The sequence below is a fragment of the Alligator mississippiensis genome, chromosome 7 (assembly GCF_030867095.1).
Source record: "Alligator mississippiensis isolate rAllMis1 chromosome 7, rAllMis1, whole genome shotgun sequence".
NCBI lineage: Eukaryota > Metazoa > Chordata > Crocodylia > Alligatoridae > Alligator > Alligator mississippiensis.
In genome coordinates this window covers 55,791,757-55,863,845 of record NC_081830.1, presented here as the reverse complement: position 1 = coordinate 55,863,845, position 72,089 = coordinate 55,791,757, and the positions used below count along the sequence as shown (strand labels likewise).

Genomic DNA, 72,089 nt, shown 5'->3' with positions numbered 1-72,089 from the left:
AGGATTTAAGTGTTGGTTTTGGTATCCAGCACATTGGTCTGGATTTTGGATCCAGGGAATCCCTTTAGAAAAATGAGCCGCTGACCAAGTCTGAGACTATAGCTGAGCCTAGCCGCACCGATTCTGCCCAACAAGGTAGAGTCGAATGCAAGGGGGCTCAGCTGGAACCTCGTGACTCAGCGGACAGGGACCTGAGTGCATTTGTATATTGGTCGACACAATGGGTTCGGGTAGCTCCCGAGAAGAAGATTCTGCTTCCCCATTAGGATGCATGCTGAGGAATTTTGGTAAATTTAAGGGAGACTATGGAATAGAAATGACAAAGGATGACTTGATTATATTTTGTCAGAAGGAATGGCCCACTTTCGGGGTTGGATGGCCGGAAGTTGGTTCTTACAATGTAAAATTAGCTAATGCAGTTTCAAATGTGATAACCCGGGACGGCCACTGGGATCAGTGGCCGTATATAGATTGTTGGATAAGTGCTATAATGAATCCTGTTTCCCCATGGGTTCAGAAGTGTAAAAAGAAAATGTGTAAGATGTTATTGGCAAAAGACACTGGGAGAACAGCCCAAGTCCTTCCTGATTCTGGTAGTGAGGGAGATCTGATTCAGGGACCAGGACACAGAGTTAGAACACAGTCACCTGTCAGCCCCAGTTCCAGGAGTCAGGAGTCACCATCATCATCTCAGACGGACTCTAGCCCCAGCTCCAGGAGCCAGGAATCATCACCATCATCCTCATCATTCCGAGAGGATCCTGACTTGTTGGGCAGGGAGAGGTCAGAAAGTCCCTCAGTAGTACCCCTAACTGGCCTCGGGGTTTCAGGAGAAAAGAAGGGAAAAGACCCAGAGAATCTCCCACCAACAGCTCCCCCTTATGAGGAAACGGACAGCTTCCCAGAGGGGCTGGCTCAGCTCAAATCAGCGTTAAAGCTCGTGGAATCCTGGCATGATAAAATCCCCCGGAGTTACCAGAACAAGAACCCCAATTACAATTGTCCCATGAGACAAGTAGTGACTCCAGGAGAAGGGGGGGGAACAACCTTCGTTTACGTACCCTTTCACACGTCAGATTTGTTTAATTGGAAGAATCAAAATCCTTCTTTTAGAGAAGACCCCGATAAGATGCAAAATCTGTTTCGGTCAGTAGGGCAAACCCACCGTCCTACCTGGGCTGATGTTCAAATGATGCTGCATACCCTCCTGACCTCTGAAGAAAGGCGGATGGTACAGGGAGTAGCGGATAAGATAGCTGAGGAGCGGGTAGTAGCCCCTGGAGGGGACCTGCGTGCTGTATGTCCTATTGAGAGTCCCAATTGGGATAACAACTCAGAGGAAGGGAGAGATCTGAATCGTCAATATCTGGGGATTATAGTAGAAGCTCTGGGTAAGGCAGTACCACGGGTACCAAACCTCTCCAGGATATGCGAGGTCCGCCAAGGAAAGGATGAATCTCCCTCAGCCTTCCTCGAGCGGTTGTATGATGCCTTTAAGAAATTTAGTGAAATAAACCCTGAGGCTTCAGAAAATCACCGCATGGTGAATATGCTGATTATTGGGCAGGCGGCCCCAGATATAAGGAAGAAGTTGCAAAAAGTTGAAGGAGGACCAGGGAAACCCCTTTCAGAGCTAGTGGAAATTGCGTATAAAGTCTATGGGAACCGGGATCAAATAGCAGAAAAGAAGGAGGAGAAGCGTGGACAGAAGCAAATGGCCATGCTAGCAGCCGCCTTAAGCAAGAGTACTAATGGCAATGGAGGATGGAAAGGGCAACCAGAGGGGGGGCAGAAGAAAGGAAGAGGTCGGCCGCAGCCGGATGAATGTGCATATTGCCGGGAAAAAGGACATTGGAAAAAAGATTGTCCTAAGCTACGGGATAAAAAAAGGGAAACCCAACGAGAGGACCGCCAGATGCTAGCGGAATCCTTGGGAGAAGATTCTAGCTGAAGGGTCCAGGGATTCAAGGCCACCGCCCTACGGGCAAACGCCCGGAAGGATCCCATGGTACAGATTAGGGTAGGTGGCAGAGATTATGAGGCCCTAGTGGATACTGGGGCCACCTTTTCAATGATTCCTGTGAAACCCCCTTTAGCTAAAGGAAGCGGAAAGTATGTAACGATAGAAGGGATAGAGGGAAGACGGATCAGATTGCCTGTATATAAACCCCTCCTCACGAAGATTGGGAATAATAAGCTGGAGCATGCATTTGTAGTATCACCTGCCTGCCCAGTAGCACTATTGGGACGGGATTTGCTAACAAAACTGCAAGCGGAAATCTTCTTCCGTGAAGATCAAATCGTAGTGCAATTACCGGTAAAGCAAGGCTCAAACTACCAGATGGCTTTACGGACAGTTGAGACAAGATCAGAACCCAAAGGGATTGAGATTTTAGAAAATGTGGATCCCTGTGTATGGGTAGACGGAACTCCTGCCCGAGCAAAATATGTACACCCTGTAAAAATTCCCCTGAGGGAAGGAGAAGGTCCTGTGTGTGTCAAACAATATCCTCTGAAGAAAGCCACTCGAATAGGCTTGAAGCCACTAATTGAAAAATTTAAGAGGTATGGGTGGTTAATAGAGGGATCATCCCCCTTTAACACCCCAATCTTGGGTGTACCCAAAGCAGATGGAATCTCTTTTAGGCTGGTACAAGACTTAAGGGCCATAAACAAAAAGATTTTAGTGGACCACCATACAGTCCCAAATCCCCACACCATCTTAACCCAGGTTCCAGCGGATGCTGAGGTATTCTCTGTGCTAGATTTAAAAGATGCTTTCTTCTCTATTCCACTACATGAAGATAGTCAGAAATTGTTTGCCTTTGAATGGGAAGATCCAGATACATACTATAAGACCCAATTGTTATGGACGGTATTACCTCAGGGATTTGCTTCATCTCCTCATATTTTCGGAACAGCTTTGCAAAAAGATTTGGAGGACTGGAAAGAGAGACACCACGAAGTGGCAGTGTTGCAATATGTTGATGATTTATTAATAGCAAGTCCCGACTTACAGACGGGGAAAAAGGCGACAGAATCCTTACTGAATACCCTGGGACAGAGAGGGTATAAGGTGTCTAGAGAAAAAGCTCAAATTTGCCAACCAAAGTTTACCTTTTTGGGATATGAGATTAAGAAGGGGATTCGGGCTCTGAGCAAGGATCGAATTCAAGCAATTCAGGATATGCCTGCTCCCAGGAACCCTAAAGAGCTGCGAGCTTTCTTGGGTTTAACCGGGTTTTGTAGACTGTGGATTCCTGATTATGGGGGAAAAGACAAACCCCTATATGAGTCCCTCACGAAGGAGGGTCTCACAAATTGGAAATGGACTAAGGAAAAACAACGTGCATTTGAATTACTGAAAGTGCCCTCTTGCGACCCCCAGCATTAATGATCCCAAATGGGCACAAGCCCTATAGACTATATGTGCATGAAAACAAAGGGGTATCTTCAGGAGTTTTAACTCAGCCAGTTGATCCAACTTGGAAACCAGTGGGATACTACTCCAAGGTCTTAGACCTGGTGGCAAAGGGGTGGCCTGCATGTTTGAGGGCTGTCGCCGCCACTGCTACCCTCGTGGAAGAGGCCCAAAAGATTGTTATGGGAGCTGACATGGAGATACACACTCCACATGGGGTTCCCCAGATTCTCGGAGGAGAAGGAGGGAAATTTTTGAACCCCTCCAGACAATCGAGATATGAAATCTTCCTTTTATCTAATCCAGGTCTTACCTTTAAGCACACCACTGCCTTAAATCCAGCAACTCTACTGCCGGAGCCGGGGCCTCCGGGTCATGACTGTTTAGAAGTATTGACACAGACAGTACTAATTCGCCCTGATTTGAACGATGACCCAATTGAGAACCCGGAGGAGGAATTCTTTGTAGATGGTTCGAGCAGTGTGATACAGGGTGTGCGATATACTGGATGTGCTGTGGTGACATTGACAGAAACGGTATGGAAAGAAAAGCTCCCTGCAACATGGTCAGCACAGGCAGCGGAGCTTGTGGCCCTAACTCGTGCACTAGAATTGGGAAAAGATAAAAGGGTAAACATTTTTACAGACTCATGTTATGCCTTTGCCACTGTTCATGCCCATGGGTTGTTGTGGAAAGAGCGGGGATTTATCACGGCCTCTGGACAAAAGATTGCCAATGGCCCACAAATAATAATGTTATTGGAAGCCCTCCAGCTACCAAAGGAGGTGGCCGTGGTACATGTAAGAGCCCATGGCAAGGCTGCAGATGAACACCAGAAAAGGGGAAATGCAAAGGCTGACATGGCAGCTAAAGAGGCAGCACAAACAGGAGGAGAGGCAGCGTTCCAGGGCACGGCCCATGAAGTGTCTTCCTATTTAGAAAATTGTGAAGTAAAATATGGTCCAGGGTCAGATAAGCTAGCCGCTGAACTCAAGGCTAGTAAAAATTCACAGGGATGGTGGATCGTACCGGGAGGGAAAGTGTTGATACCTCGAGCCCTTCTGGGAAAGATACTCCACCGATTGCATTCTTCCACTCACATGGGAAGCACAGCAATGGGAGATTTGTTGACTCGTCAAATGGTAGCCGCCAGACTTTATTTGGATGCCCAGAGAGTGGTCTCTCAGTGTCCGACTTGCCAGAAGGTGAATCCAAAATCTGCCAGACCACCAGCTCCCATGGGAGGAAGACCGTGGGCTCAATATCCTGGACAAGCTTGGCAGATTGATTTTGCTGAACTTCCTAGATCCGGCCGATACCATTACCTGTTGGTACTAGTTGACCAGTTAACTGGGTGGGTGGAAGCGTACCCCACGAGAACAGCTACCGCATCTACAGTAGCACGGGTGCTACTCCACGAGATAATACCCAGATTTCTGTTACCTGAGTCTATTGAGTCAGATCAAGGCAGTCATTTCGTGGGGAAAATAGTACAGGAAGTGTCCAAAGCTTTAGATATCACTTGGAAACTCCATGCTCCATGGAGACCCCAGAGTTCAGGCCAGGTGGAACGCATGAATAGGACACTGAAGGCTATGTTGACAAAAATTTGCATTGAGGCTCATTTGAAATGGCCACAGGCACTCCCACTGGCTTTAACTCGTATTCGTAGTACACCACATAGGGGAATTAAATTATCACCTTTTGAATTGATGTTTGGTATGCCTCCCAGGGTCTTGCCAGCAGGATGGAGGGAACTAGTTACTGTAGAACTCGGTAAATCTGAAATTTGGAAACACATTATTGCCTTGCAGTCTGTTTTGTCTTCTCTACACAGGTTTGCTGCATCCTTCCAGAGCCTTCCGCTTGATGCACCAGCCCACAACTTCAAACCGGGTGACCAGGTCCTGGTACAGAAGTGGAAAAAAGATCCTCTTGCGGAAAAGTGGGAAGGACCCTATCAGGTGTTGCTGACTACGCACACGGCTGTCCGCTTATCAAACAGCGACAAGTGGACCCACTATTCAAGAGTGAAGCCTTTTCATCCGGAGGACACCAACTCCCAGGGTGTGGTCACTCCGGAAGCTGACAACACCCGGGAACAAGAAGCCGACAAGTGGACAAGTGAACCAGTAGGAGATCTGAAGTTACGTTTACACAAATGTGGACTCTAATCTATTTTTTTGGCTACCGTGCATCATGACCCTTCTGAGACGGACTGTTCGATCAGTTGTTAACCGTGAAATGTTTGTACACTATCAGAAATTGGCTATCGCAGACACTTATTAAAAATTTAGAGTAAGAAAGCATCTGAGGGGGGGAGTTGTAGTAAAAAGACGTCAGCCCCCATAATTTTGCAGTAATGCTTGAGCAACAACCATATGATAGAAGTGTCTTATGACCATCTTATGACCCTTTTGTGTAAAGATCAGGAGGTCTAATGTCCAAGCTGTGGTTCTTACTGCTTGCCTTGCATTTTGAAATCATCTCTGTCCAGTGCCTTAAGGTTACGTTAAGATAAGAAGTTACTAAAGTTTAACTAACTTTGTTGAAATTGCTCTTTTCTTCTGAGCATGCTGCAATTCTACCTTTGAGTGCACACATACTAACCCTGATAAGTCACATTAACCAATAACTAGTTAAGTACAGCCTACAAGATAAGACGTCACAATTAGGAACTGGTACTGCAGCCAATAAACTTCTAGTACGTCAAGACTCTGTTGAATGTAAGCTATAAAAATGTGATTCCAGGCCGGACTCATCGTCGGCCCTGATTTGAGCTCTCTGCTCCTCGGTCGAACTGTTTGCAAACAATAAACCTAGATGGACCCAGCCTGTATGTGTGACTCTTTCCTTGAGGGTAATTGAACAAGCCTCCAGGGGAACGAAATTAGCCATTTTGGCAACATAGTGAAAAAGGGAGTATTTCTCATTTATATTAGCTTCAGCCAACTACAGTAAAGTAACAATGTAATTCATTTGTGTTGACACTAGGTGCCTCAGTTGCCATTTCCTTCTTTAAAGAAAAAGGCATGGAACAATGAAAAAATATGCTAGAAATAGGCATAGTAAGCTGCCTATTTTTGCAACTGCAAGATAATAAAGTTTAGTTAAACTCCTTGTGGACACTAAAACCAAAGAATCATGCTTTCTGGATGATTTGCAGTAACACATGAGTACAAATGGATTATGCTGCAAGCATTCCAGAACAGCATACATTCCTCAAGTCTGCTGATGGCTTCTGTGTTTTTGGACTCCTCTATCATATTATGTTACAAAGTAATGTGCTGTTAGTTAGATGGCCAAGGGCATCAGTAACTTGCTAGGGTTTTGTTTTTTTTTGTAGTAAATGAGTTTGCTTTGCACTATATTTCTCACTTTGATCTTTCATATGTTACACCCTATTTTTTCCTCTTTATAAAGTTTCTGTGGAGGATACCAAACTAGGAAGTTCTGGTTATTGAGTGAGCTTTTGAAGGAGGTGGGGAATAAGTTGTTCTGATTTCTTGCATACAGTAGAAGATAACTCCATGCACTAGTGAGTGCTATGAAAAGGGTGTGGAGTTTTCTTAGATTGTATTTGTTTGTGGTTTGTTTTATGTTACTTATTCACTTTTATGAAATTGAAAACTGAATGTAAAATGAGGAAGAATGGTTGAACCTTAGCCATCCCATAGGAATATGACATATGAAAAGAATTGCTATAAATAGTTCTTTCTTAAGACCTAAAGCAACTGAACAAGTTAGCAGTACACAAGTAAGTGATGCAACTCTGTATCCCATCCATCCCATCGAGAATAAGAAAAAAAGCCTTCACATCACATTTTCTTTTGACATCCCCCTCCCCCAAACTCTGTGCCAACAGGAAGTCATTTTAGTGTATGCTTATTTATACCTGTGATATGGTGACTGTGTGGTGGTGTGATACGCCAAAACTCTTAAGTGACATGCATGTTTACCATGACTCAGAAACAAGCACAAAATGCACTTCAGCTACCATGTCTTGCAGGTGGGTGCTAACTCTGGTGGGTCCTAAAAAATACTAAGATGTACCCATAGTGAAAGGGAATGTTACTGTGCTGACAAGGGAAATATTAAGAACTCCCTATTTACAATGATTGAAATAGTTACAGTTTACTAAGTGAAACACCAGTTCTTATTGCACTGCTGGAGGCAGTTAAACAGAGGATTAGGAATCTGCAGGGCAAGTACCCAGGGTGCCTCTTCTAGCCCAGTCTTCTATTAAATAAGACAGGGGGGACAAGGCTGAACTCCTCAACGAGTTCTTTGCCTCAGTGTTCCTAAGCGAGGAGCACGACAAGTCTCTCACTGGGGTTGTAGAGAGGCAGCAGCAAGGCGCCAGACTTCCATACGTAGATCCTGAGGTGGTGCAGAGTCATTTGGATGAACTGGATGCCTTTAAATCGGCAGGCCCGGATGGGCTCCATCCGAGGGTGCTGAAGGCACTGGCCGACATCATTGCAGAGCCACTGGCGGGAATATTCGAATGCTCATGGCGCACGGGCCAAGTCCCGGAGGACTGGAAAAGGGCTAACGTGGTCCCCATTTTCAAAAAGGGGAGGAAGGAGGACCCGGGCAACTATAGGCCAGTCAGTCTCACCTCCATCCTTGGTAAAGTCTTTGAAAAAATTATCAAGGCTCACATTTGTGAGAGCCCGGCAGGGCAAATTATGCTGAGGGGAAACCAGCATGGGTTTGTGGCGGGCAGATCATGCCTGACCAATCTAGTCTCTTTCTATGACCAGGTTACGAAACGCCTGGACACAGGAGGAGGGGTGGATGTCGTATACTTAGACTTCAGGAAGGCCTTCGATACGGTTTCCCACCCCATACTGGTGAACAAGCTAAGAGGCTGTGATGTGGATGACTACACAGTCCGGTGGGTGGCGAATTGGCTAGAGGGTCGCACCCAAAGAGTCGTGGTGGATGGGTCGGTCTCGACCTGGAAGGGTATGGGCAGTGGGGTCCCGCAGGGCTCGGTCCTTGGACCGATACTCTTTAATGTCTTCATCAGTGACTTGGACGAGGGAGTCAAATGTACTCTGTCCAAGTTTGCAGATGACACAAAGCTATGGGGAGAAGTGGACACGCCGGAGGGCAGGGAACAGCTGCAGGCAGACCTGGATAGGTTGGACAAGTGGGCAGAAAACAACAGGATGCAGTTCAACAAGGAGAAATGCAAAGTGCTGCACCTAGGGAGGAAAAATGTCCAGCACACCTACAGCCTAGGGAATGACCTGCTGGGTGGCACAGAGGTGGAAAGGGATCTTGGAGTCCTAGTGGACTCCAAGATGAACATGAGTCGGCAGTGTGACGAAGCCATCAGAAAAGCCAATGGCACTTTATCGTGCATCAGCAGATGCATGACGAATAGGTCCAAGGAGGTGATACTTCCCCTCTATCGGGCGCTGGTCAGACCGCAGTTGGAGTACTGCGTGCAATTCTGGGCGCCACACTTCAAGAAGGATGCGGATAACCTGGAGAGGGTCCAGAGAAGGGCAACTCGTACAGTCAAGGGCCTGCAGACCAAGCCCTACGAGGAGAGACTAGAGAAACTGGATCTTTTCAGCCTCCTCAAGAGAAGGTTGAGAGGCGACCTTGTGGCTGCCTATAAGTTCATCACGGGGGCACAGAAGGGAATTGGTGAGGTTTTATTCACCAAGGTGCCCCCGGGGGTTACAAGAAATAATGGCCACAAGCTAGCAGAGAGCAGATTTAGACTGGACATTAGGAAGAACTTCTTCACAGTTCGAGTGGCCAAGGTCTGGAATGGGCTCCCAAGGGAGGTGGTGCTCTCCCCTACCCTGGGGGTCTTCAAGAGGAGGTTAGATGAGTATCTAGCTGGGGTCATCTAGACCCAGCACTCTTTCCTGCTTATGCAGGGGGTTGGACTCGATGATCTATTGAGGTCCCTTCCGACCCTAACATCTATGAATCTATGAATCTATAAATAGGAGCATTCTGGGCCAGGATCTGTTATTGGTACATCTCAATGAAGGCCTCTGAGTCTGGCTCCCTGCCTGTATATTCCTCACCAGTTCTGCAAGAACTTGAACTCAGCTGTAACATCTGACAGTTGCACCTTGTTTCCCAGCTACTGTTGCAGCCTGCTCTAATGAGCAGTTTCTTGGAACTTCCCTTGCATTTATCTACATGGGTGCTCTCAGACCGTCATGCCACTACCACTTCTCTATGTTCCAGGTTACTACTTCCTCAGTCACTGTCTTTACACAAAGTTTCTGCCCCTTCCTCCTCTGGGTTAGAAGGGGACATGCCACATGATAGTAGAAGGTCCTGAATCATGCAAACCACAAGTGTAGGCAAGGAAAACTGCAGTTTGCATCAGTTGACCTCCCATCTACTTGAAACCCGATAATCAATACTGCCTTTGCAGTCTAAACTTTCAATGCAGCTACACTATTTGCTAGCCCAAAGAGAGTAAATTGAAGTTAATCCCAAATTTAATACATTTTAAATAAGCGGAAGAATATAACTTATCCTTGCAGCAAGAGGAAGGAGGTGCATGCCTAAAACAATGTTCTAACTACAAAACTAGATCACAGGTCTCTTGCTCATTTTCACACATGCACTGCATGTTAAACATTCTGCTCCATTACACAGAAGCAATCCTTAAATTTAAATTTTTTAAGTTTTTTAAAGTTTGTTAAACATTTTATTTTTCTTTGTGACACATGCTATATGGCAACAGTAAAATGTGCCTCTTCATTTTGCTACAGTATACTTCCTGAATAATCCAGTGCAAGGTGCTTGCTGGTTTGTTTGGTTTTTTTTTTTGGTGGGGGGGAGGTTTGGAATGTAAATAGTGTAAAATGTTATATTAATAACACCATTTGACTGCACTGTGTGTTCTTTTGCCATTTCTCTTAAAGCCATTGTAGCAGAAAACCTTCACAGGCAGATTGTAAGTTAGGACAGAGAGGAACGTTTTTAACTGTAACCTCAGGCCTAAGATACCTCATTGCTTTAAGATAAAGATAAATCTGGGGAATTGTCACTATAGGGACACAATATTTGACATTAAGTTCAGATTTTAAACACAGTCATAGGTGGCCACTAAAGGGAGGTAGGTCTGAAGAAACAAAGTATGTGATACTTTTGTAATTTAGCAATAAAACTTCCTTTCTGTATAATTCAGTTAAATGAATGTTTGCTAGATTCTCATTTAATAGACGATAGCAATTCTATCCAGATGTGATTTGTTCTTTCTCAAAAATTCAGATCAACTAGCATATTTTATCTGAATAAACAATCAACTAGAATCATCAGATGTTACTTGGTATTAGTAATTGGAAATAAGGTGGCAAAAATATTTCTTTTGTATGGATCATAGTACTGATTTTCCTTGTTGTGGTTAGGCAGCTGTCACAAATATTATTCAAGCAATGATCTGAATCATAGGTTTTCTGGTAATTTACATTTTGTTTGCCTGTTGCAGCTTAGTGGCACATAACTGGAGGGGATGTTTATTTGCATATGTCCTTGTACTGCTTGAATTTGATTATGGATATAATATATTTTGCTTCTTCAACCAAAGTCCCTGCAAGTGTCAAAAGAAATAAGTGGTACAGTATGGAAAACGTAAAATGTGTTTACTACATGTGAATTATCAGAATTTAGATTAATTCCTATTTTAAAAAAAGTTGCATATTTGTGGAACAGAAAAAAAAAAGTGTTTTACAGCATAAAACATTACAAAAAATGAAATGCAGTTTACTTTTTTTCCCAAATCCAGGGAAGTACTGACCAGGCAGTTTCTATTAATTTATATATATTTCATCCTTAAGTACCTGATCCCATGAAACGTTAAGCACTTCCTTTGAGGTGCTAAATCATACAAACCTCTTGGACACAAATAGAAGTGTGAGCTTTACTATTACAAAGAGAAGGGTATGGTGGTCTATTGGGATGAACACAGGAATGCAAACCAGGCACTCCTTTGGCCTTCAGGAACAGAATATTGGGTGAGATCCTGGACCCACTGAAGTAATGGATTTAACCTCATGCCCTATAAAAACCTCATGCCCTGCATCTTAAAAAGTTGAAATGCTTATTAATAATTAACTACCATATGCCTAGATATACAAAATAAGCATTAAAATCGTACAGCCTGTGCCTCCTTGTGTATCACTCTCAAATAGTCTACTGTAGCTCACCTTCATTTCAATTTTTCAGTGTCTGATAAAATGTTTAGAAACAAGTCAGTGGTCTCATTCCAGTTGCTCTTAAATCAATGTCCACATCATAAAAATTATAATTTGGCTTGACATTAATTGTAACACAATAGTTGATGTTTCCCGAGAGATCAGAAACCAAATGGAAATAGAGACTGAATGACCCTTTTATCCAAGGTGGATTCTTTAACAGACATTTGATGTTACTACAAGGGAAATTTGTGGTATTGCTGCCCATCTTGTACCTGTATTGTACATAGGCAGAGAACCAGTATCCAGGAGTACCTGTCATTGTTTATTAATATTAAATTATAATGGGTTTCCAAAGTAAGTTATTTAGAGGTTATTAATTTGAAATCTACTTGTATTACCATCCCATTATATATAAGAAAGATTATATTAACATAAAATGAATTAATATTCTAGATGAATAAAACAGGAAATACAAATTTCTTGGTCATATAAATTATAAAAAAATAAGTTCATAATAAAATGGAGAGACTTATAAAAATAGGAACAAGTTATTTTAATCAAGCAAAACCAGAATTATAATCACTCTTTCTAAAAATAAAATTAGACTTTTTTAACCAAGCCTTAACATCTTCATTTAATAATTTCTAAACAAAAATACAGATGCTATTATATAGCAAATTACAGTCTTAGACAACGTACAATATTTCCACCCTTTACACTTATTTTAATTCTAATTTGGTCATTAGTACTTGACTTATTACTTCAACATGTTACTTATAATAAAAGTCCCACAATTAACTAAAACATGACATTGCCCTCTTAAAACTTTTGTTATAAATTGTAGAGAATATTCAGGATAACAAAGTCATTGTGTTTTTATCAAAATATACAAACCCCCCAAGCCTAACACAAGCTATTAATAGTTTTTCTTGTGAACTATACAGTTATATAAAATATGTGTAAAATTATCTTTTCATGTATAAATATTCTACCTTATTTGCTTTGGTCTTCAATTTGTCAGCATACAAACCCACTTAGAAAATATCACTATGTACTTTCTTTGAAATTTCATCACAATTGTACTGCATTTATTTCTCAGTCTTAGTTGTCTGGAACCAAAGCTGCTATGAAGCAAAAAAAACTCTCATTGATTCATAGCATTCATCCATGATAGAATAAATAAGTGGAGTATATTATTACTTAATTCAATACTGCATTAACATTACAATTACAGTTTTATCATACCCAAGTTATTATTTCTTCTACAATGTCCTAAACACAATAAGTAAACAAATATTGTGCCATGTGTACACAGAATGAAGACAAGGTTTGCTATCCTTTGTCCTCTCCTTTTCTTTATAATACTGTAGAGCTGAAAATACATGAATAATTGGATATTGCAGACAGTATTATGGACATTTATCAGAGCAACCCCATGGTAAAAACTGCATATTGCAGTTATTGTCTTCCTAGGCTGTTTTTATAAAGTTACTTTTCCCTACCTTCTTCAGAGTTGGATCTTTTTGGTTTTGGCAAAACAGAACTGTAAAACTGGTGTTAGAGGTTGCCTTTTGAGCCAGCTTCTCTGCCAGCTGTTGGTAATTTATGGCCCTCAAGCTCTAAGGGTTATCAGGGATTTGGCTTTGGCTGCAACATCATAGGGCCATCAGCTCTGACAGTCTTTTAACTGCTGGCACATTGCCATGGGCCAATGGATTCTTTACACAGAGCCCTAACTGTGGGTAGGAGTGGGAATTTCTCAGATGGAAGGCACAAACGAAAAAAGGCCAAACTATTTAACAAAGGAACTGAAGGGATCTGTCTTCGCAAGCTGGAGAACCAAGCAAGAAAGAACAAGAGAGAAGAAAAAAGTGGATTCTGCCTTATCTGAAATTCTATTAAGATGTCAGATTCACAGAAGGGGAGAAATCAGAATAAAGGGAGGTATACCTCTGGGTACTGTCACATGGTAGAGATCTGGAACTCTGATACTTTCATAACAGACTGGAGGTTAGACATTTTCTTTGCTAAGTTCACCACACTGTATTTACAGGACTTAAGAAGTTTGGAAAACCCACAGAAAGGTATAACTCAGAGAGCAGGTGTGAGTCACTGGATGCTCAGGAGGGCTGAGGCATTCACTAGGATTTTAGGATAGCAAAATGGCTTTGGTAGTTTACATTTGGGAATGTACTTAAGTGATAGAGTTCTATCCAATCCCGCAAGGGCTGAGAAGCACATGGACTCCAGCCATTAGTTTCCCTTAAACCAGAGCAAAGTCCATCCAGAATGGGAACTGGGCCAGATTCTGAATATGCAGCCATAAAGACTAATCTTCACATAGAGGGGAGGGGAATTGTATTCCCTTACTAAAAATCTCAGAATACTAGTAATTAGTTTACTAGAACAGAATCAGTGACTTCTCCAAGTGCTAGTTTATGAAGTGCCACCATGAAGTGAAGAATTTCTTTATATGGGTTCTTAAACAAGATAGTTCCATAGCTCCATGTCACGAGAATGAAGCAATTGAGTTTTGTTTAGGGAGCTGGTCTACCATGACATTTATAGTAGGGACTCCCAAGATTTATGTAGCTTGGAAAACAGTATTTTTAACTGAGGTAAGCCTTTATTGAATACCATGGGTATTGTGAGTGGTGTTTCTAACCCGCACTGTCACTCAGAGAACCACTGCTAACCAATATAACTGTAAAATGGAACATGGGCAATGTAAAGTAGGATTTCTTTATGCTGTGTGCATTAAAAGGTTTGGAACAGTTTTCTAAAACTGAGCTATATTTTAATTTACTCAGGTTCATGAAACATTTTCTGTATTTACTTTAAGATGATGTATACAAGTTTTTTAAAATTTTGTTTCACTTATAAACATATTGCCATTAGGTACATTTGTTTATTTGTTCAAATGCAATACAGAAGGTCTTATGACAAATTCTTCCTAACCTACATATTTATTATATCCATCATGATTCCAACTTTGATACAGTATATTTAACACAGTTCAATGGCTAGTTAGTTGTAACACCATATGGAAGGGTTTTGATTAGACATACCATTTTCTGCTGTTTAAATACTCTCTATCTCCACCATGGAAAAAAAATATTTTAGGTCAGACTTTGTTCTTCATCATTTTGAATTAGCACTACTGCAAATATTCATATCTTTGTTGTTAAACTTTTTTTTTCCCTTTTTTTTTTTTTTTTTTGCATATACTAATATATGAACCATTTGGATGAAGATGCATCATCTTCATTTTTACAACTTGCACAAGTTTGAAGTTTTTTCCCCATTCAGTACCTAAGTCTCTGTCTCTCAATATATTTATGATTCCCACCCCCCCCCTTTTTTTTGAACTGTCACTCAGAGTATGACTTTTGGAGACACATTCTGTATAGAAATCACTTCGTTCCCATCTGCTTCTATGAAATTCTGTTTCTCCAAAGGTTTAGAGCTGTCATTACATAAATACTCTTTTCTATCCTGTTGAGTTGGGCTTTTGAAGAGGTGTTTCTTTTGGTGCATCCCCAGAGCAGCTGCTGTCTTGCAAATTTTGGGGCACTGAAAACAAGCATATCCTTTTCCATTATGTTCACGTGCATGTCTCTGCTCATGATTCCTTTTGGTAGAAAGATACAGAAAGCTCTGTAAGCAAAACTGACAATGATAGCGTTTTTCTCCGGTATGAATCCTTTCGTGTATTTTGAGTGTTTCATTTAAAGTGAATGCTTTGCTGCAGTATTGACAGACAAAATCCTTAACACCCAAGTGAATACGTTCATGTTTCTGCAAGTTTCCAGGAACTGAGAAACACTTCCCACATGTTTTGCAAGTATAGGGCTTTTCCCCAGTATGACATCTCATGTGCATTTTTAGTGTGGATGGGCTCTGGAATGGCTTTTGGCATAATTCACAAATATAAGGCTTTGAAGTAGTTACTTGCAAATGTACATGTTCCTGGCTTTCTTCAGTGGAAGATTTCTCTCTTTCACAGAGCTCACAGTGAAGATTGGGCATTTCTGCACTTTCTTCTTGGCTGATGCCTTTTTCTTCAGTAATGCTCCTAAGTCCATACTCTCTATCACATGTATTTTGACTTTCAATACTGGAGGTCTTGTTTTCATGCTTTTTTCTCCATTTGGCTTTTTTCATTTTTCTTAGCTGTTTAGATTTCTTTTTTGGTTTGTAATTGTAATAAGGTCTCCAGGGTTTGTCATTGGAATCTTGATCACTTACATCATCACACAGTTCAGTCAGTTCCATGCATTCTGGACTGAAGAGTCTAGGTGGGCTTTGTTCTTTTCTCTCTGTTTCAGTCTCCTGAAGCAGATTGTCTTGTTTAGATTCACGTTTAGATCTTCTGCCTCTCTTACAAAACAGTTTTGAACCTAAAATATGCCTTTTTACAATAGCCTCATTCCCAATTTTTACTGTTATCTGACAAAGAGGAGCAACGTTACTATGTGCAGATGTTCCAGGTAAGGCGGGTTTTGCAATGTAGGTTTCAGTTTTACTAGATTCTTGAACAATATTTGTAGTCTTATTAGATGAACCTCCAGGTCCTGTGATATACTGAATCTCCTCTATTGTTTCTCCTCTATTATACAGAAGTGTTTTCTTTTTATCTTTAATGGTTTTTGCTTTAGTAAGGCTTTTGCCATAATTATCTGACCCATGTTTATAGTCATCATTTATGATCTGACTGGCTGTATTGTTTGAGGATCCTGTCTTACTGCATGCTATTGAAGTGACTGTATTACTGTGCATTATTACTGTTGAAACTCTGCTACTGTGCATTATAACAGAGGGTGCAGAACTACTGTAGTTGATAACAGAGGTTGAATTTTCATTCACATTACTGAAAGACAGAATGGAGGAATTGCATTCCTGAGAGCCAGAATCATGTTCATTTGTACCTGTGGACATTGATTTTTCTACAGCATAAAAGTCACTTTTAAGGTCAGAATTTAACACTCCTACTCCCCAAGAAGAAACATGCTCAGTATTGACAGAAGATGTTGCATCATTGCATGAAGATGTATCCAAGGAGACAGCTGTATTGTTTGTTAAAATATTATTTTGAAAATTCAGTGAAGGTAGTTCAGCACTGAGAGAATTCTGAATAAAGCAGGTGGTAGAAGTAGCTTCATTAACCTGGTTAGTTGCTTGCACATTTTCATATGAAGAATTTCGGTAAGACTTATAAGGCAGCCTTCTGCATTTCATAGGTAGAAGCCTATAAAGTTTGTAAGGATACATGCTTGGCTTTAAGCCTCCATTAGCTGTTTTCTTATTTACTGAAAGCCGATGATCAATTGCATGGAAAGATTTCTGATGGTTTTTGAGTATGTAATAGGTCATAAAAGTCTCAAGGCAGAAGATACACTGATACCGCCTTTCCCCAGTGTGCCAGATTTCATGTCTGGTCCGATATTCAGCTAATGCAAATACCTTGTTGCAGTAATGGCAAGGATAAGTTCTTCTCCATGAATGCACATTTGCATGTCTTCGAAGGCTCGATAATGTTACATAGCTACGTTTGCACACAATGCAAGTGTATAATATCTGCCCGTCAACAACTTTTATCAAATGGTCCGTTTCTGGCAAGGTGCAGCTTGCAGTAGAGTAATCAGTAATATTGTTTTCAGACAGCAAATGCTCTGTGTTTGCATATGACCTCCCATTTCTTCCATCGGTAGGAGTATAATTTTCTGAAAAATTTTGCTCATTCCCATTATGAACAGATATACTGCTTGATCTCACACAGGTCTGTTCATGATTCTCCAGCCTGTTTTTATTTGCAAATTGTTGATTGCAATATTTGCATATGAAAGGTTCCTGATGCTGCATGTGAAGCTGAAGATGGGTACTGAGTAAGGCTCTGTCTTCAAATGATTTAGTACAACAGTTGCAGCTGTAAACAGGTGGAACGACTGTTGCTACTGATCCAGAGATATTGGTAGAATTATTTTCCTCTTCTCTGGAAAAAAGGAAATCTCCCGTCTTACTGTGAGATTTTGGAAAAGGAATAGTGGCTTGATCAGTAACTATTTCACGTTGGCCTTCTGTTTCATTTACTGTGGGGGCTGACACTTTTGCTACAGCCAAACTAGTACACTGGGGTTTAAAGGCTATCTTTGGTGTACTACATGTCTGTTTTACCAGTTGAACTAGAGGTGTTGTCTGAAGTGTTTCATAACTGTCTTCACCTTTTTTATATGCAGGACTGCTGTCATGTTCAAAAAAAGGTGTACCTTGAAAAGTATCACCCCCAGAAGAAACTGCGTAGGAATGTTCAGCTAATGTGCTGGCTGGCTCCGCTTCTTTGCACACATCATCCCTATCAAGGCCAACAGTGGATGCTTGTATTGGCTCAGATACCTTTTTAAAATTTGCTCTCAAGTCAAGTGGAGAAAACAAATTATTACTGTTTTCAGTTTCAAAAATTGAAAATGCATTTGTGATTCTTGGCCCATTTGTGATAGCTGAGTCTTCGTGTCTTTTTTCATTTTTTTCTTCTTTGACTGATCCCTTTTCAGTAATACAGAATCCATATGGGCAGGGGGAACTTGAAAAATTAATGTCTGTAAGATCTTCTAAAAATGATATTCCCAGTTTTTTCCCTGCAGCTGCAAGATCTGTTACTGTCTCCTGTCTCTTTACAACTACAGTGGAACTGTAAATATAATTAAGTATTTCTGTGAACACCTCAGCCTTGAGATCATCTAATTCTAATACATGCCCAGAAATACAGATTGTACGACTCCAAAAAATGTTTTTGAAATAAAGGCTTGAAGCTGCCAGAACGTTACTGTGGGCTTTAAATTTGGTATCTTCTACAATTATAGTGACATCACATAAAATGCCCCGAATGCGCTGTTCATTTAAAATGGAAAGTACTGTATCACTGTGGAAATCATCCTTGAGATCCTTTGAATGGGACATGACTGTCATCTACAAAAGAGAGAGAGAGAGAGAGACAGAAAAAAATACTTAAATTTGTCAAAACCAATTTCAACCCATTTTATAGAAAACCAGGCCTCTAATAGGGAACACTTTTCACTTGTTTTTTTTCATTCAGCTTAAAATCATGGTGAAATTAGGCAGGAGCATATTCAGGTACTGGGCTTCAGTCCTGTAAACAATATTATAGGAAATAAGGTAGCAAGCACAGTTTCTGATAGTAGATGTTAACAGGGTCAGGCTTGCTAGAAAATGTAATTTTAAAGGGATTTCACCCTCAGGTCTTATGTAAAAAAATGATCAGTTGTATAGAAGTTATCCCCTTCCCCCCTCTCTCATTTAAAGAAGAGAAAACACCTTCCTAACTCAAGTGCATTGACATGTTCGTAAGTTATATACTAAGGTATGTTCTGCCGTGATGTTTCACTGAGGATCTTCAATAGCTTTTAAGTAGTATTTACAAAAAGAGCAGGGATGAAGCAGCTCTGGAGCTTCTCAGTAACAAGACTCTTTTGAGGCACAGTAGCCACATTTATGTCTAATTTGCTAGATGTCTGAGATCCAGATTTGAAAAGAGCCAATGGTGCAACTGGTAAGGTTTGTTCTGATTGAGCACAAAAATTAGACTACATTCTGAACACTAAAATGTCCCTCCACAGAACCATATATATATATATATATATAACATATATTTCGTTTTGTTAGTGTAGTTTTTTTTTAATTTATGGTAGTCATTGATAGTATGCTAGCAATAATAATATTATAATAATATATGTCTATAGTAATAACTATAGAATACTGTAGTAATATTAATATCATGTTTTACCAGCTGTAAATTGGTGTCACATTTGTCTTAGGATCTTAGAGATGCAGAAGTCTACTGTCTCACTTCAAGTTCTTCTGAATAAAATTTGCTAACACTTGTCCATGACTTGGCTGTGATGGCCTCTCTACATATTCAGGTAAAAGCTGCAACAGGATCTAATGTGCAATGCACACAATTATGCATCCTGCCATGCCACACATGGCAGGAGGTGCGATTGTGGGATTGCACATTAGATCCCATCAGACCTTATTGCTGGTGCAGGGGGAGCCTGGGATCAGAATCCCTGGCTCTCATTGTTACTGGCATGTGTCAAAGGAGACGTCTGTTTATAGCCAACTTTTCTCACCAGTGAGAGAAGTTAAAAAGATCTTCACTACTTCTATCCGCTGCTGACATCATCAGAGCAACATGTAACAGTTCTATATCCAGTTAACAATCACTAGCTAGACATCTGCCAGTTTACCATTTGATAATGTTCTCTGGGTTAATGTAAAAAAAATAATCATCAATTGGGATTATAATGGATATCTTTAAGGTTTGTAATTTGAGGTCAAAGTGTACTTATGCATGGTGGCCTGGTAAGCCAGTACTGTATCATGAGTTCCAAATTTAAGGTTTTGGTTAAAAACTTTAAATCTCTAGTTCTTTCGATCCTGAAGGTTACCTTGAAAATATGAATCAATTATAGGAAATGATGCCTGCCTGAGTCTTAATACAGGCTAAAACAAAAGTTCTGAAAGAGGCGTGAATAACCCTATTCATTATTACTAGATGTTGCACTGAAGCCTACTTATTATAGTGTAAAAGACAGCCTTGTCAAGTATGTTACTGCTAACCAAGGCATGTAAGAAAGAAAGTATCACAGAATCATAAGGCTCCTGTATATGTGTAGGGAGGTTGCTCCGAAGTACTGTAATTACAGCGTGTTGGAGCAGACTTCATTAACTGAGTCTGCTGGAGCGTGTTAATTACCAGTATTATGTGCATCAGTATTCCTGTACTGAAAAATGGTGGTGGGGCGCTTTAAACTAAAGCTTGTTTGACAAGCTTTAGTTCAAAGAGCCCCACCGCCATTTTTCAGCATAGGAACACTGATACACATGACGCTCCAGGTACTTTTAATTAGCATGGCTCTTGGAGCTAATTAAAGCACTGCCCCCCCCAACCCCCACTGCGCCTCCTGGACTATGTCTATAAATGCCCATAGAATCATAGAAAATTCGGGTTGGAAGGAACCTGGGGAGGTCACCTCCTACTCAAAGCAGGATCATTTCCAACTATATCATCTTAGCCAAGTCTTTATTGAACCTGGTATTAAAAACTTCCAAGGATGGAGATTCCACAACCTCTCTGGATAACCTGTTCCAGTGTTTTACTACCCTCCTAGTGAGAAGGTTTTTCCTAATATCTAACCTAAACTTCCCTTGCTGCAACTTGAGACCATTCCTCTTTGTTTTATCATCTGCCACCACTAAAAACAGTCTAGCTCTATCCTCTTTGGAACCACACTGCAGGTATTTGAAGGCTGCTATTAAATCCCCACTCACTCTCCTCTTATCCAGGCTAAATAAGCCCAGTTTCCTCAGCTTCTCTTCTTAAGTCATGTTCCCTAGCCCCCTAACCACTTCCATCACCCTCTGCTGAACTCTCTCTAATTTGTTTACATCTTTTCTGTAGTGGGGGACCCAAAACTGAACACAGTACTCAGATGTGGCCTCACCAGTGCTGAATAGAGGGGAACGATCACTTCTCTCAATCTGCTGGCAACACTCCAACTAGTGCAACCCGGTATGCCGTTAGCCTTCACAACAAGGTCACACTGTTGGCTTATATTCAACTTCTTGTCCACTGTTACCCCCAGGTCCTTTTCTCATATTATAGTAACTAGGGTTGTCTTGTTGACACCAACAAACCCTTGCTTCTTGCTTATTATGATAATATACACTGTATTATCATGAGAGGCTTCCCATTTTTTGTATCTTGTGGCTGTATGTTGGAGTAAAACCATTGATATTATAGTCTGGCTCCTGTTTGTACTAGAGAAATCCTATCTATTTAGATCTCCAAAATTATCCTAATTAAGTTTAATAGTTGGTAATTTAAAATGCACAGAATTCAGGAAATTTAAAGTTATGGTTCACACAGCACATACATGAAGCAATGAGTTCAGTAGTGGTTGCTGTGATATAATACTGTACTTATGCACATTACAAGGCTATTAAGTTACTTTTTCTGGAACAAACAAAATATTCTAGGTCAGCTTTTTAGCTGGTGAAAAATAGGAATCAGTGAAGATTCTCATTTAGATCAACTACATTTTAAATCATCAATACCCATAGATCTTCTTTTTTCATTAAATTAACTTGGTTTAAAATAAAAGGTATTGGGTATTAATTTATGTTAATTAGAATAAAGACCTGAAATTTGCACTAATTCAAACTGCCAGAATAATTATGTTTGATATACCAGAAACTACTTTCTTCCCAAAGCATACCCACAAGAACACTTTGCTTGAGGCAAGTAGCCACAGTCCCACAAAGCGATGTACTATCAAATATGTTTCTCATTGGATATAATCTCAGGTCTTATCAATTTGCTTATATGATATCAACATTAGAAAACAAGAATCAGATATCAAAAACAGATTTCACAACAAGGGCAATTTATAATATTACTTTCTGAATCGAGGAAATAAAAATACTTTACCTCCCAGTGAACAATCCAGTAAAAACTTGTAAATATTTTTCCTACCATTCTTCATAGTAACATCATTGGTGTTAGTTTCATAGGCTAGTGATCTGATTTGTTGTTACTAATTATGCTGGATTGCTTTACCTATACTGAATTAGTTTATACATAAAGTCTATAATAAATAATGGATCTGTTTTAAATAAAAAGAATGATTCTTCAAATAGTTACGTCAGTATATCACCATTAGAGGCAAGCACTCATATTTTAGTCTTATACCTATATATACATGATTGCAAGCCTTTAGAGTATATGAATCATGGATGTTGCTTATTAAAATGAATCTGCTTAGTAAAATACCGCTCCTCGTTGCTTTCTTAAAGATAGCAGAAATCATTATCTGCTATTTGGACATTAATCTTACACTATGCCCTATTGTAAGAGGCAAGAATATGAAATATTAATCACCTAATTTCTGAACCATCACAGCTACAACACCACTCTTACACTACCACTATGTCCTGTTGCTATACATGTCACTGAAAATACTCCAACATAAACTGTTTTTAGACATAACATTTTTCCTTCCCTTGTCTCAGCTACCACAATCCTAAAATATCTGCCTGTTCATGCATGTACTGTTTTGCTATTGCTTTTACTTCACATGCATCTTGACTTTAAATTTGAAGCTGTGCAAAATAAGTATTAAATGCTACTATATCAGAGTGCTTCACTCACTTTCCACTCAGGGTATGTACAACCATTTTGTAGAAGGTAAATAGTTATATGATGTGGTAGGGATTTGTCCAATTGCCTTCAAGAGAGCTATGCTACTAAGTTCTGAAAGCCAATAATTAAGATCTTTTGATAGGTTATACAGTTATCTGTTCTTTAGAGAAACTACCCCACTGGAAGCTAATTTGTTCTCATGTCTGCTCTTCATTATAGTGCTGTGAAAACAATTCCAATATTCATTACCATGTACGCTCCTAACCATGTAGAAACTCCTTAGTCATGGCAAATACCTGGGCTATACAATTCAAAAGCCTACCCCTAATGGACCAGCTCTTATTCTTTATGCTTCTCTGTCCATTATACCTTTTTGCCTTGACAATATGTAATTATCATTTTTATCTTTTATTTTTTCTTGATCCAGAAATAAGACATTTTCTGATGGTCAAAATGGCATACTTCAAGCAAAACCTTAAAGTTTCTTTGCACATTTTGTAGCTTCCTGTGCCCTCTTAGGGGCTTCAGCAGCAGAAAAACATTTTAGATAGGTATATAATTAGGTAATACCCTGTCCTGTGCATGATCAAGATCTAGACAGGCTCTGCCCAGTGATTAAAACTTGACACAATTTCAGAAACACCCTTTACACATTCATCAAGAACCTAAAGCATTACATTCAATCAGTTGACAAAACTACAGGCTTGCCAGTTTTGGCACCAGTTGAAAAACACTCCAAAATAATATTTTTTTACCTAGGAATGGCGGTAATGACTATAAATGGAATCAATATTAGGGATAAATAGAAAGGCCTAAGATTGTGACATCCAAGCACAAAATATGACGAGCTGTGCTGCAGGAAGGATTTTTCTATATTGCTTGTTAAAGATAATTGTATAATAATACACAATATTAATTTTATAATAATACGCAGCCTACACCACATGGACATTAAGGGTGTCCACTCTGAAATGTTTATAGAGTGAAGAAGCTATTATTCATTTATCATTACTTTTGAGGTTGAAGTAAGCAACAAAATCAAAGGGTACTTTATAAGACTGCTAGTATCAGATAACACAAGCCAAAATAGCTACTTCTAAAGAAAAAAGAGTTATAATTACCTAGTCTCTCTTCTTGTTACACATTTGGAATCAATTACCAGGCAGTGCCAGATGTTGAAGTATGCCTCACTGTGTCACTGAAGAGTCTATCATCAATGTTTGAAGCCTAGAGTTGGAGTAATTGGGAATTAGGCTAAGTACAGACAGTCAAAAAGCATGAGGTTGAATCTGTTTAGTCTTTGCAGGTTAGTCTAAGTTGCAGAGCTTAAACTGAGAAGCAAGTGAACAGACATTCACTTTTGATTCAGGAAATGTAGCCACATGCCTGCAGTGGCTCAGGCCAGAAGCTGGGGGGTGGGGATGGCGGGTACTAAAGCACACCTCCCAGCCTGCCAGTCACTGCCAAAGGGAAGGAACTAAAGCTCCAAGGCTTTCCCTCTCCCTGCTTGAATGGAGGGGGCATGGCCAGACCCCAGCCCTGGGCTGGCTAGGGTCTACCTGGGCAGGGTGGGGGAAGGGGGAAGCCCCTGCCAGGCTGAGGTGGGGGTGGGTGGAGAAAAAGGTGGTGGCATTGAATTCATAAAAGCTTGAACAAGAATAGTCCTTTCTCTTAAGTGAGCACATATTGAACACAGCAATTTGCAACCTCAAGCACACAACAAAGAACAACAAAAAATCTTCACTTAAGCTAAGATACAGCCCAGTGAAACACAGTGAGAGCACACACAAATTAGTCTAACTTAAAATAGAATGTAATAAACCAAAAAGACAAGAGAAAGCCTTGTATGTACTGTGTAATGTAATGCCTTATGTGCATTGGAAATGTGACGTGTGTGTGTAATAGAAGGAAACAACACTACGGAGTCCTGCTGGCTGTGACCGTGGACTACAAATCCCAGAGGCACCTGGAAGAGGAAGTGATGAGGAACCCTGAAGAGTCCTGCTGCTGTAAGTCTGGACTGCAAATCCCAGAGACCTCAGGGGCAGCAGGAAGAGGAAGTAGTCACACAGCCCATGCTGACTATATGCCAGAGAGTCCAAGCTGAATGGAATGAGAGGGTTGCCTCTGCACAGCAGATGCCTTCTGGGAGCAGACTGAGGGGCAGTCCCTCTCAGGCTGTTTTTCTGCCCCCCGCTATCCTCAGCCCTGCCCCCCACCCCTCTGCTCCAGTGTTGAGTGGGGAATAGTTTGGCAGGGGCTGTGCCCCACCCAGGCAGACCCTGTTGTGGTCCCCAACTGGGTTTCTGACTCCCATCCCCTTCTCAGCCAGCCCTCACTGCTCCGGCTAGGGAGAAGAGGGGCAAGGCCAGCCTTGCTCTCTGGAGCAGGCAGAACAGTGCATCCCAGGGTTGCAAAGCATCCTAGGATGCTGGGGGACTCTGATTTAACTTTTACCAGGAAGGGGTCTGAGACAGAAATTTCATAAACCAGTTTGACCAGTGGTGATGTGTAGAGGATGCATGAGGGTACATGTGCACCCCCTGAGAACGCTGGTGCATCCCCTGACAGGTTGCGCTCCCCCCCACTTAGGCAACGGGCAGGGGGGGCAGGTGGGAGCACCAGTGCCCCCCCGCGAGCACTGGCTGGGGAGTGGGAGCGCCTGGATGAAGCACTGCAGCCACTTATGGAAGCAGCGTGGGCTGCTTCCCGGTCAGCACCATCAGCTGCAGGGGAACCCTGCCCCCCCAGTCAGTGAGATTGGCCATGGGGGGGACTCTCCCTGGTTGCTGACTGGTCACTGTGGGGGGGGGGGGAATGTGCCCCCCTGACTAAGGTGGCACCAGTTACTCATGGGTTTGACCTAAATCAGTTAAGTCTGAGACTACATTCAACCAGGTTTACCTTAAACCAGCTTCAGCTATTTGAAACTGGTTTATGTGCACTGAGATTCTGTTCTGTTACAGGTTTAAACCAGTTTTTGATTACTTAAATCAGTTTATGTGTAACTTCTATATTGCTAATTAAAGATTATATAATAATACACTGGGCAGCCAACACCACACGGACATTAAGGGTGTGCACTTTGAAGTGTTTGTAGAGTGAAGAAGCTATTATTGATTTGTCAATATTTTTGAGATTGAAGTAAGCAACAAAATCAAAGGGTACTCTATATCAGTGTTTCTCAACCTGTGGGTTGTGACCCAAAAGTGGGTTGCATGAATATATGAAAGGGTTGTGGACAAACTTAAAAAATGGATCAACAAACTGGATTCTACTTTAAAGAAGAAAAACTTAGGAAACTGTGGCTGTTCCCTTGCAGTTCCAGCCTACAAGGGGAATTCCGGCCTACAAGGAGCTGCTTGGTGTCCTCCGTGCCTCACATACCCACCCCTTGCCCCAAACACTAAGGGCCTGGGGCCTGGTAGTGGCGGGTAGAGGGTCGGGAGTAAGGGGCACTGGGTTGGGACTGGCCATCGATGTTTACAAATGGCTCCTGGTAAAAAACGGTTGAGAACCACTGCCCTATAGGACTGCTAGTGTCAGATAACACAAGCCAAAATAACTACTTCTAAACAAAAAAGAGTTATAATTACCTAGTCTCTCCTCTTGTTACACATTTGGAATCAATTACCAGGCAGTGCCAGATGTTGAAGTATGCCTCACTGTGTCACTGAAGAGTCTATCCCCAATGTCTGAAGCCTGGAGTTGGAGTAATTGGAAATTAGTAAACAAAACATGGACACTGCAGTTTTCTGTGCCTACGCAAAACAAAGAATGTCAAGATTCTTTTTATATGTGTACATATATATGTATAGGTATGTGTGTGTATATATATATCTATATATCTATCTATATATATCTATACATCTATCTATATCTATCTACATATATATATATTTCCAGGCATTCTTACCTTTTCTTTTTAATAAGAAACCTGAAAGAGGTGCTGGTCTCTCCCAGTTCTTAAAACATGATACTGTTTTATTGTACAATATCATACAATTATATATAGGATATTATTTGTTGTATTTTTGTATTCACTAACTGAATTTTATTAAAAGCTATTAAAGTTTCTTAACACCTTTGTATATGCTGTTTGTCTGTCTCCCTAGGACTCACTAATGTAACCAATTGCTTTCACTGCATGGCTTTATGCTTCGACGTAAGATAGGCAAAACATCAAACAAAATATTTCATGTTTGTACCCTACACTATTACAGAAGTTTTCCATCTTGCTACTTCAGGGTCTGCTGCCATAACCTCTCCCACATCACATCTTTTTTGTTGGTATTTTAATCCTTTGTAGGAACTGCTTGAGTGATTGACTCCAGAGAGGCAGGACACTTTGTTATAGATTCAAATAAACCTTTGTTACAGATTCAATTCTTGGACACACACTGGCTCAGAATAAACATAGGTAGCAGTCCAAGAACCCCCCTTTGCATAGGGCCAACTTTGTTTTTTGCTGGTGCAGACCTGAAAACACCCCCAAAAACCCACCACTTTACTTTTAATGTGGCATGTTCCTGTGCCAAGCCCTGTGCATGCCCAGAAGAGACAGCAGCTCTGCAGTGTCTGTAAAGATCGGGTGCATTAGTAGGGCTGTTATGGCACTTTTACCTAATTGCTGATTGAATCAGCTTTAGCTAAAAGCATGCTGCTGAAGTGCCTGATCTTTACAGACACTGCAGAGTTGGGTTGAAGTAACTCACTGTTTCTTCCAGTAAAGTGCATTTTTTTTAATGTCTGCAAGCGTGACTGCATGCATGCTGAGTATCCACTAATCTTTTTTGGTGGGTGCTTGAGCCCTGGAGCACCCATGGAGTCTGCACCTGTGCCCCTTTGTAGTTTATTGGCAAAGGGATTACTGAACCATTAAAAAAGGTATAGCTACAAGTCCGCTTGCATGTTTCCTGTTCTGGGACCTTGATTCTTCTTGTAAACATAGGATAATACTTCCCTTCTCTGAGTTATATCTTCTTGAACATCTCTAGATTCTTAAACATATTTTCAGTGATCTTGTTTCTAGATTCTGGTTTCTAGATTCTTCCCCCCTGCCAATATTAATTCAGGAAAGAGTGGGGCACCTGATAAATATGCAAATGAGTGTGTGAATATTGGCAGATCTCTCAGATCCTTAAATGTGGGCTGCTCCTTGTTCATTCTTTCACTGAGGATTCTGTTTTCACTTTATTTATTACTGCCCCCAATTCACTCTTGCTTCTTATAGTGGAATTACAAAGTGAAGTTTTTCCAGGCAGTCAAAAAGAGTTTTTCAATTCTATCATCAGTTGGTACAACTGACATCTTCTTGTGCAGATTACTTATCTCACCTGAGAAGTTAGTAGCCTGTGGGTGTGTCCCCTTTAGCAACAGAAAGTAGGAATGCCATAACACTGGATTTGCTCCAAAATTCAAATTGTGCAACTTTAAAAAAAATGCATTTCCCAGTGCAAACAAAGGTTTTGGTAACTAAGGGTTAAAATGTCTTCACTGAAGGTATAAATTGTTTTAAACAGTAAAATCCTCAAAATATCTCCCAAAAAGGCAAAACTAACTCATATGTAGTCTCGTAGCTTTTGCTTTGCCCACAAGGTGGAGCTGAATTCACACAAAGAATGAACTGTTTTCCTTTGTGTTACACAATGGATGAAATAATGGCTCTTGCAATGCAAGGATAAGGAATCAAGTATGGCTGCCAGGGAGAATAGCATGATGTATTAAAGTTCATGAGAGTGAAATAAAGCAAACCTCTCATTTTAATTTGATTTATTCTAGGGCGGTCAATTAATTGTAGTTAATACACATGATTAATTTGTTAATTTTTTTAACGCATTAATCACACACGTAGTTTTGCAGCCTGTGCTGGGGCTCTGCTTTGCCACCTCTGGGCCTCCCAGTGGGGCAGTAGTGGCAGTGCAGAAGATTGCAGGGCAGCATGGGGGCAGGCTCCAGGTGGCTATTATGTCTGGGGGAGTGGGTGGGGGCGGTGTGGACACAGACACAGACACACAGAGCAGCCATAGCCTGCATATGACCAGGAATACAGCCCAGCATGTAGAGCAGTACCACGTCATGCCAGTAAGTTGGTGGTGGGGGAGAGGTGGAGGGAGAGGAAAGGGGCAAGGGGCAGATCGAGGCCTCCATGGTGAGAGAGGGAGTGGGGCAGGTGCTGGGCCCCCCCCCCCGGGGGGGGTCTTGCGACAGAGCTGTGGGCAACTTGTCCAGGGATGCAAGCGGGGGGGTCTTTTGCCACTGCATGCACCCCCAGGGGAAAGCATGAGGGGCATGTGCCCCTCAGATCTGTGCTTGGGGAGCTGTGCCTCCTGCTGCCCAGTGGGTAGGAAACACGTGGTGTGGCCAGCATATGGTTCCTGGGGCAAAAGTAGCAGGGCACAGAGCCCCAGCCTGGAGCAGGTAGCCAGCCCCCTACACCTTCACAAATTGCCCCCAGACACCCCACACCCTTTCCTCAACTATACAAAGTACCTGCATAATTTTGAGTTTTTAGCTGTGCGATTAAAATCACAATTAATTGCAACTAATTTTTTAAATCGCACAACTAATCACAATAATTTTTTTAAATAATTTGACAGCCCTAAATTCCAAGGTAATTCTTTGTTGGGTTTGAAATGGTGTTTCTTAATCATCAGAACCCTTAACAGCTTTTCTATTATCCAGATGATAACTTAAAAGGTGGTTCCTATTTTATGGAACCAGCCATTTTACTGGTGTTTGCAGAAACCACTGTTTTTGTGGTTTCTGCAAAAATTGTGAAGTTGTGATCTGAGTAGGTTCCTAATTATTATATCTGACAAACTAGGCTATTGCCTATGCGTTTCTGAACAAGTTAGTTTATATGGTGCAACCCTCCCCTGCCTTATAGATGATTTCTAACTAACATGGCTAACTACCGGTCTTATAATTGCCATCTCACAGTAAATATTATATTAATTTTTATAAACCTCGCAGTAATTTTATATTAAAATGCTGACTGGTACACTGCTTTTTAGAGGTACTGTAATGAATATAGTTATTCTTTCACTGGAAAAAAAAGCACAAACACTTTGGAACTGCATAAAGTCTCACTAGGTGAAGTGTGAAACTGCAGAGACCATATCTGTTGTGGGCATATGGCTACTGGGGATTGAGTGTAATAGCAAATCCAAGTGCAGGGATTTACATACTGTATACATAGACAAATATCATGCAGCTATAAGCCAGTGACAGCAAAACAGCCATTGTTGGCTGACACTTTAGAATAATAATGCCAGATAATCAGACTGCTCTGTGGATAGTCATGGAGGAACTGATCTCAGTTCCTTGTCTTCGTCTCTCCCACATATTACTGTATACTTTGAACATACTATTTTACCCCAACTGCCTTGAACTGAGCATGTATGCCATTCTGTTATTTTCAGTACATGAAATGGGCTGTATTAGAAGTTTTCTGAAAGGATGGGGGAGAGGGGCAGGAACCCCTATCCTTGGCTTGAGGTCACTAATACAGCATCAGGATTGCATTTACCCTCATCTGTATTGTGCTCCTTCACAGCATAAAGGCTGGCCAGTAAGTCTACTTCACTTTTTCCTCTCTTCATGCTAAAGAGCAGTGTGCCCATATGGAACTGTGTACATAATTTATAAATATTACTGCATCTAGGATCCTCATGTGAAAGTGGGGCCAGCATTAAAAACATAATTCTGAGCTCTGAACACATCTCCAAGTCCATCTTTCTGTCCTACTCTAACATGCCCTTTTTCAAACATGCAGAAAAAGATTCATAGAAGTATCACACTTACACATAAGGGTGAAGTTACATGTTACACTTACAACGTACTAAGGGCATTTAAAATGCAAACATCTGCATATTAAAGTTCATTATGTTCTGCTAAGTGCCCTCTAAGCATCTGAAATTTACACCAGTTCAGGCAAGGGTTAAGTCTGGGTCATGTTACTTACCTTATGTTAGTATAACTTCCGTCTGCTCCATAGTAAAAAAAAGAGTAATTTGCAGTTCTCCAGCATCCTAGAAGGTACTGCACCATTCTTCCCTTGAAAAGGGATAGAACCCAGGAGCGCTTGTATATGTGACAGGGGTTTCATCCCCAAGGTTTTATTTTATGTTCTCTAAATTGAAATGGTGGGTTTTTAACTGAAACCCACCATTTACATTTTTCTGTTACATTATGGCAAGAGGCCAGATCCTTTTTTTTTTGGCAGAGCTGAAGCCTACCTGAGGCTAGGGGGCGAGCTGCTGGCTGGCTGAGTGGCCCTGATCCTTCCCTCCATGGTGGTGGCACCCCCTGGGACCACCTGGGTGGGATGCTAGGAGGCTGGATGCTGCCCCAGGACAGAGATAGCACCCAGCTCAATCCAATTGTACCATGAGCCTGCCCAGGGAGCAGTGACTGGTGGGTTTACAGTGGGTAGACTGAGGGAGGACTTGGATCTAGTTGGGTGCTGCCTCCGAGTGGGAGGAGCATCCGGCCCACTAGCTGGCCACCCACCCAGCCCTGGAGGTTGCTGCCACCACAGAGAGAACTGGGGCCCCCCACAGCTCAGGGGCCGCTCAGCCCACTGGCAGCTCACCCCCTGGCCTCGGGTAGGCTCCACTGGAAAATAAAGAAAGGACTGGACCCTTGTTGCCTTTAGCAGGTGCCTGCTAAAGGCCCAATCCTACTTCTTTATTTTTTTGGCAGAGCCTGCCTGCCTCTCCTGCAGCTGGGCGGGGGGGAGGAGAAAGGCAAGTTGCTGGTGGTCTGAGTGGCCCTTGAGCTGTGGGAGGGCCTCAGTCCTTCCTTCTGTGGTGGCAGTGCACTCTGGGGCCACCCAGGTGGGCTGCTAGAGGCCCAGGCATTACTCCAGCTTGGAGGCAGCACCTGGCTGGATCCAGCTCTTCCCTGAACCTGCAGGGGCTTCCAGCACCCTGTGCTCTGTCCCTGCTGCCTTCCTGCTACCTGGGACGGCCCAGGAACAGGCTGGCTTGCTCCTGGGGCAGCGTGGAGAGGTAGCAGGAGAGCAGCTGGGTGTGTTGGCAGCTGAAGAAGGTGGTGGGGACAGTGCACAGGCCACTGGAAGCCTTGGGGGCTTAGGGAAGCTTAGGTTTGGTGGGCTTTCAGAGCCCCATGCACGTTCTCCACGACTTTCTCAGGCCACCAGCACACCCAGCCTCCCTCCTGCCACCTTCCCATGTTGACCCAGGGGCAAGCCATCCTGTTTTCAGGTGCTCCCAGGTGGCAGGAAGGTAGAAGGGACAGTGCACAGGGTGTGGAGGCCCTGGCAGGCTTAGGGAAGAGTTAGATCTGTCCGGGTGCTGCCTCTGAACTGAGGCAGTACCTGGCCCACTAGCAGCCCACCTGGGCAGCCCTGGGGTGCCACCACCCCAGAGGGAAGGACTGGGATCCCCCCGCAGCTCATGGGCTGCTCAGCCTGCTGGCAGCTTTCTTTCCAGTCATGGGAGAGATGGGCAGGCTCCTCCTCCTCCTCCAAAAAAGAAGGATTGGGCCCTTCATCACTTCTGTCTTCAGGAAGTGCCTGCTGAAGGTAGAAGCAGAGAGGGGCCCAATCCTTTTTTCTGTGGAGCCTGCCTGCCTCTCCCATGGCTGGGGCTGAACTGACAGCTGCACTGTTGCAATTTGCAACATTGCAAACTAAACTACATCTGGATGTAGTTTAGTTTGCAATGATGCAAAGTCATTTAAAATCCCCAAAACTGGCACACATGTAATGCGTGATGCCATTAAGCCATATAAATTATGTTTTCATCATGTGTACATCATGACGACTGTCAGGTGTACAAGCACCCCAGATATCCTGGTTCCTAGCCATGCCCCTGCTTGGTAGGCCTCTTGAGTCAAGCTAGAGCTGTGCAGGCAAGAAACAATATTAACCCTCAATGTGAGACTGCTCACAACACATTCTAACTTTAACACTGTTTAACATTCCACAGATTTAGTATGGTCTAAATGTAACATGAAACTTCTAAGAACATTTTTAGCAATAGTCCTAGTTCTTATGCTTGCCTTCATCAAATTAATTTTCTAGCAAAGTGTGCAATGATAATATGAGCACTGTTACTGTCAGGAAGGCAGACAATTACCTAAATTAAACAATAAAAAAGTTAATAACTTAGTTTGGAGAAGTGCTTGCAGCTCAAGGCACAGTAACAGTTATCTTCTTCCTATACAGTATGTCCTGCTCTTTTGTCTGAAATAGTCTGCAAAGCCTGTTTTCTCAGGTGCTTGGGTTTTCAAAGGACTTGGCAGAATGGGGCTTAGAGTCAGATGTGGGGGTGGGAGGGAGCGGGGATTTTATTCTGTTCTTTTGCATGGATGATTTGTCTTGGTACTATGATTTTTACACATACAATAATAAACATGTTGTTTTATGGGGTAGAACCCTTATTAATTATCCAATCATCCCATGTGTTTCATGACCCATCCTAAAAGCTCAGTGGTGCTGTGGCTGTTCTTCTAACCCAGATGCTATGAAGGAAGCTCTTTGGTGTGTAACAGTTTCATCTCTTGATTGACAAGAAGGATTCCAGTTTAGAAGTTTTCTGTTCACTGAAGCAAGGCACTTCCTTTAAACCCCATACTTGCTCCTGCTGAAAAGCTGCAGGTCCCCAACTGAGCTTTTACTAAATCTTGCTAGTGTCAGTGTAGAATTACACAAACACTGTAAATAGTTTGCAAGTGTGCAAACCCATTTTAGAAGTAGTGCAATTCCAGAAGTAGTACAATACTGTTCCCAGTTGATATTTCAAAACAGTCATGAACTTTAAATGTTTTGTTACTCATTTGAGGTAATTTCATATCTGCATGCCATGACATGTGACACTCCTTCCTTCAGAGTATATGAAACTATGGCTTAATGGTTCCACACTGTCTGTTAGGTAGTATCCCTGTTAAAAAGAGTGGAAACTATATAGAATGTTGCCAGCTCTTGCAAATTTCTCACCAGTGGTGGGATTTTGGCCTGGGTTGGTGCCAACTCTAACAATGAGGAGACAACCTTCTCATGAATTTAGCCTGCCTGAGGAAAAACTTCTGACTAGCTTCCTGCCCCCATCTCTTGGGGTCAAAGCACCTAAACAAAGCTTCTTCCTTGCCTCTCACGCAGCACCACTCTACTCTGACATGACAGAGTAAATAGTAGGAAGAACTCAGCAGCTCAAGGGAGCACCATGCTAGCCTCCATTTGTATCATCCATGAAGCCTGGATACTTTGCTCCTCCTCCTCCTCCTTCTTCTATGCAAACCTCCATTGGGGGGAAGAGGTGGGGAATTAGGAGAGCCATCACTACAGTTGCCTCATCCCTCCCAGCCAGTGTGAACCATGCTCATGCCTCAAAATGAGTCTGTTCCTGCATGTTAGCCTTGTACAATTAATCTTATGTGAAACTGTAGGCAAATTCCATTAATAAAATGAACAAGACAAGTTTTAAGAAAGGAACAATCAGCCTTTGTCTCTTCACCAGTCCAAAGAAAACAAGTCAAGCAATTGCATTAACTGGTATATAGCCAAATACTTCTGCCAGGAAGAAAATGAACACGTGACTTGCTGCACTGCTACGAGAAACTCAGCAGGCCTTGCATCTTGTGTCTCTTCTTGAACAGTGTCAGTATTATTTCCATCTTCAGTTTGTTATAGTCTTGTTCTGCTGATAAACCGTTTTCCATCCTCCTACATTTATGACCTTAGCTCACAGACAACAGTAGTTATGAAGCTGTGCTTACAAACTGAAAGTTTTCCTATCTTCCTTTTCATCTTTTTATTCTCATTGTTAAATTTATTAATTGTTATATCTCAATAGCTTTAAAAAAAAAAGCAGCTTAGGCATTTTGGACAATAATGTTATATTCTGTTATTCATTTAATTGTCAGAATTAAAACTATGAAGTAGTCTATTTAATCTTTTCTTTTCCAGTTTCTGAGGAAACCTCCCACAAATATCTGAGCCCATTTGTAACATTTTTCAGAATTATAAAATGGGAGTTTTATATGTGACAATGTTATGGAGAATTTATTTCACATTTTAAAATGTGATACCTATTTTTCTGATATGATATTAAAATGAACATTACTACATAGCTTTGTCTATCATATTTTTCCACAGTAGTTATGTTTCAACTAGCAGCTTATGATATATTTTATAACTGTGGACAGTGGAATATAATAGGGGGAAAATTATTAAATATTTGGGGTCATTTTTCCAATTTTTTTTCAGTTAAAATACAAATTCCACATTCCCTCATCCAACAAATTGTGTTGGTCACAGTTTCTCACTGAACTGATTACTGTGACATGATTGATGACTGTCTCTTTAAAATTGTAGGTATGTGCAGTTGGTCTCAGGCAAAATTCAATTCTGCGTTAACAACTAGTGGTCTGTAGAGTTGGAGCATGCTGCAGGCTTGGAGTACATATTTTAGATTTTCACTGGTCAAGTTGTGCCAGTAGCAGTTAACAGGACTTGTTCTGGTGAATCTAGAAGGCATAACTCAGAGCTCTGGGCCCTATGGGTATATCTAGGATTTTTAAAAGGGGGGTGCAGATGAGATAGTGCATCGTCCTATATAACACTGCACATTTTTCTCTAGGTAAAGAGAAACAAGATGCTTTGCTAATAAGCTACAGGCCTAGTACTGTATTATTCAGTTTAAGATCAAGGAAAAACAAATAACTTTATTGAAATGTTCAATAATTCACTAGTTCAATAATATTAAATTGTAAAAACACAACAGGCTAGTTAAAATATTCAAAAAAGTAAAAAGATATGGTTTAGTTAGTTCTGTAGGCATTATAGCTAAAGATACATCTCTTATTCAAATTCTTAAAATGAAATTTAGTCTTCTTGAGCATCTTGACCATGCCGCCGATACTTCACTCAGTCATTTCTACACCTGAGTTAATATTATCACCCCAGAGTTAAGACTTATAGCTTGAAATAAAAACAGTCTGCAGGGCTATGAAACAGAAGAGAGACATTACCAGGCATGGCTAACAGGCAGCAAAAATGCAGAAGAAAGGACAGTTTGAATAGTGGAACATTAAGACCATTAACAAGGAAAGATGGTCTTAACACCTATGGAGTGAAGACAGATTAGCAGGAACCAGATAGATTATAATAAGCCAGGACATCAACTGACTCCCTCAGTGTCGACTGAATTGAACTGCACTGTTCCTCTTAGGTAATTGTTTTTAAAGTTGGGGTACAGCAGGAATCAAAAGGGGATTCAACTGCATGACTGCACACCCGACCCATAGATCTTCTTCTGTTGGGCCCAGTCCTGAAGTTCTCCCTCATGCAAAACTGCTACTGATTTCAGCTCTGATTAAAGATGTAAAGACTAAGTGCTAACATCTGGTCCCTTCTCACTTACCCGAGCTTTATACTGATTTCAGTAGAGTTACTCTTGATGTATTCTGTTGTCAGATCCAATCAGCTGCTATGAATTTAAAAACAATCACTAAGTATAGCATTATAGAGGGGTCTGCTATGTCTCCAGAGTCGGTCTTGTATCTCCACAGTTCCCTTTCTTATGCATGTGAAGTCATAATATTAGAGATTGTGTCAATGTACTAAGATAGTTTATTACAGTGGAACAAATGTCAAACAAGTTATAGATCTAAAACTGTATAGACATTTCAGAACCTACAGCTTTCCTAATTAGACTGATTAAAATTAGAAAAATAATGTAGAAATAGCACGCAGTACTTGGTTTAAAATCACACAGCTTTGGTTATTGTGCTTGTATCTATGCCTGATCACATTTTATCAAAAAACATACTGTACAATAATAAAAGTTAAACAAGATAAATATCAGATTCTGGCGTACTTGTGGATACTTATGAACATATTCAAAGTGTTCTAAAAAATTCACGCTACATATAATAGCATCTCTGTTAGAGCTTGTTCCAAAACTGACTGAAATCAATAGAAGTCTTCCATTGACTTCAGTAGTTTTTTAGTCAGCCTGTTTGTTATACATGTCCCAACAAAAATATTCTCAGAATAAAATCGAAGAGGGGAGGAGGGGAGCCTAGCATTTCCTCCCCTGTCATTTCTGATAATTAACATCTTAGTTTTTAATTTAAACACTTACCGATGTGTCCACTAGTAATGATCTAGTTAAGGATCTAGCATATGCTTATGACTAATGCCTTCCTGAAAAGCAGTGTGAAAGCTTTCATTCCACACATAAAGGAACATTTTAAAACAATGGCAAGATACATCTCTGGCATAAATTCAATGTGAGTTCTGTCAGGGAGGAATTTGGCTAAACATATTTTACCTACTTTTTAAAATACAGGAATTAAGAAACCCCCTGGAAATTTAGTATTTTTATGCCTTTTTGTATTTTTACAGTTTTCAAATGGCTTTGCTTATGGTATATTCTATTGTTGATAATGCTCAATAAACTGTTAGCAATTCATCAAATCTAGTCTGTGGCCTAATTTTGTCAGTGGAGACTCCACCAAGCCTGATATGCTTGTTTGTTTTGAATTAGCAGTGCTATTCCTATTTTGATGAAAAGGATGAGAACTGCCTAAAGGTTGCAATCTGGTCCTTGAATCATGTCAGACGATCCATATGAGTAGCTGCTTTCATAACTCTATAACTTACTTTTTAAAAGACAAAAATAGTACTTCATTGCCATGACTTCCAGACCTGGTACTTTGGGTAGAACAAAAATACCATAAACAATGGGGTTTTCATGAGAAATCCATTTACCTAAGACTGGCTCCAAGTCAAGTACAGTATATAAATCTCGCTACTGGACACTGGCTCTAGTCTCAGTCCTGGAAAGACTGAGCACCTTCTGAAAACCAGTAAAAGGAACTGTAGGTACTCAGAATCTTTCACAAGTGGTCCAGGCTTTCTTTAGTAGGATTAGGCCTTTTTACCATACATTTGTATGGTAATTTTGTCAAGTCAATCTGGGTTAATTTAAAGCCCATGAAAGCCTGGAAAGGCTTCCACTGACTTCAACAGGCTTTGGATCAGGCCCTTGGAGAATTAATAATCTGCTTTGGGACATGCTTGGTAACCTCTGTCGTGGTGATTTTCACTACGCATTCATTACTATGAGCATATACTATGCAGATAGATTCTACTGGTTAATATGCATTCACCAACGCACGTCTGCAGCTTTCGTAAGGCACCTTTTATTCATATATGGTTGCTAAGGAAACAGGTTATGGGCCAGAATTCTATCTGAAATATAAGCAAACAGTTGTACTATGACCACTTATTAAAAACAGGTAAATGGTAAATTTGGCAAGTATCTTATATAGCCAGTATAATTTAAAAATTTAAATTTAACTGATATTTGGTTTAAACTGCCAATGACATTTATTTTATTGTCATTGAAAATGAACTGTGGCTGTCTATACACCATATTGAACTGTTTATTAAAAGTATTTTTGTTTAGTACTATTAATAGAGTCCATTTAAGGAATATTTTCTAGAAATTAAAGTATTTTTCATTCCTTTTACATCTTCCTGTTTGCCCTCTAACCCAAAGCTTGATTTTTTCATCAAACAATTTCAAGATAACTTAAACTATGATTCAGCAAATCACAACTCACATGACTTACTCCGGCTCATGTGAGTAATACCACTGGAATCAAAAGAAGCATTATCTTCCTATTGAACTATTTATATCATTCAGAAAAACCTATAGAAGGATATGAAGGATCAGGTTTTAAGTTAACAGAGTTCTCAGGATTTTCAAAAGATCGTTTTGTTTAGGAATAAGACCCTGGACAAAATACAAAGAGGAATATTTTTCAATAGATATGATTATTCTAAATTCATGACAAGAGAAGTGGAAAGGAACTCTCCCGCTTATGCATAAATTTACCATACAAAATTTAGAACTCTGTGTGTGTAATATTCTCTCTCAATGTATAAAGCACATACCTCATCTTTAAAAGCACTTTTGTATATTTTATCTACAGTAGAAAGGCCTTACTTTATGCACTGCTGAAATATAGTCATTTATAGATGTAGAGTTTAGGCCGGTATGACATGAGATATATAGCATTAAGATCGAAACCGCAGGTGGAGTTTTAGATATATAAGTACTGTACTTTGGCATATACTTGCTAAAATTAGAATCTGGCCAAGGCATCCATGTAATCCCTCTATCTTTGTCAAATGTCAAAGGGTTTTTTAATTATCAATAGTCATCAGGATCTTGAATTTTTATGAAGCAGATTGTCCTTTATGAAGGAAGAAGTCAGGGCTTCCTGAAGCCAGGGCTCCTAACTGTTGGAACCCTTCTGTAAGTATAGCAGGGCAGACTTCCGCCTTACCCACATATCTACTGTGGTTTGTACAGACTTTGGAAGTTTTGCCGAGACTATAGGCATCTGTTTCAAGGCACTAATGCCTTTTCTGCCTTCCCTCCTGCAGCCTTTCCAGCAGTAATAATTGTGCAGGAACTCACAAAAATCCAACAGTATTGACACTTATTTACAGCAATACAGCACAGCAGTTGGAACAAATGAAGTTAAATTTCACATGTCAAAAAAGTCTAGCTCCTTCCAGCTGCTACACTGAATAAATGTGTTCTGAATTCTACTATCCAATATTTTTACCTGCATTTTTGAGGATTTTTCAAAAGATTTTTTTCAATTTACTATAATTACTTCTTACAATGACTTACCTAAATTCAGGTTGCTGTGATGCTACTGTCTTGTTAAGATAGCATAAACGGGTATGCTCAGGCAAAATCAGCTCAGCGAAATAGCATGTAGGTTCTCTCTGTGGCTACTCTGTATCAAGCTGCAAAGTGGGAAACCCAAGTTTAAAATAGATTAACTAAAGGCAAGACACTATTACTACTTTCTAGTCACTCTTGCTATTTCCCTAATCATAATTGGGTGCTGCATTATAGATTTAGAACTATTTCCCTTGTCAGTAAGACTCTCAAATACACTGGCAGTGCACAAGTGTTGTTGGTACATCCACTTTTTAACAGTATATATGCTAGCAGTACTTCAGTATGGTTTCCTTCTTTAGTATAAACTGAGCATAAATGTTTTACAACTCATACTAGGCTGAAGTGTAGGACCTCATCTAGAATAGATGCTGGTTGTGCTTCACTGATCAGGCAAACTATACTTAAATATGATTTAAACTAACACAACCCAAAGGACTGGAGACTGAAAATTAGTTTTCATTACCACTCAAATAACTATTGACTGACAAATTACAAAACACAATTCAAAATTATCCTTGATTTTAAAATCCTCCACATACTTGATTCAACCTCTTACAAAATCTTTTCTGTCTGCAAGACCCTTCAAGACAACTCCTCCAGAATACATTTGCCATATTTGCTCTTTGCTTAGCTGCCTCTTCATCATTTCCCGCCTCCCCCCCCCCAAAAAAAGCATCCTAATTTCTCTCTCTCTTTTTTCTCTGTAAAATGTTTTAGAAGACAGTTTTGCAAGAAATATTTAAATTATTTTGTATAGCACCTTGCTAAATTTTAGGGTAAGGCCTTGTGACTCAAGTGATTTGTAATAGTAGTAGAGTAGCAAAGATTAGGGATAAAAGAGCTAAGGGCCCACCCTCCATTCACAACTGTATGGTTAACAACACTAAACATTCACAGTAACTGCATAATCTACTGGCTATATTTTAAATGGCAAAGCTCAGACCATTGTATCCTGATCGTTTTGCAAAGTCTACTTTTATGGTTGTTTCAAAGAGATATTCTGTGTCATGGTACCTGCATTTAAGCAAGGCAAGTCTAAAAGAAGGCTGGGCCTCAAATATCAGTATAATTGGCCATACCAAAACAGTAATAAAATGCTGATGTTCAGAAGCCCGTACTAAAGATTCCAATGAACTTGAAGCTTGAACACAGAACTTTGAGGAATAAGGGCTACCTGGGAGCAGGGCATGTGAAAATTGAAAACTACAACATGGCAGTGCTGGAGAATAACCAGATAATAAAGTACTACAAGAGCCACTAGATGTCCAAGACAGATTAGAGAGATTCCAATATCATTAGTATCTGATTCAAAGTTTGTGACAATATAACTAAATCAACTAAATGGATAGCTTCATGCTAATGAGCTATGCAGTTTCAGACAGCCTAAATCAGACTTAACTTTACTGATAAGATTATTTAAAAGTGAAATAGTAACAGAATGAACAATTTTTGTTTTCTGTGCACTCAAAATTTGGTTAGTTTTTCTACTAGGCAGAAATTGGATACATGGGCATAAAACAACAGATTACAAATAGAAAAAAATGCAGGTCAAATATTTTGCACCTGAAGCAGAACTAACTAAAAATATTACTAGTTGTACATTGGGTGTGAAAACCTGCACGATTCCAGCACCTCACTTGTGTCCCATAGCCAAGGAGAATAAAACAGATGTACTTCACAAGATTTACATATGATGCCCATTGCCACAGCATCTGGGCACCTCACATTAATTAATAATATTCTATTAAAACATGCACATCAAACCATGTAGGATGTTCAAACTAGGAACAGCTTGATCATTAGTAGAATCATTCTTAATAAGCAAATGATCTTCTTCACCTAGGACCAGTTGCTGCTCTCAAGCCAGCAGTGATTTTTTTCCAAGTCAGGGAAGCATTTATGAGCTCAGTTATAATAGTTATACAAGGATCTGTACTCTAATGATAGAAAATAATTGCTTATACGGTGAAAACAACCAGGCTGAAACATCATGATGTAGCCAACAGGAGCATTTGCCTTATTTAAGTGTTGTAGGTAACAATAATAATAAACCTAACCGTACTCATATAACAGACCTTCTCCTGCTGAGACCTGGTATAATACGCGAACACTATTTTGAAATGTAATAAATATGATCCACTTCAACTCAGTAGCAAGCAGAATTTCTTTAAGCATAATTCCATGCAAAACAGAAAGACAATAAAAAATAGTCTTGAGAGCATGTAAGAGATACCTACTAAGAATGTTACAAAAGTAAAATATATCAAATTCATTCAATCAGAGAGAATGAAACCACAAACATAATAAAATCTCTATTAAAAATATCACTTACAAATGCTGATCAATCGATTATGTTTCTAGTTCTGTTTCTTTAAATGGAATGGGGGTATATGATTGTATTTTGTGAATTTAATATTGTAATTATATATCAAACTGAATTTAGAATGATTATTAAATAATGGCCTATCAAAACAGACAAGAGCAGTCACTTTCTTGAACAATAACGTTGTTTATTCAGAACACACTGAACTGATGATCTTTTCAGAAATAAATTAAAATTAGCTCAATACGAATGAAAAAGCTAATGCTATTTGTTCTAATATAAAATGGCCACTAAAACCATACTTCAAATATTTCCTTTGTGGTTATGTTTCTATTCTTGATCCTCATCCACACAAAATGTACTTAGTCATTAAAGTCAAGGACATGAAAGGAAAATGGCTACCAAGCTGCAAAAGTCTTTTTGTAATGAGAATTTTTCAAGTCATGTACAAAGGAGATTGTAGGGATACACCGTTATAAGCTAAGTGGGGAGACATTTGCTTAAGCAATATCCTCTAGCACACAGGTTAGATTTTTACAGATACTGTTAAAAGTGTTAGACAACCTGTTTTAACTCAGAAATTATTTATTCAAACTGCAGAATCTAAGACATCTTTATGGTAAACCAAAAAGGAATTTATATTAAGCTTTGTTGATGTCCCAAGACATAAGTACTTTTTCAGAATGGCTAAACACAGTGCTTTGGTTGGACTTGCGTTCTATGTAATGAAAGAGCCATTGGATTATTGTTGCTAAATTCAGTACTGGTGAAAATGGTTTAAGTACGCCTGCAATTCTCTACACTTCTTAGCTGCTTATCGTTTTAGTGATACTCATACACCAGTGATAATGAAACTACTGCTTTATATAAATACTGCACATACCTCGAATTCTAGCTCAAGCTATACTAAAAAGATCAAGAAAAGAGAAAACACTCAGGTACATTTCTGGAAGCAATCAATGCAAAACAGGAAAAAATCTGTTTTCTGTTATGTACAGCTTTATGAACATGGCATCATTTAAGAAACGATAGCCGCATGGAAACACAAAATGACATCAGATTCTCATTTCGAATTGAAAAGAAACTTAACAACAAAATTTCCATTTGCATTGTGGCATTAAACAAGAATAACTTCCTTTGCATCTCTACTATTGCACCTTTTAAAAGGATTTGGTTGCCAAGGAAACATGTTCTGGCCCAGTATTAAATCTGAAACAAAGATATTTCAGAAGTTGGTTTAAAGAGTACAATATTGATATATATACACATAGATATGTATATGCATTTATTTATTTAATACCTCAAATGCAGGCTTTTATGGCCATAGGGCTAGTTATTGTTTGAAATAAGCCATACTGCATTGAACTGATGTTCAGTTTAAGCTGACAGGGCCATCTCTATCTATGTCTCTTTAAAAACCTTATGCCTTAAAATAAAAAGAAACACTGTGGGTTTACATTTTTACCTGATATAGCAAATGTCTGTGTCAAAGCAAATTAATCTTTATTTAAGATTTCACAGAGCACATTGAAAAAGCGCTTCTGACGCAGAATTTAAATATTTTTCATTTTTCTTATATATCTTTACTTTTATTTTTTATATTTTAACCACAAGCTCAATAATTTTCATAGTAGCCTTAAAAATGCTACCAAAACAATAGGCATTTAAAAAATTCTTTTGTTGCATAAGCGTTGCCACGCCCTTAGTACATATGATTATTGTAACAGACATGACTGTTCTACTTTCACAACAGATTTTTTTAACAGTAAAAAACAATTGTAATCCCAGTATGTGAAGCCATTCAATTTAGTATTAGGTTGCCTTGAGATTTCTTTAACTAAACTGTTCAATACAATTCTATATTGCAAGCTACAATTTTAAACCCATTTCATGTTCTTGCAGCATTGACTGAGAAATCTGTAAAACATGCAAATCAAAACCTACCTGTGTGTACCACTTAATGCAGTGTGAGCAAGGCAATGTACCCAGCCATTTTTATATAAAGCGATGGTGATAAACTGAATTCTTGGTCTTCTCAAAATTTTTTTTAGAAGCAGTTGTCAAAAATCAGATGGGAAGCAGCTTGAATAGACCGTGATCAGGAGAACTGAATTTATCAATAAGGAAAGCAAGGGTGGGGAGGGGGGGGGGAAAAAAAGTCCTCATCCAAGGTTTCCGAAACTGCCACACAAGGTTTTTTTTGTCCCCTCTCCTCAGAGGGTTCAAAGCTTGAAGCTGACCACTGCAAAGGCCACTTGTCACATTTGCTGAAAATCAGCCTATTGATATCACTGCTGAAAATATAAACTCGACAACCAAAGCCCATTGCACAACGTGGACTGCGTAACAGTTAAAAATAGATTCAACGTGCCTCCTACCTGCATAATAAATATGTAAGTTTCAAGTGCTTTAATTCGATATTCACATTAATTAACAATACAACATACATTATTTAAACTACAATAAATGCAAGAAGAAAAAGGGTGACACCATCTGGAACCAGAGCTTGCTTCTTTTTTTTTCTCTTAAGGGCTATAATGTATTTTGAATGTGATGACAAGCTAACAGCTCCCCACATTGCAAATTAAATAGAATTCTGAAGGTGATGCTGAAATATCGAAGCCTGTAATGAAGCACAAACAAGTCTTCACTACTGCATGACATGGCACACAGACCATTTACATACTCACATTTGAAATACTATGCACGGTATAATGAATTCTATACACAGCATGCACACAGCACAAGCAACGTTAATCCTGCCTGCCATTTTAGGCTAGCAGGAGTAAGATACATACTGCAGCACAGCTCTGGTAAGGGAGGAGGCAAGGGACAGCTCACCTTAAATGCAGTATCTGATTAATGTTGTAAGTGACATTGCGTATCAGCTACAGTCTTGGTTCAACTGGGTGGGAGGGAACAAAGAAAAATGTCATCAACTGGTGATGCAAGATGAGCTCCAGTCACTAAACACTGTTAGTAAACTCCAAATTCTGCAGTGATACAGTAGTAGGCTTTTTAAACTGTTAGCAAAGCCTTCTTGTACCGTGGGTGAGTCTGCCTGCCGAGGGAAACAAAACAATCCCTTTGCTCATTGGAGAAATGCTAGAATGACTAGAGTGATATCATCTTAATGAAGATTTCATACAGTACATCTTAGGTCTTGCATGTATTTGTGATCTCTTAATTTTTCAGCTGTAGAACTTTTAAAAATGAACAAAAAGACTATCAATAAAATGATCACTGCTAAAGCTCTAATTCTGGCACATCATGCAATATATGTTCTCCCCCCCCCCACCTTTTTTTTTCTTTTTTACAGGTTATTGCAATTCTGAGCAGTATTGACAAAACCACACGAGCTCAGGGTCCAATTGCATGATCAGCTGTCTGTGTCTGCGCTACACCCTGTTAACCACAAGCAATGTTAGAGCTAAATATATCTGCAATGCAGAAATGGTAGATACTTTGTTGCATAGAATTTTGATTAATTACAAAGTGTTTTAATACTCAGAGGTAACAAAATAAATAAGTAGATAAAAATTTGGTTCTTCTGTCTTTTAGATACTGTACATATCAGACTGTTACAGACCATAAAAGCTATCCTAAGTATATTGACCTAAATAACGCTAAGACTACTTAAGCAGCAAACAAGCATACTCACTGTCAAAGCAAGGAAAACGAAACAATGATTGCCTAATCAAACTGAAAGCAACTTGCTACCACGGTATGAATTCCAAAATGCTACATACTGTATATGCACATCTCATGTTATAGGGAGATGCAACACTCCTTTGTTTTTTCTCAGAGGCTTTTCTTAGCTACGGTTGCACAATGACATTCTGACATCATGGAGGTCACTGCAGTCACCAAAGTGCTGTCGTTTTTGATGACAAAAATTATTTCAGGATACTAAGCCTCAACAGCAAAATTACAAAATCTCACAGTGTCTACTTAAAGGCTTTCCTCTACCTTCCGAGATTAACAATGGGAATTTTGTTTGGCTGCACGTATTATGTTGGCATCACCCTTTGCAGAGATTGCAAGAAGGTAATCATGGGAATTAGATATTTTTAAATAAATAGAGGCAAACGTTTAAAAAAATGCCTCCCCATTTTTTTGTAAAGCTCAAATTACAATAAAAGGTTTAATGTGTGGAACAACACAGAGTAAAAGGGAGGAAAAAGCTGCTTATGCAAGGTTTTGAAAAATTGCCTAATAAGCAAAAACTGTTTTGCTATGTTTCCATTGTCAACATGTCCCCAAAGGGAGAATGAAAGAGACGGCACAGCTTGCTGCAGTCGACATTACCTTCTTGTAAAGCTGAACCGTCAGGTAAAGTTAAGCAGAGCCTTAAATGGTAGATGCTTTCAAAAAAAGGGTTTTTTAAAAATGCTTTTCTGGGGCTTCTCAGTTTTCTCTTCCCCCCTCCCCCACATACACAAAGCTGAGTCCTCTTTAAACCCTGGGAAACACTGTTTCTAAATATTGCAATACTAGTTCTGAATACATTTTGCCAAATTATTTTTATTAATATATAATGAATACAAACTGCTACTGATCGGCCACTGAAATAAATGAATGCTTGTATACACTGCTATGTCTGTACAAATGCTCATCTTCTACAAGGGATAGCTAACAACAACTATGCTGTTAATTCAGCATGTTAAATTCCACAGTTATAATAAAGGGCACCTTAGAAATATATAAATGTAGCCATTTTTAAGACCTACAGATAACCTTGTTAGATGTTAAGGATTGTTTTCTTTTCTTGTTTTTTGTTTTGTTATTTTTAAAGTAATTTTTGTTTCTTCTCTGAAATTTGCAGATATTTTAGCAGTGGAAAAATAAATTTAGCTTTGGCATTTTGTTCTGTTTGGTTTAAAGACTTGGAATCAGATGATCCAAACAGTCAGTGCTTTAAAATATGCAGAATCCCCTTCCATAAATAGCACATCTGTCACACAGTAATGGAATCAGTCCAGCAATAAAGGAGGCTGGACAAAACAGCTGTCATTCCTATGATTACAAAATAATATAAATTCAGTTTCTGTTTCTTTTTTTTTCTTTAATTAGAGCTGTTTGTTTTGGGCATAAAAATTCTTCGATGCATTAAGTTAAAATGTTTAGCCTGAGGTCACGGTAGGATTTTTGGAGTTTCAGAATTTAAGTAATTCGAGAATCCTGTGCATCTTAGAACCATGGCAAAAGTCCCATGGGCTTCAGTGGGAGAGGATCAGGGCTCACACAGTAAAGCATGCTGGGGTTTATAGGGAAGCATGATGATATACAGTTCTACATTTTTGTGGTGGTACAGCCTAAGTATCTATGTACTAGTTTTGTTTAACAACAATGGTCTTCAGCAAAAGGCAGATTTCAGCAACATCCAACAAAGAATCTTGTGCTCATTCTTGGGATTGTTATTTCCCTGGCAAATAGTAGCAGTACTGTTTAAGCTACCAGAAGGAGTGCTTTGCTGTTGTGTGCTTCAGGAAAAAAAAAAAAAAAGCCTGTGAAGCAGTGAGCCTTTTCCTGAGACACGAGTGCTTCACTATCATTGCCTAAGCGTGAGAGTAGGGCTGTTTCCAAACCTGCCTATGTCTCTTGCACCTTGCACAATGTGCTCTACTAGGCCGCTTTCAGTCCTTAGATACAGATACCTGTGGTGATATATTTGCATAGTTTTGCTTATGAATCTCTTAATGGTTAATTTCAGTAAAAAAAGCAGTTTCTGGGGGCTTCTAGAAGATTTCATGATGATTGATACAGTGAATAACCAATGAAAACCTTGTAGTGGCTGTGTCTTATGCCAAGATTTCAAACCTGGTTAAATAAAATTGAGCACTTTTATATACGAGGACACTGAAAGGGCTTGATCTTCCAGAATCTATGAGTTTCCACAACTCTGCTGAAGTAGATAGCAATAGTGGTGATACTCAGAAGTTATAGACATCAGGCCAAAGATTTAGATGTTCAAATATGGATGAATGTCTCTATTTAGGACACATGCACTAACAAATGTTGACTTTGGGTGATATTTGCAAAAGCACCGGAAGTATTCACAGGTACAAATATAACTGAAAGTGAAACAAGGTCAGTATGACTTATGTTCCTAAATCTTATAGGCACTCTGAAAACCTCCCCTTTACTTTGCAGGCTAAAATAGATATTTGCACCTGGACTACATATCGTTTTTATAACAGTATAATTATTTTGGTGGGGGTGCTATTTTTTACTTACATATTTTTACCAGTACATTCCCTTTGTTTGGACATAATGTTGCCGATATAAAGGTGACCTATAACATCACGGCTTCTTCCCTATAGCACACAAGAGTAATCTATACTGGTATAAGTACTTTTACATTGATACAACTCTTCAACTATATTAGTACAATTAAAGTGGTGCAACTTTTATACTTAAACAAGGCTTAAGAAAAAAAAGAGACTTAGCTTTTTAATCTGCTTCTGCTTCACTGAATAGCTCAGATAATAATAGTCTAGAGCCACAGGTTTGATTTTACCACCAGCAACATAACAGACGTCCATCTTTTCTGGGAGCTCTGCAATCTCTGCTTACAACCGGCACTCGAGAAGGGTTTCTTAACACAAGTATACTCGTTTGTGTTTTTTGTGTGGAAAAACGTTTGTTAGCTCCCACCTGAGCTATACACATCCAAAATAAGTGGGAAAGATGGAATCTGTCCCTTTTGCATTTGGAATTTTTGGTTAGTTTGTATTTGCTGTGAATTTTGGATTAATCTTCTATTGGCTCACTTCATGCTGGAATAGTATGCCAACTCCACTGGCTTAGGGCAGCAGCTAATTTTTAAACTCAGTCTATACAGCCACATACCCAACATCCTCTTTATGATGGAACTAATGGAATTACAGACACATCTATCTGTTGTGGCCAGTACCATAGCAAGGGAGGGCTGAGCAGGGCAACCGCCCTGGGAGCCAAAGTGAAGGGGCACCAAATGGCAAGTTGCGAGTCAATATTTCACTATAAATTTTGAAAAATTTTGGCTGATATGGCTGATAAATGCTGTGTGCATGCATGCAGCCACAGCATGCACGCAGCCAGCCCAGCAGCTTGGAAAGCACCGTCCAGCTGGTGAGTCTGTTGTGGTGGGGAAGGAGTGGAGGGGGGCAAATGGAGGCCCCCTGGTGAGGGGGGTTGGGACTGGGGAAGGCACTGCCCAGTCAGGGCGGGGCACAGGATGGAGCCGCGAGTGGCTCTTCCAGGGGGTGCGGGGAAGTGGGGGTGGGTCCCATCGCTGTGTGCACCTCTGGGCAAACATGGGGGGGGGCGAGTGCCCCCCAGATCTGTGTGCAGGGCAAGGGTGGGCTTCTGCTGTGGGCTTGCCCTGGGTGCCAAACTTCCTTGCTATAGCACTGGTTGTAGCTTCGTTCTGAGACTAACAAGTCAGTCCAAGATAAACATGGTTGGGAAGCTATGGTACTTCTGTTGAACACATTTGAAAGCTCACACCCCAAATTCTCAACTGTGCCTAATGTCCATTGGGCATAGCTGAGCAGGGAGGGGATATTGCAACTGGCTGTAGTTCCTTGATGCTGGGAGTAGTTCTAAATAGGACCTTGTGTATTTGAGAGCAGCCAGGATAGCAAGCAAATGGTCTATTTTATGCCACTTGCAATACAGACTCAAAGGAAGTGATATACACCTGTTGGGGCTTCTCTACCAATGAGGTGGGCAGATATGGTGACTGGGCAGATCATTTTCCCTGCTGGGAGGATGCAAAGGAGCTAATTCACAGAACAGGATTGTCTGCCTCATAGACATGTAATCTCTGAAGCCAGCTTCTTGTGAAAACTGTGGTTACAGAAAATAAAGTCTGTTACACAGAATGCAACACTGATATATAGCTGACTGCCAGATGTTATTCAAAGAATGTTAGTTTCCTTATTAAATGAAATAAATCATGTTGCCTGTCAAAATACATACATTTTCAGAGTGAAGAACCCAATTTATGCCTAGATAGAGTATCTTATGTAAAATTATACTCTATAACATTAGGTAATCCTTCCCAAACAGATGCGAGCTTCTCCCTTATTTTATTGGCAGCCTCTTGCCAGATGTGAAATACTGTTATTAGTTTGTATGTCTTCCTGCAATGTTTAAAGCAAACAACACCAGCAGCAGATAATGACATAACACCCCACATTACTAAGAATGTTCTTGCATTCTAATTTACTTACTTATCTGTTGTCAAAATGGCTCAGCATTACAGAGACAACTGATAGCAAATATCCACTACATGATATGGGCCTAAGTGTGAATCATGAAGGTAGCTGGTAGAGGCAGAAATGGCTAATGCCCAACATACTGGGTGGGACTGTAAATATCAAGGTGTCTCCATGTCCCCCCTCCCCTTCTCTCCAGGTATATTTTGAAAGACTTCTACTCAGCTCTGTTACTTCTCTGACCCAACATTCCTATTGAACAAGTTGCCTATGCACACATGCCCATGCACCAGTTTCCAGGCCAGAAATACAACCCCTTTCTAACACCTACTTCTGCTAGACTCCAAAGGCCTGCCCTTTTGTTCATAAACCTTCTTGCTAATGGCTGCTGAGTCTGGAGAAGCAGGAGAGGAAGTAAAGAATGGCTGGGACTGCAGAGTCAAATATTCTGCCTTTATAAGGCTGAAGAGAATCAGCACCACTAAATGCCTATTTTTATTGAGCTGTAATAACTCTTCCCTGAGGTAGTTAGCTGTGTTAGGGCCTTGTTATAACTTACACAGTAAGCTGCACAAATGTTAATCAGTTTAGTGTTGTTCGGCTTAGTGGAGCAGTCACGCCTTAAGGAGAAACACCATCTCTGACTGTCCTTCACCTGCACAGCTGTGACTGCTACTGAAGGCTTGGTGAGCAGGGGCAGGACTAGGAGCTGTCTACAGCCCCAGGTGGAGGCAGTACTCCATAATATTCTTTATATTATTCTGTAAAAACTCTTTGAGCCCCCTTAATCTGAGGCCTTTTCAATTTGGAGGCAAGTGGTGGTTGAAGCATCCCTGGCAACCCCAGGTGACACCAGGACCAGAAGTGCACAGGGGCTGGGGCACCTGTGGCTGTTGTGGGTTCCTGGACATAGGGAAGGGCCACACAGGAGGCACCACAGCTGCTAGGTACTCCAGGCCTGCTGCACTTGCTCTGTCCAGAGGTAGCAGCAAGCTGGTCCAGGTGGCAGCAGGAGGCACTGCAGATGCCGGGCACTCTAGGGCTGCAACACTTGCTCTGCCCAGCAGGAGCAGTGAGCTGGCCCAGGCAGTAGCAGGAGGCACTGTGGCTACTGGGTGCTCCAGGGCTGTTGCATCTCCTGATGCCACCTGACTGGCTTGCTGCTCCCACTGGGCAGAGTGAGCACTGTAGCCCTGGAGCCCTGGTGGCTGTGGTGCCTCCGAGCAATCCAGGCCTGCGGCACTCACTTTGCCTGATGTGCTTGGGGGACAAGAGGCTGTGCCTGGGCCCCCAGTATTTCCACTCGCCTTGACTCATAGAACAGGGGGGTTGGGAAGGGACAACTGCATCTTGGGATACTGGTAGACTTGAACTTGGATGGAACAGCTGTGTGGAGTGGCCACACCTTAATGGAACAGGAGCAAGGTTATGCAGATTAGAGATAATCCTGCCCTGAAATGGTGTAACTTGAAATTGAATAATGAGTGCTTTAAACCACTCAAAGGTGTTAACATGCACCAAATCCAGGGATTAAGAGCTCCAGAAGCCACCTAAAATTACTGGGTAACAAGGCCCTTAGTCTGAAGTCAGGAAGAAGGCAGAGCAGTAGCACTTTTTAGTTGAACTAATTCAGTCATAATTGTTTATAAGCAACAGTTTACTTGGCCAGATGCTATGCAAGGACCTGCAAACAGTGATCTGAGGGTGGAGGGCCTGATGGGGGGAAGAAGGGGCAATTGGAGTGATAGGGGAGTGATTTGGAGGTGGACGGGGCAATTTGGAGGGTAGGAGGGGCAGCAGCCTGGCAGCTCCCCACCCACTCCCCTCTTCTCCCTCATTTCCCCCCTCACCTTTTTCCCATATCCCCCTTTCCATCTCCCTCCCCATCTTCACCTTTTTTCTCTCCCGCCCCATTCACCTCACCCCCACCCACCTGTTTCTCAGCTTTTCCAGCTAGGAATACTGGAGGACTGCAGATTGGTAGTTTTAACTCAGGTGAACACTCAGGAGCTAATTTATCTCAAGCAAGGTATCATAGCTCAAAGATAATCCTCATCTAAACTGGCATAACTTTAAAATGCCTGATGGTAGCTGGGTGAGCTCCAGCCCCACAGGCCAACTCAACTATCCTATCAACTATCCTAGTGTAGTTCATCAGCTCCACTACATAAGTAAACACTGAGTTTTGGCTTAACTGTGCAGCTACTGAAATCACTCTATGACTTTATCAGCAATAGAATGAGCAATTTTGAACATCCTACCTGGAATCTAAAGCTGACAGTAAGACTACTATATTAATAAACCTAAAGAACAGCAGCATCCCTGGAAGAGCTGGGTTTTGCCATGTCCTGACTTGTTTGAATCATCCCACAAGTAAGTCTGCAGGGGAAGTCTCCACTATCTTTTCTTTCTTGGCCATCTTTCTGACACATCCTTTTTCCACTTCTCATACTGACAGTTCTGTGTAAAACTCAATCATACCGATTCAGGCCTCACATCTCATTTAAACTTCACACTGGCTGATATTCATCTGGCCAAGGAGGACTGACCACCTGTCAGGCTATGCTTAGTGAATTGTCCTTCATTACCATTTAGCTCAAATTAATCACAAAACCAGCCCAATAACACTGATCTGGGGCCACTGAGCAGAAGCTGCGGTGTTTTATCCAAGACAATACACAGAAATAGGCTCAAGCCATGAAAGTTCAGATCCAAATCAAACTAGGTGCTCTCCACAGTGGAATGGCAGAAGGTCCACTCCAGAGCCAGGGCTGCTCACGGTGGCGCAGTACCAGCTTCCCCAGTTCAGCTGGGGAACAGGTATGAGGCCCTGGCGACACTGGAGGAAGAGGAAGGCAAGGAGGAAACCTCTGCTGAGGAGGTCACTTCACGCACAGAACAGGCTGAAGGAGGCAAGTTGACCTGGAAAAAGAGACGCTGGGTACTTGTCATAGGCGACTCCATCCTGAGAGGAACAGAGGGTCCCATCTGTTGCCAGGATCCCATGACACACGAGGTCTACTGTCTGCCCGGAACATGGATTCTGAACATGATGGAGATGATCCTGGCCCTCATCCGGCCCACTGATTACTACCCCATGGTCCTAATCCATGTGGGCACTAGTGATGTGGCCAGGAGCAGTCCAGATCACCTGATGAAGGACTACCAAGCTCTGGGTGGCAAGCTAAAGGAGATAGGGGCACAGGTTGTCTTCTCATAGATCCTTCCAGTGAGTGGACGTGGAAGACGCCATGAGACCTGCATCTGGGACATCAACTTGCAGCTTTGGGAATGGTGTCTCACAGCAGGCTTCGGCTTTTTGGACCACAACCCATACTTCAAAACAAGAGACATGCTTGGGTGGGATGGGCTCCACCTCTCCCCCAAAGGTAAGTGTGTTCTCTTTCAGGTTGGCTGATCTCCTCCTGCAGGCTTTAAACTAGGCTCGTCGGAGGAGGGGGAGGAAGAGGACCAAGGGAGCCACAGAACACCAAACCAGAAGACACCCTCAAGAACAGCCCAGCCAAGACAGGCGACAACCACAAGAAATACCCAGGTAAGAGACAGGGGCCCGGATAGTCCTGGGAGTGGCGGGAAGGTGCATACACCCTCAGGAGGCCTTAAATGCCTCTACACTAATGCTCATAGTATGGGGAACAAGCAGGAGGAACTTGCCCTCCTGTTAGCTAATACAAACCCAGACATAGTGGGGCTCACTGAAACTTGGTGTGATCCAACGCACGACTGGGTGGTAAACTTCAAGGGCTATAGGCTGTACAGGCAGGATAGAACGGGGAGGAAAAGTGGGGACGTGGCGCTTTATGTCAAAGATCAATATACATCCTCAGCAAACAGCACGGGTCTGAGGTAGGGAAGACTAAGGTGCTCTGGGTCAGAATACAAGGGGGTCGGGGGGAAAGGGACTTAACAGTGCGGGTCTACTATAGGTCACCTAACCAGGGGGAAGAGCTGGACTGAGAATTCTCTGGTCAGCTCGCAGAGGCAGTCAAGTCAAGGGACGTGTTTATCACGGGTGACATAAACTATCTGGACATCTGCTGGGAAGAGCAGTCAGTCAAGTCTGGCTGCTCTTGTAGGTTCCTAGCCAAATTACAGGACCTCCATCTAACCCAGGAGGTGCACAGCCCCACCAGGGGAAATGCCTTGTTAGACCTGGTCCTGGCCACAAGCGACGACCTGGTGAGGAGACTGCGGGTGCTTGACCACCTGGGCAATAACGATCATCGCCTACTGGAATTCACCATCTAGCACAGGGTGTCAAAGGCCTGCAGCAAGGCAGCAACCCTGGACTTCAGGAGGGCCAATTTCAATGAGGTAAGGAGACTAGTCAGGGAGGAACTGAGGTCCCAGAGGGGAGAGGAGTTGGGACTCCAAGAGGAGTGGTCGTTCCTTAAGGAGATGATCCTCCAAGCCCAAGGGTGACAATCCCCATGTGGATCAAAGGGGGCAAGAGCACTCAAAAGCCCCCGTGGCTCACCAAAAGCATCCAGGAACATCTCAAAGCCAAAAAGGAGGCGTACACCCAATGGAAGGGAGGTGCCCTCACCAAGGAGGTGTATACCTCCATTGCTCGAGATTGTAGGGGGGCTGTTAGGAAGGCTAAGGCAGAGATGGGACTAGTGACCCAGATCAAGGATAACAAGAAGTCCTTTTTTAAATACATAGCGGGTAAAAAGAAGGTACCAAGTAACGTGGGGCCTCTGAAGGACATGCTTGGTAATCTAGTAGTAGTACCAAGCGACAAAGCTAATCTCTTTAACAGTTTCTTTTCTTCCATTTTTCTGAGCAGGGACAGGGACATCCCCCCCCAGCCCGGGAATCTGGACAGACCCAGGGGAGGTGCAGCCAGGCCCAGGGTCAGTAAGGACCTAGTCAGGGAACTTGTGGTGAGACTAGACGTGTTCAAATCAGCAGGTCCCGACGACCTCCACCCCAGAGTGCTTAGGAAACTGGCAGAAGTCATTGCAGGACCCCTGGCACAGCTTTACGAGCACTCATGGTGCTCTGGTGAGGTGCCAGAGGACTGGAAAAGGGCCAGTGTGATCCCCATTTTCAAAAAAGGGAGGAAGGAAGACCCAAGAAACTATAGGCCTGTTAGTCTTACCTCAGTCCTGGGGAAGCTCTTTGAGAAAATTATCCAGGAGCACATCTGCAAGGGACCAGCAGGGGAGTTTATGCTTAGAGGCAATCAACATGGGTTCACTAGAGGCAGGTCCTGTCAGACCAACCTGGTGGCCTTCTACAACCAGGTCACAAAAGCCCTGGACACAGGTGTTGCGGTGGACGTAGTCTTTCTGGACTTTAGGAAGGCCTTCGACACTGTCTCTCACCTCATTCTCATTAAAAAATTAGGCAACTGTGGTGTCAATGCCTACACAGTCAGATGGGTCGCAAATTGGCTGGAGGGCTGCACCCAGAGAGTGGTGGTGGATGTGTCATTTTTGACCTGGAGGGATGTGGGCAGTGGGGTTCCCCAGGGCTCGGTCCTTGGGCCCCCACTGCTCAATATCCTCATTGGCCACTTGGACAAGGGGGTGAAAAGCACCTTGTTCAAGTTTGCAGATGACACTAAGATGTGGGAAGAAGTGAGCATGCTAGAAGAGAGGGACAGGCTACAACTAGATCTGGACAGGTTACAGAGGTGGGCAGATGAGAATAGGATGGGTTTCAATACAGACAAGTGCAAGGTGTTGCACCTGGGGAGAAAAAACCAGAAGCATACCTACAGGCTGGGGAACTCCCTTCTTGTCAGCACAGAGGCAGAAAAGGATCTTGGAGTCATTATTGATTCCAAGATGAACATGGGCCGCCAATGTGGGGTCACAGTTAGGAAGGCCAGCCACACCTTGTCATGTATCCATAGATGCATCACGAGCAGGTCCAAGGAGGTGATCCTCCCCCTCTATGCGACATTGGTCAGGCTGCAGTTGGAGTACTGCGTTCAGTTCTGGGCACTGCACTTCAGGAGGGATGTGGATAGCATAGAGAGGGTCCAGATGAGGGCCACTCGCATGATCAGAGGGCAGCAGGGCAGGCCCTTTGAGGAGAGACTACAGGACCTGAACCTGTTCAGCCTACACAAAAGAAGGCTGAGAGGGGACCTGGTGGCTGTCTATAAACTTGCCAAGGGGGACCAGCAGGCAATGGGAGAGTCCCTGTTCTCCCAAGCACTACCAGGAATTACAAGGAATAATGGCCAGAAGCTGACTGAGAGTAGGTTCAGGCTAGACATCAGGAAGCACTACTTCACAGTCAGGGTGGCTAGGAGCTGGAACCAGCTACCAAGGGAAGTGGTGCTCACTCCTACCCTGGGGGCATTTATAAGAAGGCTAGATAACCACCTAGCCGGGGTCGTTTGACCCCAGCATTCTTTCCTGCCCATGGCAGGGGGTCAGACTTGATGACCTGCTTAGGTCCCTTCCAACCCTACCAACTATGGAACTATGAAACTATAATGATGAGTGTTTAAAATGACATGTATTTTGGGGCACTCCGTAAATTACTTTAAACTGATAAAATATCAATCCAGCTGTATTGGCATGCAACTTAAGCAATATGCCAAAACACTGAACATATTCTTACTGAGAAATAAGAGCTGCCAGGAAGTTGCAAGGCCCAGTCTAGGCAGCATCTGGGTGCGCGGGGGTGGTTTGGATTGCAGGGAGCCCAGGAACAGTTTTCTAATAAGTCAAAGATGAAAACCATTGTGGAAGTGTAAAGGCTGGGGGACAAACTAGAAAAGTTTTTTTTCAAATCTTTCATATGTCTGTATATGCTTCTTACTAACACTCACATTTTACTAAGTAGGCTATGAAATTAATACCTCATCAGTGTGAACAGAAGTGAGTTCACACTCTTGCTATTCTTTTCCAAGTTGTGGATAGCTTTCTGCACAGATGGGTTAAATAGAACAAGGTAAAAATGAAAACTAAGATTCTGCTAACCCTAGCAATTATAGCATATGTATTGAGAAAAGATGGGTAGGTCTGCTAAATGACGGATGGAGTCCCAGCTTTCATTTGCACTTAGAGACCAGTTAGATGTTATTATGTTTCTAGTTCAGATCTATCTTTTGTAAAGATGTTTTGTGAAATGCTGAAACACTCATAGCAGCCACTTATATTAGAGTGATCTACAAACTACAAAATCATCTTTGGGGATTTACTGTGAACAAATTAAAGCACAAATCTTTTTAAAAAAGTTTCTTCACAGAATTTGAAAGAGATCAGGTCTCTGTTGACATTCATATACAGTCCTATAAGCTGAGTTCCAATATTCTTGAATTCAATATCCCAAATTATCTGCAGTGTTCAAGGCATGAATTTATCTGTCTTGTTTTTGATGTCTGGGTTTAACCTTTCAAAGATACCCTCCAGGATTCTATTTGTTTTTGACGGTTTTTCATTTCTAAATGAAACTGTTTCAATGTTTTTCTCCATATTAAATTGTATGAGTCAGCCCACCCCCATGCTTTTCCTTTGTCTGGTCTAATCATCCCTCCCCTTTGGCCTATTTAGGCACTTCCACTTTCATATTTCCTACATATTTTCCTCTGAGAGGCAATAGTGCTTCATAAGAAAATAGAAAACAGAGATCCTGTGTAAGGAGGAGCTTTGCCGAGTCATTTTGATGTCAGGTGCTTGCCTGATGCACAGTGATACAGGGGCATTTTTGCTAAGTTGAACTTACGAATTTAAGAAGGGATGGTTCTACAGCAATGGGTAACAGGGATGAGACAAGAAAGTTCTTGCAGAAAAACGTCAGGGACAGCAATGGGTGGGAGCTCACAGTGAGGGTTATACTAATAATTCAAATTATGAAACCCAAAACAAAGCTGAAAGCATTAGTGGCACACTTTCTGTGTTACAATATCTTCGTGTGACAGTGTAATTTTGATGGCCGTTGGTTTTCTGTGCTAAAGATCTTAGGTTTAATGCCAGAGGTACTGTACTTTGTGATTAGCAATGTAAATCCATGGGGACAGATGCATGTCCTTATAGAACCTTTTGGAGTGAATGCTTATGATGTAATTGCCTGCAACTGCCAGCAATGAACTCAATGTGCTAAGTGGTTCCTTCAGTGCCTCCTGACTGGACCATTCCCAAGCATGTCATACTTATCCATACCCATACTATGAACTCCAAAAAGGAAGTATGTCAGTGAGGCTGCTATGGGGTGTCTCTCTGCAATTACACTTGAGACCTCAAGCTCTGGCATGCGTGAGAGCAGTTGTTGAGGTGACCCTGGAGAAACCTCACCGCTGTCCAAGCTTGGAGCAGGTAGGTAGGAGTGAATGGGTTTGGCACACAAGAATGGCCCAGGCACGATACAGTGCTGCCAGCATAGACATGCCCTTCCAGCATTATATTTCCAAGGTAGTCAGAGAAAGAATAGATTCAGACTGCATATACTTTGTTCATTTCAGGTGCAAATTCCATCAGCTGTGTTAGGGTTGCATGCAGTTTTCTGTAGAAATCTCTATCCTAAAGTTTATACCTACTGAAACTTGCATTTTTGACTTGGGTTTTCCAAGCTTGCTCTCTCCACAGAGGTATTTTTCCCTTTCATTATTAAAGATATATTTCCATACCAAACAAGAGGAAAGAGCTGAAATGTGTGAACTGAAGGAAATCATTTTTGGGTGTTTCAAAAACGCTGGCTGGATGTGATGGAATTATAATAAAATCAAACATGTTACCTAGTAGATTAGAGAGATCCCAACTCATGTGAACAGCATACTCCCCCATTATCTTTAAACAGTCCGCACAGTTTACGTAGACTCAGAACAAAGAGGCCTTTCTAAGAGTTCTCCGCCAGGCTTGGATGCCCTACGGTTCTTATCACCAGACTGCTCAGCCCAAGGCCCAGGTTCTTTCTTATCCAAGATTCCCTCGACGAAGCAGCCCAGCTCTGAAGCTTTCTTCTTCCTTTTTATTGTGTTCTGGCTGGCAGGTGTTATTGAGTAGGGCTGGATTACACTCTGCCTTCAAAACCATGAAGCTGTTTATACTAATCACTAGCTGTATTAACTGCAAACACCTGGCTATTAATCCCTTCCTTACCTGAGACAATCTGTTTATAAGATAAGGCATGACTGAGTGGGCATTGAGCTTGCTGCCGTGGGAGGATCTAAGGCATATAGAGCTAGAAGGAACCTCTTAATGTTACCAAGGCTTTTCCCCCATTATCCCAGGCAACAACACAAAAACATCTGTCGAAAGGGTCCATAACATCATCCACTCCAGCTCCTCCCACACTACACAGCCAAAAAGTACATAACAACACCTGTATAATGTGCCACAGGAAGAGAGCAAAAGAGACATCAATAGTATGGCCACTGCAATGGCAGAGAATTTCTTAGGTAAAATATGCCTAAACAGAAACAATCCTAGGAAAGGGACCATACCCTATGCTACAGAGGAATACAAAACCAAATAAACAAAAAACAAAACACAACAGAAAGCAGAAAAACAACACCACCACCTCCCCAAGCCCACCAACATCCTTACCAACCTGACTTCCTGACACTGACTGGTTCAGCAAATAAGCAAGATACCACAGCCAGGACCTGAGAGTTTCATCAGTACTATTAAGAGAACCTGCACACTCCAGCAGTGGCCATTGTCCATTCAGAACCATTTTGCAGATACCACTCAGACAAGCACCATTTAAAAAACAAAACAAAACAAAAAACATCCTATTCTAAAAGAGTTTCAGCTCTCCACCCCAATTAGCCAAACTGTGTTGTCAACTGGTTTAAGAGGAAACACAGAAAACAAGGTCAGAGTAGTTTGGGCCTTTTTCTCTGCAATTGCTTTAAAAAGAAACCAGCCCTGTGTCACCAGAGAAATATCATTCTTTTTACATAAAACCTCAGCACCTTTCTGACATCCCCAAAGAGAAACTACTCCCCTCTCCCCTTCCCTTTGTGGTGTGAAGGAAGGAAAGGAGGAGGACAATCTCTTTATCAGAATGAAAAAGTTTTGTGAGCAAGTGTATAACTTGTTGAAGTCCAAATGCACAAATAGCTCTACTAACAAAAATACACTTTTATACCATATTTAATCCAGTGATCTCAAAGCTCATTATAAACATTAATTGCACCAACTGATTACTGTCCTCTAAGATTGTCCTAATTGTCCTAATTTGCCACATGGATAGCCAGACATAGAGCTTAAGTAATTTGCACAAGAGTTGGAAACAGAACCTTGAATCATATGCACAAACTAGTATTGCACAGTACTCTTCCCAGGGATATTTGGCAGACAAATAGGAAGGAGATGCAGATGCAACAGATCACAAAGCTGTTCCAAAACCAGACTATGTTTGGCGGGAAAAAATGTACACCAGACTTACCAATTAAATGTTGTCTGAAATCTGGTGGGAACCTCTCTTGCTTCCTCTTCAAGGGCTTGAAAAGCTAAAATCCTCTTTTACTGCCCGTAACCAAAAGGGTTCCAGAACTTTTTCATGTAGAGAGTTCCACACATGATGAATCAGACAGATCCCAGTACAGAAACCTTACAATGAGAGAACTGCCTCACACCTAACTGAACTTCTTTTTAACTTTTTTATGGCCTGTTGAAGACTACCATTTTTCACCCATGTTCATCTACAAGTTATCCTTCTAAAGAATGAATTCCAAACCTGTTCTATCTCTTTGTAAACCAATTTAATATCACATAAGATACCCCTAGTTATTACATTGACCTACTGTGGCTGTTATCCTGAAGAAACCTGTAATTACTTGCATTGGGGTTTTGCCAGAACAGCAGGGTTACCACATCATTTGTTATGTAAATGCTCTGATATCTTTAGGACAAATAGCTAAAAAAAAAGAAAACCCTCATACATACACAAAACAACATGCTATTACTTCAGCTATGTGAGCAAACCAGATTTTGAAATGGACCAATGACCATTTAAAAGCTTGCTGGCCTTCTGTACGCTGAACTGGAGTAACTGTATTAGCAAACATAGGCCAGTATGTTTTAGAAAATTGAGCCCTTCATGGCCACAACTGATCAGAATCTCAATCTTTTCTGACCCCCTCATTAGAAAGATGGCATCTCTAGCAACTTACAGGGGGACTGGCTTTTAATGGACACTGGCAGTGATCCCTAACCATCTTCTGCTAGGCTGGAATAGCAGAACACAGTATTCAAATCACAGAAAACATTGACATCTAACAACAAATATAGCCTGTCACTTTCATAGTACAAAACTGAACAATTCTCTGATCTATCAGTTACCTTTATTTTAGAGTCTCACAGTACAAAACCCTTCTATCATTGCTTTGTGGAAAAGGGCTTATGCTTATATAATGTAGAAGGGACAAAAGGTTATGTATAACACAACCCAGAAGCCTTCCATAAACCTAGTATCAAAGACTTTAATAAAAAAAAAGGTTACTTATCCTACAGTGACTGCAGTTTTGGGAGATGATAGATGACCTGGATCCTACTGTAGGTGGGCATGTAGACAAAACTAGATTTATTTTAAAATTACCAGTGTCCATTAGGGCCATCCACAGGTCCCAGACTGCTTTATGCTCCCATGTTAATGGAAGACTCTAAAAAGTGGGGATGAAGAGCAAGTTGTAAGACCCACACTGAGAAAAATCATCATTAAAAACTAGCATGATCACAGTGTAAATTGCCTTTCTTAGATTATTACATGAACAGGAATACCCCATTCATCTTATCCTCCATCTCCACCTGATTATAGCAGCCTAGTCAAAGGCAGACCTGTCTCCTCACAAAGGATCTCAAAAGCGATTACATAGTGCTTTCTTTTCTCTTTCCAGTTGCCTGGTGTACCCCTCCCACTGAACACCATGACTCACTCCATCAAAGCTCCAGCAACAATTTTTACCTGTTTCAAATACATGCCTTGAGTGCTTCAAGGAGACTCAGACCACAGACATGGTTATGTTTCTGAAACTGAAACCTCACTCTTACTATCCTGAGAGAATGTTTGCTAGTTACATGTAGGGGAGCATCTACAATGACATATACTCAAAGAAGACCTTCATTTTTTCCTGTTGGTAACAAATTTGAAACAGGGTGGACAGGTAAAAAACTTAAATAAACCCTTGAGTCATTCCAACCAATGTGAGATGTTTATTGATCAATTGTCATAGCAAGATTAATAGCTAAAGATAAGTATAATCTTATGGGATGGGTCTTGACTGCCCTGAAGTGAAGCTGGCCAGACTCTTGATCTCCAACAACAGGGGGTCCTCCAAATGGTGCAGCAGGTGTCATGTAAAAATTCCCAACTTCCTTTCAGTCTGTACCTACTATTTATAGATAACTGTCTCTGATATTCTAATGAGTGGTCTCATTAGTTTCACTGATGCATCCAAAACTGGATTAAACTAGATTTTTTATGGGCCAAGAAGGTGCCAATTATTTAAGATTTGTATCTTTGAGAAAGTAACAGGGGCAGCAAGCAGAAACTAACAGCCAACTGTAGCACCTGCAAGGACTTATGCTATGGTCATTCAGGTAAAGGCTTCTGGGGCCTTTTATTGCTTAGCCACGTTTTGCAGCTTGTCAGTGCTACATAGGCCAAGCTTAGGTAGAGAGGCACAGCTTTCACCATCTGTCTATTATAGCCTTGTTGTCCCATGTCTTCTATTTAAAATAAGTTCTTTGATATAGGAATCATCCTCTGGTCCTGTTTATACAGTGGCCAACAAAATGCATCTAAGTTGGTTGATTACTCTGCTGCCTTAAACTCTGTCAGCTCTGTTCTCAGTTTCTCAGGCCAATTTATTCTTTGCCAATACAACCTTAAGTTCACAACAAACCGAACCGAACCAAACTTTCTCTCCTTTCTAGACATGGAGAGAGGAGTGATTAAGCTCTGACTTCTTACCTGCCCTATCTCTCCTCAGCACTCCCATATGAAGTTCTTAACCCTCTTTGTGGCTCCATCCCCATTAACTAGTCACCACTTCCAGCTGCTCCCAGGCTTCCAACTAGGTAGACTGTTGTCCACTGACCACCAGCAGCTGGGTTCTGAGCCCTTGAGGGCTAAGTATCTTCTAACAGTGTTCTGGACTGGCACCTCTGGATCCTAATACAAATAGAATGAATTACAATAATGTGAATAGGGAATTAAATATTTCTCAAAGTTCTTGAAGAATCTTACACATCTCAATGACAGGTTTATAAGACTGGTTAATGGACTTTAAAAGATGGCATTAAACATATAAGCAAGGATCATCATTTTCTATGAACTTGGATGACTAACATTCCCTAAAACACATCGTAGGCCAGGGTGCATTCCCTAAATCACACCATAGGGTGCACAACCCTCAGGCTGTGGGCCATATCTGCCCCATGGAGCAATACTGTCTGGCCCCCAGGGCTTGCCAAGGGTTTAGAAATTTGATGATGGGGGGAATGGTGGCAGCATTAATTGCCACTCCCCTGCTGCTACATTTTCAGACCTGCGGGGAGTCCCACAGGCTGGATTACAAAGCCCAGCATGTTGGATCAGGTGGTGTGTGGGATATGGATCTCAAATGACACCACATCACTCATCCAGCCTGCAGGGCCAAAACACTGGGTGCCACAATCATAGACTAAGAACCCTTCCTCCTACTAGCAAAGATGAATGCCATTTTCCTTAATATTAAATAGTGAAAAGTTTCTATTAACAACATTCCACATTAGGTCTTTCTTCAGGGAATTACAGAGTTTATCACACAACAGCAACAAAATTTTTAAATGAATACGTATTAGCTGCTCAAAAGGAAAAGTGAAACAGTTCTTCCTCTTCGCAACATACTGAGAGGAAATATGCAAAAGGACACTCAACAAAAGCAATTTTAAAAAGAGCACTTACTTCACCTATTTTAAATCAAATGTACAAGTGTTAAAACTAGTGTAAGAAAGATTAACCCATCTTCTTTGTGGTTTAATTTAACGCTATTAATATCTGACATTATGGTCTGAGATGATTCCTTGGTCTCTCATGCAACAAAATTTAATTTAATGTAATCAATAGGTGATTCTTTGAGCAGCAGTCTGGTACAAAGCTCTGCATTAACATAACAAAAAGATAATAATAAAAAAAAAAACAGGCTGCTAATGAAAACCTCTTTTTTCCTGCTCTTCATCACTAGAAGAGATGTGAGAGATGGCTCAAATTCTGCTGTACTAAACCTATAGCATGCTTCACCTCAGGTATTTGCATATCTGCAACTTAACAGAAGAAGGCTGATGAATTTTTGACTCAACTAGACTACCTGTGTATCCAATGATGGTACATCTACAAAGTAAAATTTAAAATTTGTGTTCTAACTGGCACAATAGTCCAATGAATTTCTCTTGAGATACTTGAACAGAAAGAACTATGCTGACTGGTGAATATTTTAACATGTAGGAAGGAATCCATCAATGGATATTTTACCAACAAAAAGATACCAAATAAAAAGAAGGGTTTTTTTTGCAGCTGTCCTTAATGCTAGGGACAGACATTACACATAAACCAGTTTAAGCGACCAGAAACTGGTTTAAACCTGTAACAGAACAGGGCTAGGGACAGACATGCAAAAAGCCTGATCCTGAATTGATTCAATCTTTGCAGATTAGTCTAATCTGGTTAGGCTAAATCATTTTGTAACTGTACAGATGTCTGGACTGAAAAAATGCCGACATGTGCCTGCAGTGGTTCAAGCTAAAAGCCCGGTGGTGCTAGAGCAGCCCTCTCTCCCTTCCACAGGCCTGAGCTTAGGGGGAGCGTGGCCAGGCCCTGGCAGGATGCTGTGATTAGGGGTGGGGGAGTCCTCCCTTGATAACACAGCATTTATCAGCTGTGTTATCAGCATTTAGCAGCCCATCAGAAAACAAAGCCTTACTCATTAGTTCAAGCTCCTCTTAAACAGCTTTTTCCAAAGGAAAGAATGCAGGCACATTACCAGCTGAGTTGTTGATTAGCTCCAAAAAGCCCTAAACAGACACTATCCTATCTGCCTTACACAGCATTAGCTAGCATATCACATGCTGGCTACAGTCTGTGCTGTGGGAGAGAGGAGGAAGGGTTCCCTGATTAAGCAGCAAGTGGTGAGAGGGTAAGGGGAGAGGGGTACAGGGAAGCCAGCAGACCCTGTTGTGCCTGCAAGTCTCTGCCAGAGCTGCAGCCAGGGAGCAGAGAGGAGGAGCTAGTTCTGCTGTAGAGCAGAGAGCCCCACCCAGCCCAGATGGGTGGGATGCTGGGGGAATCTGGTTTATCTTAAACTGGCGAGGAGTCTGGGACAGACATTGCATAAACTGGTTTGACCCAAATCAGTTAAGTCTAATATAACATTCAACCAGGTTTACTTCAAACCAGTTTCAGCCATTTTCAGACTGGTTTATGTGCACTGAATGTCTGTTCTGTTACAGATTTAAACCAGTTCCTGATCACTTAAACTAGTTTATGTGTAATGTCTGTCGCTAGCCCAGATGTTCAGCATCTGCTACACAGGTATTATTCCCCACTCTCCTCTGCCTTATGCAGACACCTCAGCATTAGCTAGCAGACCACATACTGGTTACAGTCCGTGCTGTGGGAGATGACCAAGGCAGACAGGCTTTTTGGAGCTAATCAACAGGTAGCTTAATGTTCTTCCTTGGAAAAGCTGTTTAAGAAGAGATGTTTGCTCCCCACACCTTCCCCTCACCACTCCCTGCTAAGCAGGAATTCCCCGTTCCCCTCTGCCTTGCTGAGAGGTATTTGTGTATTAGCTAGCAGACCACATGCTGACTACAGCCATGCTGAATCAACAGGTAGAATCAACAAATAGCTGGTAATGTCCCTTTGTTGTTTTCTTAATGGGGTGATAAACATTGAGTTAGCAGGTGATAAACACTGTTATCAATTCCCTGCTGGGCTAATCAAAGCGTTGTGCTGGGGCCTAGCCATGTCCTCCCTCAGCTCAGTACTGTGCAAACAAAGGGAGGGCTGCTCTAATACTCCCCAGCTTCTAGCCTGAGCCACTGCAGGCATGTGCCTGCATGTCTGAGATGTCTGTGCAGTTACAAAGTGATTTAACTAGACTAACCTGCAAAGATTGAATCAATTCAGGCTCAGGCTTTTTGAATGTCTGTCCCTAGCCTCTAGGCATAGACTGATGTATAGATTTCCTGCTGTTCATTTACACTGTGCCCAGTGTACACATAGGTCTGGGACAGAAGTTCAATAAACCAATTTAACTTAAATCAGTTAAGTATGATACTACATTTATCCAGGCTTATCTTAGACTGGTGTTGGCCATCTTGAAAGCAGTTTATGTGTATGAACTTCTGTTGTGTTACAGATGTGAACCAGATTCTGATAATTTACACCAATTTATGTGTAATCTGTCCTTAGCCATAGAGAGCCAATCAATTAGAGTAGCTCCAGAATAATTTTGCATTATTTAAGTGATGAAATACTGCTGGCTGTGTCAGCTGGCTCCTTCTACTGAAAACACATGAAACAGAGCAAATATATCAAAGATAATCTGGAAAATTTGAGAATATGAATGCATACTTGCACTAAATTTAAGACTGAGACAAATGCAAAGCTATAAAAGAGTTTTAGCTCCAAAAAGTATGGATGAACAGGATGTATTCAAGTCTGCAGTCCTGGATGAGCTGCATCTGAGGGTACTGAAGGAATTGGCCAGTGTCACAGCAGAACCACTGGCATGACTGTTTGAGCACTCGTGGCGCTTGGGTCAGGTCCCAGAGGAGTGGAAAAGGGACAGTGTGGTCCCTATTTTCAAGAAGGGGAGGAAGGAGGATCAGAGTAATTATAGGCCAGTTAGCCTCACTTCCATCCTTGGAAATGTCTTTGAAAAGATTATGAAGGATCGTATTTGTGGGAGTCCGGCAGGAAAAATAATGCAGCAGGGAAACCAGCATGGATTTGTAGCAGGTAGATTATGCCTGACCAATCTGGTTTCATTTTATGATAGGGTCACAAAATGCTTAGATGCAGGAGTAGAGGTAGATGTCATTTTCTTGGACTTTAGCAAGACCTTCAATATGGTATCTCATCCTATTCTCATAAATAAATTAAGAGGCTGTGACATAGATGTTTACCTGGTCCGGTGGGTGGCAAATTGGCTTCGCGGTCACACCTAAAGAGTGGTAGTGGATGGGTAGGTCTCAACCTGGAAGGATGTGGGTAGTGGGGTCCTGCAGGGTTCAGTCCTTGGAACTGTATTCTTCAATGTCTTCATCAGTGACTTGGTGTGAAGTGTACTTTGTCCAAGTTTGCAGATGATACTAAATTGTGGGCTGAAGTGCACATTCCAGAGGGTAAGGAATGATTGCAGGCAGACCTGGGCAGGTTAGAAAAGTGGGCAGTACACAATAGGATGCAGTACAACAAGAACAAGTGCAGAGTACTGTACCTATGGTGAAAAAATATCCAGCACACCTACTGGCTGGGGAGTGACCCTCTCAGCAGCACAGAAGTGGAAAGAGATCTCAGAGTCATAGTTTCATAGTTTCATAGTAGTTAGGGGTCAGAAGGGACCTGAATAGATCATCTAGTCTAACCTCTCACCACTGGTTGGAGCACACGCTGGGATCACATGACCCCAGACAGGTGTTCATCCAACCTCTTTTTGAATTTACCCAAGGTAGGAGTGAGGACCACTTCCCTAGGAAGTTGGTTCCAGATCCTAGCTACCTTGACAGTGAAATAGTGCCTCCTATTCTCTAACCTGAACCTATTCTCCAGCAGCTTCTGGCCATTGTTCCTCGTCACCCCAGGTGCTGCTGGGGGGAATAAGACCCTTCCTATTTGCTGCTGATCTCCCCTAATGAGTTTGTAGGCAGCCACCAAATCCCCCCTCAGCCTCCACTTGCTGAGGCTGAACAGGTTCAGGTCCCTTAGCCTCTCCTCTAAGGCTTGCCCTGCTGCCCTCCAACCAAGCAGGTGGCCCTCCTCTGAACCCTCTTAAGGCAGGCCACATCCTTCTTAAAGTGCGGTGCCCAGAACTGGATGCAGTACTCCAGTTGAGGCCGGACCAATGTCACATAGAGGGGGATTATCACCTCTCTGGACTGGCTTGAGATGCATCTTTGGATGAACGACAAGGTGCAGTTGGCTTTTCTGGCTGCGGCATTGGCGGTTCATGTTCATCTTGGAGTCAGTAATGACTCTGTGCTCACAAGGGGGAAGCTCCCCAGCCAGTATGTATGCTGTGGATTCCTTTTCCCCAGGTGCAGCACCCTGCATTTATCTACATTGAAGCCCATCCTATTACCATCCGCCCACTTCTGTAGTCTGTCTAAGTTTAATTGAAGCCTCTCTTTCCTTCGAGTGTGCCTAGCTCTCCCCACATCTTCGTGTCATCGGCAAACTTGGACAATGTGTTTTCTACTCCCTCGTCCAAGTCACTGATGAAGATGTTGAACAGTGTAGGCCCCAGGACTGAGCCCTGGGGGACCCCACTGTTCACATCCCACCAGGTTGAGTATGACCTGTCCACCACTACTCTCTGGGTGCACCCCATCAGCCAATTTTTGACCCATCCAACTGTGTAGGCACCAATGCCACAGTCGCTCACCATGGACTCCAAGATGAACATGAGTCGTCAGTGTGATAAAATCATCAGCAAAGCTAACCGCACTTTATCATGCATCAGCAGGTGCATGACAAATAGATCCAAGGAAGTGATACTTCCCCTCTATGCGGCATTGGTCAGAACGCAGTTGGAGTACTGTGTCCAGTTTTGGGCGCTGTACTTCACAAAGGATGTGGATAACCTCGAGAGGCTCCAGAGAGCCACTCATAGGGTTAGGGGCTTACAGGACAAGCCTGTAAGAGGAGAGACTGAGGGACCTGGACCTCTTCAGCCTCCGCAAGAGAAGGCTAAGAGGTGATCTTGTGGCCGCCTACAAATTCATTAGGGGGATGCAGCAAGGGATTGGAGAGGCTCTGTTCATCAGGGTGCCTCTTGGGGTAACAAGGAACAATGGTCACAAACTGACAGAGAACTGATTTAGCCTAGATATCAGGAAAAACTTCTTCATGGTAAGGGTGGCCAAAATTTGGAATGGGCTTCCAAGGGAGGTGGTGCTATCCCCTACCTTGGGGGTCTTTAAAAGAAGGCTGGATAAGCATCTGGCTGGGGTCATCTGACCCCAGCAGTCTTTCCTGCCTAGGCAGGGGGTCAGACTTGATGATTTGTTGAGGTCCCTTCTAACCCTAGCATCTATGAAACTATGAAAGTAACAGAAGCCATGAAACCAGAAACAGTCAGGCCTTAATCCTCTGTGTTTCAGTTAGTCTTTGGGAACCAAAGTAGGAAAGAAAGGGATGGAAATGTGTACCTCTCCTATATAAAAGATACTTAGGACTGGAAGAATACCTGGTACAGTTTAGGAAAGCAATGACCTAGCTTGAACCTCTCCAGGAATACAGAGTAGCTGGGGTATTGGTGCATTCTGCCCAAGCCCATTCCTACCTTGGTCAGCCTCCTTCCTCTTCTAGCCTGTCTGAGCTTCAATCTACAATGCCATCTGTGGAAGCACAGAAGCACTGTTAGACAGCGCTCTGTATCAGGAAGAGAAGCCCTTAGTGCCAGGGTATATTTCCAGGAAAGTCTGTACTTATTGTGTGATCACTTTACTACAGCTTTGGAGCAAACTGCCCATAGGACAGCAAGCAGTAGCCCAGCATCACACTGCAAACTGATGGCAATGCCAGAAATAAAATGAAAATCACTTGACCCCCACAGGACTGCATGCATTGAATTATGCTCCTGCTTCTCATGCTTCAATTTGTTGCTTCTTTATTTGGGGTTGAGGTTCCTAAGCTCATGAAATAACAGATTGTATATAACCTACTCAAGTTTACTACTGAAACCCATTTATTTTACTGTCCATAGGAAAATATATTTTGGGTTGAGCATTCTTTTTGATTCCTGTGCACCTGTTGGCGTAAAGTGGGAAGAAGATGATCTCAAGTATCCAGGTTGTAGCCATATTGGCCTAGAGACAAAAGGAATTAAAACTCATGGTAGAGGTGATATCTTTTATTAGAGCAACTAGATATTTTGCAAATAAAGATTCTTTTTGCAAATATCTAGTTGGTCTAATAAAAAATATCACCTCTGCCACAAGAAGAAGATGATCTAGTGCTTTCATGTAATGCAGAACTTTAAAATTCAGACTAGAATAACGAGATCTATCAGAGGATTCTGAAAAAACAGTTAACATTTATTCAGTTAAAGATACAATACATTCTCTTTCTACCAATTGTGTTTTATGTTCCATTCCCCAGTTAAAATTATAAATAGCTAATGAAAATAAAATATATGTTTATATGGCCTAACTCTGACACTTTTATTCAACAGATATAAGTGGTAGCTAAGAGCTTCTAGACTTAACCTACCACTCCTATTATGGCATTCCAAAAGCATCACAGAAACCACAGGCAATGACATTTGCTTATTTAGAGAAGAATGGTTGCCTAATGGTTAGGGCTCTAGCTTAGAATTTGGGAGGATCAATTCTCTATTCCACGACATACTGCTTATGTGACCTTTGGCAAATAATTTAGCCTTCCTCAGTTACCCATCTGCAAAATGGGGGTAACGGAATTTCCCCATCTCATTCAAGATGGTGGTCTTTAGTTTCTTTTAAAGATAAAAATGCACACAGGATTAAAAAGGGAAAGAGAAAAGCTGTTTATAATGAGTCAAATCATGGAAAAAAGAGTCAGTCAACTATCTAACTCAGTCTAAAGGACCTCAGGTATTTTTAAGTAGAAGTAAGACCAAAAACTGTCTACAGAAGAATGTATTTATGTTCAACCAACAGTTACACCACTGGTAGTTTGTATCCAAGGAACACTGACTTTTATATTGCTGTCCAAAGTTAATTTTTACATTGCCTTCGTCCCAAATTGTCACTACTACCCACTTACCAAATGTTTTATACAAAAATGGAGGTAATCAGATACTATCTTGCAGAGACTCAGTTAACAGGCTTCAACCCTTCACAAACAATTGTGTTGGGACATTGCTTTTGCCTGTATAAAACCTCAGTGATTTAGTAGAGTATTATAGTTCTCCATGAAAGATTAGAGCTGATTCATTCGTATAAATGTTTGACAGCTTCAATGAAACATATGGAAAGTTTTTCCTTCCTATGTTTTGAACCTGCTATGTTACAGATGGGCAGACTGAACGTGCTACTTTTTTCTTACATTACATCTAAGTAAGCCGCATATTTGCTGAAGTGCTGGGGATGGCTCTGTGTTGCTCACAGGGCTGCACTGAGTTGCTAGCACACATTTCAATCTCATTATGCATTTCCTCTTTGGGAATAAACTGACTATCTTCAGAATCAGATTTTCCAAATTTTAAGCTCTACCACCTAGCATGCAAACCTGGTAGCTGCTGCTCTACTGTATCCTGAAAGAACTAGCATGGGAAATAAAGGAAATTATAACTCTAGGGAATGTCTGTAACAGATCCCTGAAAAGCCTCAGACAAATAGAATAAAAGGATGAAGGCTGCTGATGGATCTATTTAAAAACTAGAAATTAGCACAGGGGTGGGAAAAATACAACCTACGGGCTGGATTGAGCCCATGGAGGGGCTTTGTATGGCTTGTGGCAGGTCCCTCAGTTGCATCTGGCCCAGGCACTGTCTGGCTGTGGTATCTACTGCTGCCCCCTGGGCAGGCAGTGGGGCTGAGGTGGCTCCGTGGCTGGACTGCCTTTCTAGGCAGACCAGGTGGTGGTAGCTTCTTCCATATGCCACTGCCACTAGCCCCAGCCCTGTGGTACTGGTGGGGACCCGTGCCACAGTCCCAGCCTGGCCTGCCCTGGGAAGCATGGAGCAGGCATGGGGCAGACAGGCTGTGCACTGTTGGCAGTGATGGGGATGTGTTGCAGGGTGCAAAGGCTCTGGGTTGTTGTGGGGCAGGGGCGGGTACTGACCCACTCAGGGGAGGCGCATATGGGGGCTTCCATGC

The 72,089-nt window shown here is 41.6% G+C and overlaps 1 protein-coding gene across 1 annotated transcript; it reads right to left on the bottom strand.

Moving 5' to 3' along the window:
• Positions 1 to 12,160: 12,160 nt before the first annotated feature.
• On the bottom strand, positions 12,161 to 26,544 carry ZBTB38 (zinc finger and BTB domain containing 38). The gene is made up of 3 exons (XM_019491643.2): positions 26,422 to 26,544; positions 23,947 to 24,052; positions 12,161 to 18,573 (listed from the first exon to the last, which is right to left on the bottom strand). Exon 3 carries the CDS (start codon positions 18,571 to 18,573, stop codon positions 14,983 to 14,985), a length of 3,591 nt encoding a protein of 1,196 aa, XP_019347188.1. The 5' UTR covers positions 23,947 to 24,052; positions 26,422 to 26,544; the 3' UTR covers positions 12,161 to 14,982.
• Between the last annotated feature and the right edge of the window lie 45,545 nt (positions 26,545 to 72,089).

What these genes read in the sequence shown, in the direction of transcription:
- ZBTB38 (XM_019491643.2), bottom strand. Translation starts at nt 18,573, where the DNA reads ATGACAGTCATGTCCCATTCAAAGGATCTCAAGGATGATTTCCACAGT.